Source organism: Rattus norvegicus, chromosome 1 (assembly GCF_021556685.1).
Source record: "Rattus norvegicus strain SHRSP/BbbUtx chromosome 1, alternate assembly SHRSP_T2T, whole genome shotgun sequence".
NCBI lineage: Eukaryota > Metazoa > Chordata > Mammalia > Rodentia > Muridae > Rattus > Rattus norvegicus.
In genome coordinates, this window is record NC_141534.1 from 61,223,415 (window position 1) to 61,283,292 (window position 59,878).

At 43.9% G+C, this 59,878-nt stretch overlaps 1 long non-coding RNA gene and 1 pseudogene across 2 annotated transcripts; one reads left to right on the forward strand and one right to left on the reverse strand.

Moving 5' to 3' along the window:
* Positions 1-9,932: 9,932 nt before the first annotated feature.
* On the reverse strand, positions 9,933-33,881 carry LOC134485059 (uncharacterized). Its single transcript, XR_015646160.1, has 4 exons — positions 33,800-33,881; positions 31,778-31,900; positions 20,550-21,527; positions 9,933-11,771 (listed from the first exon to the last, which is right to left on the reverse strand). It is a non-coding gene; the product is annotated as an uncharacterized LOC134485059 (long non-coding RNA).
* An 11,248-nt stretch (positions 33,882-45,129) lies between these two features.
* LOC134485056 (sperm motility kinase Y-like) lies at positions 45,130-53,447 on the forward strand (annotated as a pseudogene). Its single transcript, XR_015646161.1, has 7 exons — positions 45,130-45,735; positions 46,803-48,395; positions 49,104-50,072; positions 50,534-50,628; positions 52,236-52,369; positions 52,486-52,562; positions 53,319-53,447. The product of XR_015646161.1 is annotated as a sperm motility kinase Y-like (transcript).
* Positions 53,448-59,878: the final 6,431 nt, after the last annotated feature.

Here is a 59,878-nt window from a genome sequence, read left to right on the forward strand (position 1 = left end):
CAGAATCACACCAGACTTCTCGCCAGAAGCTATGAAGGCCAGAAGATCCTGGACTGATGTTATACAGACCCTAAGAGAACACAAATGCCAGCCCAGGTTACTGTATCCAGCAAAACTCTCAATTAACATTGATGGAGAAAACAAGATATTCCATGACAAAACCAAATTTACACAATATCATTCTACAAATCCAGCACTACAAAGGATAATAAATGGTAAAGCCCAACGTAAGGAGGCAAGCTATACCCTAGAAGAAGCAAGAAACTAATTGTCTTGGCAACAAAACAAAGAGAAGAATAGCACAAAAACATAACCTCATATCCAAATATAAATATAACAGGAAGCAATAATCAGTAGTCATTAATATCTCTCAACATCAGTGGCCTCAACTCCCCAATAAAAAGGCATAGATTAACAAACTGGATACGCAACGAGGACCTTGCATTCTGCTGCCTACAGGAAACACACCTCAGAGACAAAGACAGACACTACCTCAGAGTGAAAGGCTGGAAAACAACTTTCCAAGCAAATGGTCGGAAGAAGCAAGCTGGCGTAGCCATTCTAATATCACATACAATCAATTTTCAACTAAAAGTCATCAAAAAAGATAAGGAAGTACACTTCATATTCATCAAAGGAAAAATCCACCAAGATGAACTCTCAATCCTAAATATCTGGGCCCCAAATACAAGGGCACCTACATACGTAAAAGAAACCTTACTAAAGCTCAAAACACACATTGCACCTCACACAATAATAGGAGATTTCAACACCCCCACTCTCATCAATGGACAGATCATGGAAACAGAAATTAAACAGAGACATAGACAGACTAAGAGAAGTCATGAGCCAAATGGACTTAACAGATATTTATAGAACATTCTATCCTAAAGCAAAAGGATATACCTTCTTCTCAGCTCCTCATGGCACTTCCTCCAAAACTGACCATATAATTGGTCAAAAAACGGGCCTCAACAGGTACAGAAAGATAGAAATAATACCATGCGTGCTATCGGACCACCACGGCCTAAAACTGGTCTTCAATAACAATAAGGGAAGAATGCCCACATATACGTGGAAATTGAACAATGCTCTACTCAATGATAACCTGGTCAAGGAAGAAATAAAGAAAGAAATTAAAGACTTTTTAGAATTTAATGAAAATGAAGGTACAACATACCCAAACTTATGGGACACAATGAAAGCTGTGCTATAGAGGAAACTCATAGCGCTGAGTGCCTGCAGAAAGAAACAGGAAAGAGCATATGTCAGCAGCTTGACAGCACACCTAAAAGCTCTAGAACAAAAAGATGCAAATACACCCAGGAGGAGTAGAAGGCAGGAAATAATCAAGCTCAGAGCTGAAATCAACCAAATAGAAACAAAAAGGACCATAGAAAGAATCAACAGAACCAAAAGTTGGTTCTTTGAGAAAATCAGCAAGATAGATAAACCCTTAGCCAGACTAATGAGAGGACACAGAGAGTGTGTCCAAATTAACAAAATCAGAAATGAAAAGGGAGACATAACTACAGATTCAGAGGAAATTCTAAAAATCATCAGATCTTATTATAAAAGCCTATATTCAACAAAACTTGAAAAGCTGCAGGAAATGGCCAATTTCCTAGACAGATACAAGGTACCGAAGTTAAATCAGGAACAGATAAACCAGTTAAACTACCCCATAACGCCTAAGGAAATAGAAGCAGTCATTAAAGGTCTCCCAACAAAAAAGAGCCCAGGTGCAGACGAGTTTAGTGCAGAATTCTATCAGACCTTCATAGAAGACCTCATACCAATATTATCCAAACTATTCCACAAAATTGAAACAGATGGATCACTACCGAATTCCTTCTATGAATCCACAATTACTCTTAAACCTAAACCACACAAAGTCCCAACAAAGAAAGAGAACTTCAGACCAATTTCCCTTATGAATATCGACGCAAAAATACTCAATAAAATTCTGGCAAACCGAATCCAAGAGCACATTAAAACAATCATCCACCATGATCAAGTAGGCTTCATCCCAGGCATGCAGGGATGGTTTAATATACGGAAAACCATCAACGTGATCCATTATATAAACAAACTGAAAGAACAAAACCACATGATCATTTCATTAGATGCTGAGAAAGCATTTCACAAAATTCAACACCCCTTCATGATAAAAGTCCTGGAAAGAATAGGAATTCAAGTCCCCTACCTAAACATAGTAAAAGCCATATACAGCAAACCAGTTGCTAACATTAAACTAAATGGAGAGAAACTTGAAGCAATCCCACTAAAATCAGGGACTAGACAAGGCTGCCCACTCTCTCCCTATTTATTCAATATAGTTCTTGAAGTTCTAGCCAGAGCAATCAGACAACAAAAGGAGGTCAAGGGGAAACAGGTCGGAAAATAAGAAGTCAAAATATCACTATTTGCAGATGATATGATAGTATATTTAAGTGATCCCAAAAGTTCCACCAGAGAACTACTAAAGCTGATAAACAATTTCAGCAAAGTGGCTGGGTATAAAATTAACTCAAATAAATCAGTAGCCTTCCTCTACACAAAAGAGAAACAAGCTGAGAAAGAAATTAGGGAAACACCACCCTTCTTAATAGACCCAAATACCAAAGTACCTCGGTGTGACTTTAACCAAGCAAGTAAAAGATTTGTACAATAAGAACTTCAAGACTCTGAAGAAAGAAATTGAAGAAGACCACAGAAGATGGAAAGATCTCCCATGCTCACGGATTGGCAGGATTAATATAGTAAAAATTGCCATTTTACCAAAAGTGATCTACAGATTCAATGCAATCCCCATCAAAATACCAATCCAATTCTTCAAAGAGTTAGACAGAACAATTTTCAAATTCATCTGGAATAACAAAAAACCCAGGATAGCTAAAACTATCCTCAACAATAAAAGGACTTCAGGGGGAATCACTATCCCTGAACTCAAGCAGTATTACAGAGCAATAGTGATAAAAACTGCATGGTATTGGTACAGAGACAGACAGATACACCAATGGAACAGATTTGAAGACCCAGAAAAAAACCCACACACCTATGGGCACTTGATTTTTGACAAGGGAGCCAAAACCATCAAATGGAAAAAAGATAGCATTTCCAGCAAATGGTGCTGGTTCAACTGGAGGTCAACATGTAGAAGAATGCAGATCGATCCATGCTTATCACCCTGTACAAAGCTTAAGTCCAAGTGGATCAAGGACCTCCATATCAAACCAGATACACTCAAACTAATAGAAGAAAAACTAGGGAAGCATCTGGAACACATGGGCACTGGAAAAAATTTCCTGAACAAAACACCAATGGCTTATGCTCTAAGATCAAGAATCGACAAATGGGATCTCATAAAACTGCAAAGCTTCTGTAAGGCAAAGGACACTGTGGTTAGGACAAAACGGCAAACAACAGATTGGGAAAAGATCTTTACCAATCCTACAACAGATAGAGGCCTTATATCCAAAATATACAAAGAACTCAAGAAATTAGACCGCAGGGAGACAAATAACCCTATTAAAAATGGGGTTCAGAGCTAAACAAAGAATTCTTAGTTGAGGAATGCTGAATGGCTGAGAAACACCTAAAGAAATGTTCAACATTTTAGTCATAAGGGAAATGCAAATCAAAACAACCCTGAGATTTCACCTCACACCAGTGAGAATGGCTAAGATCAAAAACTCAGGTGACAGCAGATGCTGGCGAGGATGTGGAGAAAGAGGAACACTCCTCCATTGTTGGTGGGATTGCAGACTGGTACAACCATTCTGGAAATCAGTCTGGAGGTTCCTCAGAAAATTGGACATTGAACTGCCTGAAGATCCAGCTATACCACTCTTGGGCATATACCCCAAAAATGCCCCAACATATAAAAAAGACACGTGCTCCACTATGTTCATCGCAGCCTTTATTTATAAGAGCCAGAAGCTGGAAAGAACCCAGATGCCCTTCAACAGAGGAATGGATACAGAAAATGTGGTACATCTACACAATGGAATATCACTCAGCTATCAAAAACAATGACTTTATGAAATTCGTAGGCAAACGGGTGGAACTGGAAAATATCATCCTGAGTGAGGTAACCCAATCACAGAAAAACACACATGGTATGCACTCACTGATAAGTGGCTATTAGCCCAAATGCTTGAATTACCCTAGATGCCTAGAACAAATGAAACTCAAGACAGATGATCAAAATGTGAATGCTTCACTCCTTCTTTAAAAGGGGAACAAGAATACACTTGACAGGGAATAGAGAGACAAAGATTAAAGCAGACACAGAAGGAACACCCATTCAGAGCCTGCCCCACATGTGGCCCATACATATACAGCCATCCAGTTAGACAAGATGGATGAAGCAAATAAGTGCAGGCTGACAGCCGGATGTAGATCGCTCCTGAGAGACACAGCCAGAATACAGCAAACACAGAGGCGAATGCCAGCAGCAAACCACTGAACTGAGTATAGGACCCCCGTTGAAGGAATCAGAGAAAGAATTGGAAGAGCTTGAAGTGGCTCGAGACCCCATATGAACAACAATGCCAAGCAACTAGAGCTTCCAGGGACTAAGCCACTACCTAAATACTATACATGGACTGACCCTGGACTCTGACCTCATAGGTAGCAATGAATATCCTAGTAAGAGCACCAGTGGAAGGGGAAGCCCTGGGTCCTGCTAAGACTGAACCCCCAGTGAACAAGATTGTTGGGGGGAGGGTGGCAATGTGGGGAGGATGGGGAGGGGAACACCAATAAAGAAGTGGAGGAGGGAAGGGGATGTTTGCCCGGAAACCGGGAAAGGGAATAACACTCGAAATGTAAATAAGAAATAATCAAGTTAATAAAAAAAAAAAACAGTGGGGAAAAAAGGCAGCATCAATGCACAGCAGCATTCCTCACACCACACAGTCAGTGCACAGCAGCATTCCTCACACCACACAGTCAGTGCACAGCCGCATTCCTCACACCACACAGTCAGTGCTCAGCAGTATACCTCACACCACACAGTCAGTGCACAGCAGCATTCCTCACACCATATTCAATGAACTGCAGTGTTCTTCACACCACACAGCATCCACAGCCATGAGCATCTGCACACTTTTTCACAAAGCTCGAGTGCAGAATGCCCTTCACTGATTCCTTTAAAACAAATACTGGCCACATCTGCAACACTGCCTTGGACAACGACTTAACATACATTTCCAGTTTATACCGGCCAGCACCCTATGCAAAAACAAGGTCAGAACAGCACAATGAAATCACACAGCAGGAAATGAGCAAAATCCTACCCACATATACCCTGGAATCTTGACTAGTTAGGAAAATTTCTATTTTATGGTTCCAAACTTGTAAGAAAAATACTCCTGTAAAATGGACAATTGGGTCAGAAAATGCCTATGGACTTGGAATACTCAAAATGATTATTTATAAAGTCTAAAACAGCTACAAATCTAAAGGAATGAGAAACATAACATTGACCAGCCCTTACCCACATCAGGACAGAAAACCAGCTTGGTACTAAATAATCCAGCATCTGCCTTCTCTATCTTCCATTTAAACATAATTTATAAATTTTAAAACAAGAAATTAACTTCTTGGAGGAAGCAGTTAACAGCATTTTGTAAGGAAATATTATCCAGAAAGTACTCTACTGGAATTCATACCCGGAACTGAACAGTCAAATGCACTTACAATAGCATTCTATGGAAAGCTAATGAAATGTTTGAGAAAAATCTTAGGTATGGTATATAATTTCAGGATCATCAATATTCTGCTTAGAGATCATAATATAACAACAAAAGAGTTTTGGATCACATAGGGAAATATTATACAATGCAGTCATGTGCATGAAGCCTTACCCGGACATTACTGGAATTAGCACAACATTATGTGTATACTTTTGTACTAACAATAAAAATAACTTACCATAATAACTGTGAGATAGTATATCATATAAGAATGTATCATAAAAAGTGACTTCAAGAAATGAAGAAAAATTTCTAAAGAAGGAATCAAGAAGATGTTATTTTATATGCACACCATCTGTATTTCCACCCAGTAGTTAACATTTTAGTTTACCTTTTTCATTGGTGAGACTGGTCCATTTTCTCCCCTGCAGTAGGGAGTAGGGACAAGGCAGCAGTCATCAAGTATGCAGTGTGTTACTGTTTCATAGGCATACAACCTGTGTTTTATTTACATATAAATATATAGATGTATGTAATAAAATTATGAATAAAATAATAAATTACATTGTACATTAATATATAAATAGAAATTATATATTATAAAAGAGAATTGTCTTATATAGGGTTCTTTAGAGTCACAGAACTTATGGGTAATCTCTGTACAGAGAGACAATTTGTTGATGACTTGCAGTCTGTAGTCCAACTCCCCAACCATGATCAGCAGCAGGTATGAATGGGAGTCCAAGGATCTAGCAGTGGCTCAGTCCCACAAGGCAGGCAGACAGGCAGGTGAAAAAGAGAGACTCTTCCTTCTTCCAATGTCCTCATGTAAATCCCCAGCAGAAGTTGTGTCCCAGGTTAAAGGTGCATACAACCACAGCTGGATCTGGGACTTGCTTTGTCCCAGGTGACCTTGAACTCAGAGACCTCCTTGCCTTAAGCTCCTGAGATTCCTAGCCACTTTGCCTCATGATCTCCATGCCAAGATGCAGTTCAGAAACTTGTATCTCCCAGCCTCAACATCAGGATCAAAGGTGAGCTTTACAATTCTGGGTTGTAGTTCATTCCACTTATAGTCAAGTTCACAACCAGGAATAGCCACTACGAGTATATACGATGTGTCATTATACATGCACAATATATATACATACATACATATATATATATATATATATATATATATATATATATATATATATATATACATATAAATTTGAAAACACCACAACATTTTATTAGTATATATTAACCGAGTAAAGTGACAGATGTGGCATTTGTCTGCACATCATGCATGGGTGGGAGAAGTAATTATAAGCCCTTGCATCAAATGAGGAGCTGCAGTTAACAGCAGCTGATAGAAATTCATTCTTCCTTGGGGGAAGGCCATTGGTACGACTCCCAGTGAACAGCTGTACACACAGTATGCAAGCCTGACCAGGTCTAACAGGGCTTAATGAGATACAAAAAAATGTGTTTATGTGTATTTCTGCACACACACACACACACACACACACACACACACACACACACACACAGAGTGGTGGTTTAGTGGTGCTGACTTTTAACCCAGGATCTGATTCAGGCGGACCTCTGTGAGTTCTAGACTAATCTGATTTACACAGCCAGTCCCAGACTAACCAGGGCTATAGAGTCAAAAGGGGGATTCTGAGAGGAATCTTTTAGAATTTGGAGGAGAGAAGTTAGGGTTGATAAGACCATATTTTACTGTATAGATGTATGGAAATTTAAATAAGTGAGAAAATACATGAAGTAACTGAGAGGAAAAAAGTACACTCAATAATGGCAACTTTTTGAACTGACTTTTGTCCAGTTACTTGGCAAAGCAGAAATAAATATGCCTTTAACTGATTTCATCTATGGCAATGCCACTTTCCTTGAGTCAAAACACTTAACATAGATGATTGGAAATGACCTTGAAATCACAGTTACCCTCAGCATCCATGGGCTACATTGAAAAGTTATAGTTCTGATTAAGAAGCTGGAAGATATTTCATAACTTTGTATTATCCACTGCGGATTATTTTATAGATCTATAGAATTCCACAACTCAGCTGTTAATTCATTCAATTCTCCCAGTAAACATCCATGATACAGGAATGATGCCCTAATCTCTTTGAACAGGTGCTCTGGTGCAGAGTTTGCCTGAGATAGCCCAACAGCTGCATCCTCTCTTGTCTCCTTCTAGAGAGCTTCATGACTCTGCTGAACAGAATATAAAGTTGGTTATTTGTTTGGATTTTACTTGGGATTTTTGTTTTTAGCCTTTTCCCTGATATCTTTCCATGATATATATTCTATTTTTCTAACTTTGATTTTAGTTCATTTCAAGCACATTATGCTACATGCAATTTTAAAATAACCCAGCACTAAGTCTGGCTAAACACAGGCATCAGAGTTTCATGCAGCCTCCATGGCTACTTCTATGCACTTGTTACTCTGCATCCTAAGGCTCGATTGCCTAGCCGATTGTGAACCAGTTTAACATAAAATACCTTGACTACTCAAGATGAAATTGCTCTTTGTTTGAGCATGTGAAAAGATAGTCTTTTTATGAGCCAAATTTAATAATAACCAATCCTAAGTCTTTGCTCATGCCTTGTGAAGGATGGCATAAGGAATCTTTACCTTTCTTGTTTGGTTCTCTAGAATTTTCTAGTTCTTCAGGGTGGCTCCCTCTGCCCTTTCTGATCCAGAGAACTCTGGAAGGAGTCCAGGGCCTAATTACTTTTCCTATAAGCAGAAACATAAGGTCTTTCTCCCAAACTAGCATGTCCTTTAGCCAGTAACCAGAAAGATTTTTAGCTTGACATCTTTCCCAGAAAAATAGTAAAATAACCAGAAAATTCAAAATCACACACATTTTGAAAATTAACTTCTCAACAAAGTGACTAAACCAAACAAGCACAGTAGAAACCTTTCTTTCCGGCCTTTTCTAATCTGCCAGGCCAGGATATTGAACCCACTTTTGAGAGAACAGGAGCATCCTGTGAGACACTGAGACTTTCCTAGAGGATTTTATCCTCATCCAATCTCTGTTGTCTGCTTTGCAGGTTGTAGTTTTTCTGTTAGCTCAGCTTCTCCCTGCACAGCAGGAGCTCCCAGATAATCTGGGCCCATTTTCCCTGAGTTAGCTCTGAACCTCAGGAGGAATTCCCCAGGTGACTGAGGCCAAAATTGTGTCCTCTTCTATCCAATTAAACCAAATTAGCAACAACTAAACCAAACTTTATTAAAAGCATGCACCCTTTACTTTCCCTCTCTGCCTGGAGCCATTCATTATACTGATTCTTTTTACAGGAGGAGAACCCAGAGCCTGATTTGGGTCTGTCTATCCCTGTGTTTAGATTCCCATGTGCTGGAGTCACTTGACTCATCTCTGCTCATTCAGGAATCTAATTCTCTCATCCCTAGGACAAGAATCCTAACTCCCTAGTGGATTGTTGACTACCACACTCGACGTCATCTATTGCATGTAGTTTTAAATTAAGCCCATGCTAATTCATTCTATGCTCTGGTATCAGTGGTTAGGTTCACCCTACATGGCTAGTTCTATGCAGCCATCTTGTCTTGGTTCCTGCTGTTAGTTTGCTACTTTAACCAAACAAATTTTAACTGAAGTGCCTGGAGTGCTGTTGCATTTCTCATCCCACCCACACCCTCTGGCTGGCCTGCAGAAGGCTGGGTAAAGTTCCTCTCACAGGACTTGCCTTAGTCATTTGAAATGAAAATACCAGAGGTTTATACTAACCAGATTTACATGGGTAAATCTCCAAACCAAAAACGCCCATGCAAGGAACAGAAAACTCAATAATATAACGACAATATGTGCGATTAGATTGGACAAATACACCTCTACACCACTCTATTGCCCATTATGAAATCTCTAGCTACTTGTGGCTCCTCCAGGCCACAGGGGTCTGCTCCATTTTCAACCTCTTCCTCCTCCATCTACTTCTTGCCCACATCCTCCATCTCTATTTTTCTTTCTCTCCCTTTTCCAATGCATTCTGCTCTACCTTTTCCTTCCATTGTCCAATCAGAGGAAGTAACCTTTATTTGGCTAATTACTATTTCACCTGACATCATCTGAATATGTGATCTATTGCACTACAGGTCCACCCTGTTGGGAAAGCAAAAATACAAAGAGCAATCCACAAGACATTTTGCTCATTTTGAGTTAACACATATAGTAATTTCACTACATCTTTTTCATCATTTTTATTCTATTCTTATTAAGTTATTTCTAGGGAATATTTGTAGTTTTTAACTACAATGCTTACACATAGTAAGGAGGAGTTACAACACCCTAGACCTGAGCAGAATCTCTGAGGAGGTATACTTCCACTGTCAATACAAAGACTTAAGGACCATGGGACACAGGAGCAACGCCAAGGTCCCAATACCACACCATCAGCTCCCTGGCAGCCCCATGACCATCAAACTGCTTCTAAAGAAGCAATGGTGCCAGCCACTCATGACCAAGGCAGAGACAATGATGATGGTCGACCACCTGAACAGCATCTTATTTCCCCAAGTAAGAGCTCATTGAAGGACAACAGTTTTATGAAAACACCAGAAAATGGGGGTAAGGTAGAGGAGGATAAAGTCAGGCAAATATTTAGGCAAATTAGAGCAACTGTGAGCTAATGCCATGAGCATGGTATAGTACACAGGGAACTCAAACCATATAAGATTATGTTGGACATAAATGGATAAGTTAAAATCGTAGACTTTCCTTCGCCTTAGAACACAAGTTGAACCAGGGCAATGCTGAACTGGCACTGTGGTGCTTTGTCTTTTGGAACTCCTGAACTCTTGCCCAGCAAACTTTATGATAGTCCACAAAATGACATTTGGACCTTAGTTTTACATGGTACTTAAAAAGTTAAGATCTTTACTCTGTATTCATACTAGATTTGAAAAGACTTGTTGTGGCAATTGTATTCTGCCACCTGTTGGGTGTTAGAAGAGATGGATAACCTGCTTAGCCTCTTAATGATACTCAACATGAAATATAGGATGACAGTCACTGATGTGATGATGTACCGCTGGTTAAAGGAAGACCGGAAGGCTTTCTCAAATCCCTATGAGGACTGAGCTCCATCACACAAGACCCTGTAATTGTGGACGACATGGAACATATTGAGTCCAGAGCCTAAGATATTACAATGTATAATCAACCCATGGGATCATGTTGCTTACTGTCCTGGCAAGTTCTCCAGGTGCAAGGCTGAACAACAGAGGCTCACACATTGAGTTCAGTTATTCCCTACCCTTGATGATAATGATTCATTCCCTTTGGGCTCAAGGAAAAGTGGAAGCTACCCCACCCTAAGCACACTGGTCTCATCATCCTCCAATGGCTTTCTGTTTCCCTGCGGCCATAAACTGGTCCATGATTAGGCATAAGAGCCCCTGGTGCTGCCCTTCTCTCTTCAGGCCACTCCAGATGACACCCACACTGGAGAAACATGCATCCGTGCCTCCAGTGTCGCCTGAATACACTAAATAATCAGCCTCACTGAGAAGAACAATGGCAATAAGAACACAGAAGCCAATCTACTCTCCTGGTATGCCTCAGTAGGGAGAAAGTCTGTCCTCAGCTAGTGCCAGCCCAGAGGCTTTAGGGACAGACCAAGCAAAAGTGGTGTTCCTGACACAATGAGGTCCATTGTCAATGGAGGTCCTGGGACAGTGGATGTGCTTCAACAGTTGAGGTCCTCAGAATATAGAGTAGAAGCTATGGAGGTCCCAGGACAGGGGAAGTGCCATATCAATGGTGCTTCGACAACTGTGGAGGTGCTGCAACAGTCGAGTTCCTTCAAATTGGAAGACTTGTGACAGTGGAGTGGCTGAGTTTTTGGAGGTGCTGCAAGAGTGGAGGTACTGTGACAGTTGAGGTGCTTCATCAGTTGAGGTCCTGTAACAGTGGAGTTCCTAAGACATTTCAGGTCCCTTGACAGTGGAGTAGCAGCTGGGACAGTGGATATGCTGCTACAGTGGAGGTCTTGAAAAACTTCAATTGATGCACGAGTCAGGATCTTTGACCTAGGAGGTGATGGGACAGTACAGGTGTAGGAGAGCCAGTAGAGGTGTGGCGACAATAGAAATGCTATAATAGTGAAAGCCTTGCAGCACTAGAGGTCCTGTGATAGTGGAACTGCTTCGGCAGTAGACGTACTGTGACAGAGGAGGTCCTGCCAATTCTAGTTTCAGAGGAAATAGATGTCCTGAAAAGTGGAGGTCGTTCAATAGTGGGCTTCATGTGATAGTTGAGGTGCTACCACAGTGAAAGTCCAACATCAGTGGGTGGACACGCTGTGCCAGTTGAGGTAATGGAACTTGGATTTCCTGAGTTATTGGAGGTCCTGTGACTGTGGGGTCCTGGGAGAGTAGAGGTGTTGAGACACTGCTCTGTGACATTGGATGACCTTGTGACAGTTTAGGTGCAATGACAATGAAAGTCCTGCAACAGTACACATACTGTGACAGTAGATGTCCTGAAAATTGAGGGTCCTGACAATGCAGCCGCTGTTAGTGAGAAGGTCCTACGACACTGGAGGTCCAGTGATAGTGGAGGTACTGGGACAGAAGCCACACTGGAACAGTGGATGTCCTGCTACAGTGCACATCAAAGTGCTCGTAACGATGATGATTTTTGACGACTCTAACTTCATTTCAAATTCATTTCAATTACGCAAGTAATTGAGTCTGAGACAAGATAATACCTTTTCATGGTGCTACTTGAATGCCACTAGTTTTACACTTAAGTTTGAAGGTCTAGGCTGTGACAGAGGAGGTCCTTTGACAGTGATAGCCCTGCAAAATTGGACATCCTACAACACTGGAGCTCCTGCAACAGTGGAGGTCTTGAGACTCTAGATTTACATTGACATTGCAGGTCCTGCGGCAGTGGAATTTCTCTGCGAGCTGAGGTCCTGCAACATACTAGTTGCTGAGAGAATCAATTTTCTGCAACAGTGAAGGTCCTACAATAGTTCAGGTCCTGAAAAGTTGAGACTCTGTGAGAGTAGAAGTACAGGGAAAGTGTATGTCCTGTGCCAGGAGAGGCCCTGCAATTTGGAGGCCCTGAGAATGTGGAGTTGATTTGACAACAGAGTTTCTACCACACTGGTGTTCCTGTGACAGTGTCCAACAAAGTCCTTGTATTAGAGAAGAAATAATGCCAGCCAGCAATGACCATGGAAGTGATGATGATGGTTGATCACCCCAACATCATCTCGATTCTTCAAGTAATTTAGACCAAAACAATACATCTATTCATGGAACTGGTTGAAGGGCAACAGCTTTACAAATACACCCAAAAGTATGGCTACCTAGAGCAAGGCAAGGCCAGCAAAATATTGTGTAAATAATAGCTGTGATGAGCTACTGCTATGGGCACACAATATTTCACAGGCACCTAAAGCCAAAGAATATTGTGTTGTACATCAATGGGAAAGTCAAAATTACCAACTTTGGCCTTAGTATCCCATTCCAATCAGGGTAAATGATGAACCAGCACTGCAGTACTTATACTTTTTGTGTTCCTGAACTCTTCTTTGGCAAATTTTATGACGTTCCAAAGAACTAAATATGACGCTTAGGTGGAGTTTTATATTTCATGGCAGTCAGAAAGTTTCCATTTGACTCTCTCTTCATTCTAGAGTTGAGAAGACAGGTTGTAGCAGGAGTGTGTGGTGCCTCTGGTGTGGTGTCAGAAGGACCTACTTAGCCTCCTAATGACAGTCAACCCTAGATATAGGCCAAAAGTCACTGTGGTCATGATGCAACCCTAGTTCAACTAAGGCTAGACGCAGTTCCCAAATCCCTATGAGCAACTGATCCCCCTCAGGCCAGACCCTGTAAGTATAAGAGCAATGGAATATATAGGATTCCAAGTGCTGGAAACTAAGGACACTTCAACTGAACAAAATTATAACCAGACCATGGCATCCTACTTCCTTCTGCAAAGGCAGGAAGTTCACAGGCAAGACAGCACAAAATAGGCTTGGACAGTCAGCACAGTGGAGGTGTGGGGAAAAAGCAGGTGCTAAGACAGTGGATGTCCTGCTACAGTGGCCTCCAAGTCCTTAAGAGGAAGAAGCACTTATGCCATCCAATAATGACCACGGCAATGATGACAATTGTGGTTAACCACTCCAACATCATCTTCAATAATTGAGATGAAAACAAGTAGATACCTTGTCATGGAGCTGTGTGAGGTTCAATGTCTTCATTAATGTATCTGAAAGTATGGCTACATAGTGAAAGACAAGGCATGGGAAATACTTATTCAGATATTAGCAGCCTGGATCTACTGTCAGGGGCACAGAATAAATACAGGACTTCAAAACAAATAAAATGGTGGATAAGAACAATAAAGTCAAAATCATCGACATTGGCCTTAGTACCCAAGACAAACCAGAGCAAATGCTGAACCTGTACTACGGTGCTAACACTTTTGATGCCCCTGAACTCTTCCTGGGTTATACTTATGATGGTCCAAAGAACCACATATGAATGTTAGTCTTACATTTTATGGTACCTGAAAAATTTACCTCTGTTTTCATATAAGAGCTGAAAAGACAGTTTGTGGCAGGTGTGCATCTTGACCACTGTGGGGTGTCAAGAGAGCTAGATGACCTGCTTAGCATTTAATAACAGTCAAACCCAGAAATATCAGTCATAGACATGATAATGCATCCCTGCTTCAAAGAAGATTGGGAGCGTTTCCCAAATCCCTATGAAGAAATGATACCTCTCAGGCCACACCCTGGAAGTTTGGAAGTAGTGCAACATGTTCCATTCAAAACACAAGACATAAAGATTCTTTACATCAAAGAAAGTCTAAGCGGATCATGGCATCCAACTGCTTACTGGAAGGACAGGCTATTCTGATGCCTGGCTTCATACCCAGGCTCAGACAGTGAGTCTAGTAATGGCTCCATTCCCTACCCTTAATGATTATGCTGCTGTCCCTCTAGGACTGGACTGCAGAGGAGTGGAAGCCAACCCACCATTGACACATTGGACTTGTCAACCCCATGGCCTCATTTATGCCTTTGTCTATATTCTATTCATAGAGCTTTCAGAAGAACCACTGGGACTGGCTTTCTTCACAGGCCACTACAGATGACCTGGACAAAACATACATGCCAGAGTGTCTTCTTCCTTCATTCAACAAGCAGCCTCAGGCCGAACAGAAGCATCAATGAGAACACAGAAGACAACCTATTATCTCTCTGTGCATGAGGAGAGGACGAGTCTGTCCCCATCAGTGGCTGGCTAAGAGGATTCAAGGGATGGTCCAAGAAATTAGGAATATCCAAATGAAGCAGTGTTCCTGTGCTCAATCAAGCAAGAAAACTCTCCTGGGCAGGACAGTATCTCTCCTGAGAAATGAGGGCTGGAGACAGCATCCAAAAAATAAGCGGCAGGCAGGCAAGGACAGGTACCTTTGTGCTTTGTTCTACCCAGTTTGCTCTGTGTTGCTTAGCTCTGTCTCTGGTATCCATTTCTGCAAAATCGTTTCTGTCTTAACTTTTTAAGTACTGTATGATTCTTCCGCCAATTCTTCTCCCTCTTCTAGATTTCTCCTCTTCCGAACAAGGACTCAATATGACTGATGTGTACCCCAGACTTCAGAGTTGTCCTGTTACCCCATGCCTTTACCAGGACGGTATCACCACCAAAAGGAAACGGTTCCCACAAGGTGAGGTCTAGAGGCCTATGGATTCATGCAATCTTCTAGGGGCAACTGATCCTTGCACATATGGCAATTAATCACAAGTGGTTTGAAACAAATTCTTATTTTGTCAAAAGTAACATCATTCTCCATTAAGCTTCAAAATAACCAGCAAAGCCTTGTAATAAGTGATAGTGGTGTTGATAAAACAGTGCAGCACCCGTGACATTGTAGGTCCTTCAACAGTGGAGGCACTGAGAGACATTGTAGTTCGTGCAACAGTGGAGGCACTGAGATAGCGAAGGTCCTTTTACATTCAAGATCATGCAACAGTGGAGGTCCTGAAAGAGTGGGCGTCCTGAGACATTGGAGATGGGATTGGTACAGTGGAGGTCCTGAGACAATGCAGGTGTTGCAAGAATGGATGTCCTGCAATAGGGGTTGTCTTTAGACAGAGGAGGTCCTGCTACAGTGGAATTCCTGTGATAGCTGAAGTTTTGAGACAATGTCAGACCAGGCACAATGGAGATGCTGTGCCAGGAGAGGTTCTACACAAGTCGAGTTGGTGATAGAGTGGATGTTCTAAGACAGTGGAGATCTGGTGACAGTGGAGGTCCTGCCCCACTGGAGGTTCTGGAACAATCGAGGTCCTGAGACAGTGCAGTTGCTCGAACATTGGAGTTTATGCACCATTGTAGGTCATGTGAGAGTGGAGGTGCTGGGACAGTAAAGGTGATGGGACAATGGAGGTCCTGTGACTGTTTTGGTGCTGCGATATTGGAGATCCTTCATCAGTTGAGGTCCTGGCACATTTGAGGTCCTGAAATATTGGATGTCCTGCATTATTGGAGGTCCTCAGTCAGTGGAGATGGGCCTGGGACAGCTGAGATCTGGTAAAAATGGGGGTGTTTCCACAATACAGGTCATGCAACAGTAAATGTCCTGATAGAATGCAGTTGTTCCAACACTGTAGGTTCTGCAATAGTTGGTTTGCTAGAACAGTGAAAGTGGAGATCCTGCATCAACAGAGGTCCTTTGACAGGGAATGCCCTGCAACAGTGAACATCCTTCAACATTGGAGGTCCTGCAACAGTGGATGTCATGAGTCAGTGCCATTGAACTGACGGTGGAGGTCCAACAACAGAGGAATTATTGTGCCAGTAGAGGTTCTGCAAAAGTCTGACTGCTAAAAGAGTGCATGTTCTAAATTGGAGGTCCTGCAACAGTTAAGGTACTGCAACAGTCTAAGTATAGATACTGTGCATATACTGTGCTAGTAGAGGACTTGCACATTGGTGTTGCTCACCGTGAAGTTGATGAGACACTGAAGGTCCTGCCACAGTGGAGGTCCTTATAACAGTTGAGGTCCTGCAACAGTGGAAAAGCAGTGTCAATGGATAACCTGTGCCAGTAGAGTTCCTGCAGCTTGGAGGTCCTGAGAAAGTGGAAGGGCTGAGACAATGGAGGTCTTTTGACAATGCAGGTCCTTATAACCGTGATATAGGAGGTCTTGCGACAATAGAGGTCCTTGAAACAGTTGAAGTGCTGTGACAGTGGATGTTCAGGGACAGTAGAATTCCTGTGCCAGTAGAGATCTTGCAGTTTGGAGGTACTGAGTCTGTGGAGTTTCCTGACACCCGAGGTACTACCACACTGGATGTCCTGTGACAAGGGAGTTCTTAGGGTAGTGCAGGTCCTGGGACAGTGGAAATACTGCTACAATGGTTATAAAAATGCATGGAAAGAAGCAGCAAGGATGCCACCCAGACCAGACCATGGCAAATATAATGAAGATATTAATCCACCCCAACATCATATTGCTACACCAAGGAATTGAGTCTGAGACACGTCTATACCTTCACATGGAGCCCTTTGAAGTTCTACAGCTTTACAAATTCATCTGAAAGTCTGTGATAGTGGAGGCCTTAGACAATGTAAGACCAGCCACAATGGAGATCTTGTTCCAGTAGAAGTTCTGCAAAAGTCTAGTTGGTGATAGAGTGGATGTCCTGAGACAGTGGAAGTCTGGTGACAGTGGAGGTCCTGCACCATTAGAGGTTCTGGATCATTCGAGGTCCTGAGACATGCAGGTGCTCAGACAATGGAGTTCCTGAAACAGTGTAGGTCCTGTGACAGTGGAGGTGCTAGGAAAGTGAAGGTGATGGACAGTGTAGGTCCAGTGTAGGAATATTGTGTTCCTACAACATTGGAGGTCCTGCAACAGTTGAGGCTCTCATACCGTGCAGTTCTTCCAACTTTGGAGGTCATGCAACTGAACAGGTCGTGGGAAAATTGAGGTTCTGAGACAGTAAGGGTGTTGGGACAATGGAGGTGCTATGTCACCTGAGGTCCTGGGACATTTGAGGTCCTGCAATATTGGAGGTCCTAAGACAGTGTAGATGACCTTGGAATAGTTGAAGTCTGGAATAAAGGGAGGCTCTGCACCAGTAAATGTCCTGAGACACTGGAGATCCTGCAGTTTACTTGGACAGTGAAGGTCCTACAAAAGTGGAGGTCCTGTGACAATGGAGGTCATGAATCGATGCATTGGCACTGACCGTAGAGAGCCAGCAGCAGTGGACTGTCTTTGCCAGTAGAGGTCCTGCAAGATTCTAGCTGTTGTGAAAGTGGATATCCTACAACATTGGAGAGCTGGCATTAGTGAATGCCCTGAGACAATGGAGATCCTGCAGGAGTTGGTTTGCTTGGACAGTGAAGGTGCTACAAAAGTGGAAGTCTTGCGTCAGTGGAGGGGCTTGGCAAAAATGGATGTGATGCCACACTACTGGTCCAGCAACAGTGAATATCATGAGACAGTGCATTTGCAGTGACAGTGGAGCTCCAGCAACTGTGGAATTTGTGTGCCAGTAGAGGTCCTGCAAATTCTAGCTGCTGAGAGGGTCTATGTCCTGCAACCTTGTTGGTCCTGCAACAGTTGAGGTACTGCAAAAGTGTAAGTCCAGCTACAGTGGATATCCTGTTATAGTAGAGGTCCTTTAAATTGGCCTTGGTGAGACAATGGACGTCCTGTGATATTGGAGGTCCTATGACACTGGAGGGGCTGGAACACTGGAGGTCATGCCAAAATTGCAGTTCTTGTAATGGTTGCGGTGTTGTGACAGTGGAAATCTAGCGACAGTGGACATTCTGTAGGACAGTAGAGGTCCTACAATATAAAAGTCCTTGGACAGTGGAGGTACTGACGCACTGGAGGTCCTGTGAGAACGGAGGTTCTTATAACAGCTGTGACACTGGAAGTACAGAAAATGTAAATGTCCTCTGATAGGAGAGCTCCAACAAACTGAAGTTGCTGAGACACAGGAGGTCCTCCAACAGCAGCGGTCCTAAGACAGTAGAGATCCTGTAACAGTGGAGAGGCTGAGACCCTGGAGGTCCTTTGACAGTGGACTACTTTGTAACAATAGACGTGCTATGACAAGGGGGTTGTACAATAGTAGAGGTCCTTGTTATAGTTGAGGTACTCCAACAGTGGAAGTTTAGGGACAGTGACTTCCAGTGCCCATAAAGGTCTTGCAATTTGGAGGGTCTGAGACAGAGGAGTTGCCTGACCACAGACGCCCTACCACAATATTGGTCCTTTGACTGTGGAGGTCTTGGGATAGTTCAGGTGCTGGGACAGTGGAAGTTCTGCTACAGGGGTTATCAAAGTGCATGCAAAGAAGAAGCAATGGTGCCAGCCAAACATGACCATGGCAAATATAATGAAGTTTTTCATCCACCCCAACATCATCTTGCTTCTCCAATTGAGTCTGAGACAATTCTAATAACTTATCGTGAAACTGGTTGAAATTTTAAAGCTTTACAAATACATCTGAAAGTCTTTCCACCGAGAGGAGGAAGGAGCCAAGGAAATATTTAGGCAAATATTAGCAGGCTTTATCTATGGCTATGGGCACTGTATAAGTTCACAGCGACCTTAAACCAGATTATATTTTGTTAGAGAAGAACAGAAAAGTCAAAAGCATCGACTTTGGCCTTCAACTCAAGACAAACCTGGGCAAATGCTGAACTGGCAGCATGGTGCTTACCCTATTGGTGCACCTGATCTCTTCCTAGGACAACTTTATGATGGTGCAAAAAAAAAAAAAAACAACAACATATGGATCTTAGGAGTAGGCTTATATTTCACTGTTGTATTTGACTCTGTTGTCATACAACAGTTCAGAAGACAGGTTGTAGCAGGTGTGTACCCTGCTCACTGTGGGGTGTCAGAAGAGGCAGCTTAGCCTCTTAATAAAAGTCAATCCGAACTATGGGCTGACAGTCACAGAGGTGATGATGTACCCCTGGTCAATGAAAACTGGAAGAGGTTCACAAATCCTTATGAAGAAGTGATCCCTCTCATGCCAGATACTCCAAAAGAGGAAGAAACGTAATATATTGAGGTTTGAGGTAAAATATTATAGATTCATTGCATCAAAAAGGTATAACCAGAACATGGCATCCTATTGCTTAATGTAACAGCAAGTTATACACAGGAATTGCTTCACAACACAGGCTCAGCAGCTTTGTCCAGTTACGGTCCCATTCTCTACCCTTGCTGATTTCCCTCTAGGACTAAATAGGAACAGAAGTGAACACAACATAGACACATTGTTCTCCTCATCTTCCAATGGCCTAGTGTCTCCCTATGATCATAAGGCTAGTCAAAGAGGAAGCAAAGAGCCATTGGGCATGCCCTTCTTTTCAGGACACTCCCGACAACACCCACAGTGAACAAAGCATACATACACACCAGAAGTGTCCTGTGTCTTCACTCAACCATTAGCCACACTTAGAAGAGCTGTAGCAACGAGAAAACAGAAGACAACCTACTTTCCTGCTGTCTCTCAGCAGAGAGCAGGACATTCCCCAGCTGGGGATTTCCCAGAGGCATTAAAGGATGAACCAATTACAATGGGGAAATTCACTGATAAAGTTGTGTGACTGCTTTCCTTCAAGTATAAAACCTTACAAGGGGGTGGAGGAAGAGTTTTCTCCCAGAAATGAGGCCAAGGGAGAATGTCCAGAGAACACGCAGATGGCAAAACCCACGTGCCTTTGTACTTTGTCCTTCCCAGTTTGCTCTGTGCTCATTCTTCCTCTGGCTCTGTTTTCCTGTTCCCCATAATTCTTACCTTCTTATATCCTCTAAGTATTTTATGATTCTTCCCCCAACCCAAGCCTTCTCCCTCTTCTGGATTTCTTCTCTTCCCAGCAAGGACTCAATATGACTGCTGTGTATCCCACTCTAGAGCGTGGTGCAGCTGAATGCATCCATTCACCTGAAGTTTATCACACTCTAAAAACACCAGCTTCCACAAAGTGAGGTGGAGAGTGGTATGAGCTCATGAAATCTTCCATAGTTTAGTGGTCCGAGCACACACGGCATTTATCACAAGAGCTATAGAACAAATTCTTATGCTTTCAAAAGTAGCATCACATTTCATTCAGGCTCAAATCTAATAACCAGCAATGACTTTGAAAAATTGAAATTACAGTTGCTGCAACAGTGCAGATCCTGTGAAGAGGTAGGTCCTGCAACAGTGGAGACACTGAAATGGCGCCGGTTCTGTGACAGTGAAGGTCCTTTGAAAGTGGAGGCACTGAGATCGTGGAGGTCAATCTACCTACAGGGGAGCTGCTGCACAATTGAAGGTTCTGCTACAGTGGAGGTCCTGCAAAATTGGAATTGCTGATACAGGGGTATTCCTGTCACTGTAGAGATCCTGTGGCAGTGAAGTTGCAGAATCATGGGAGATCTTGCTTCAGTTGATGTCCTGAAACACTTTAGTTGCTACGGGTGGTGCTACGACAGTGGAATTCCTGGGATAGTGGAGGTTATAGGACAGTGGGTGTCCTGAGACAGTTGTAGTGCTCCTACAGTGGAAGTCCTGCAATAGTAGTGTTGCTTGGACAGTCCAGTTCTTGGACAAAGGAGGTCCTGTGACACTTGAGATGCTGAGACTCTTGAGCTCCTGAACAGTAGAAGTGCTGTGATAGTTGAAGTGCTGAGACACTTGTGGTCCTGTAACAGTGGAGTTGACACACAGACAGTGGACTTCCTGAGGTAGTGGTGGTGCTTAAACAGTGGAAGTCCTGTGACAGAGGAGGTCCTGCAATAGAGGAAGAACAATATATGCTGGCTGATGACCCAGAGCTTCCAGAAAATAGACCACCAACCAATATATATAAGAGGATGGCATTATTTGAAACCAATGGGATGGAAGGCCCTTGGTCCTGTGGAGATGTGATGCTCGAACGTAGGAGGAGGCTGGAGTGGTGGGTTTTGAAAAGTTGGGTGAGTTGAGGAGCAGCATCATAGTGGCACAATGGAGGGTGGAGGGAGAAGATGTAGGAGTGGGCATTTGTGGATTGGCACCTAGAACGTGGGACATCATTTGAGATGTTAATAACAGTGGAAATGATAAGGTTTACATTGTCTGACCCAAACCTAAGGGATACTACATGAGGAACACAAAAACCTACAGGTGCTCACCAACAATCAGATAAAATTTGGCCTTTGGCGGTATACTCCAAAGAAACTATTCCAAGATCACTGTTTTTTGTTTTTTCAAACAAAGTTTAAAACTCTTAAGTGTACTCTCAAATCTGCCCTAATTTGCATAAATCGGTCAAAACTGTTGGCTTTGTAAACACTTCTATCTTGTCCTAATAGTCACATGCTGGTCATCCCAACAACATGATACTTGTCAAGGTGGGAGTCAATCAACATGGGATCCTTGTTCCAACTCGGCATGCAGACCCTCAGCTCACCTTCTCACACACACACACACACACACACACACACACACACACACACACACAGGAGAGAGAGAGACAGACAGACAGACAGACACACAGACACAGATTCACAAACACATGCACACACACACAGAGACACACACACCCATGAGAGAGTGATAGATCGAAAGTGAGGTAGAGAGAGAGAGACAGAGAGAGAGAGAGAGAGAGAGAGAGAGTTCTTATCATCTACTTTCTAATGCATATTGTGTGCTCTTTGAGTTGAGCACAGAGACTTGCACATGTAAACCAGTCTTGTACATCGAGGAACATTTTCTGATCAGTATTTTCTCTTCTTCATGCAGTTCTTAAATTATCTTTAAGAGAGTGTAGGGCATTGACCTACCATGAAATCTTGGACGTAAAGGTACATTTTAATACAAAGCTTACATATCAGTTACAGATGACTCTAGTAGGAAGTACATTAAGTTCAGAATCATTCAATCAGAGACCCTAAATGTATATACCCCATTCTAACTGCCTTCACTTAACCTCATGTTTGGACCACTGTTCCTAGCTGGAGATTCCTGTTTATCTCCCAGAATAAAAGGGAGGATCCATGCTTAAGTGGAACAGGAGATTCAAGGTGGGACTGTTGGGTGACATTACAGTGAACACCAGGGACTGCGCCACAGAGGCGGGTAGTGGCCCTTTCTTTCCTCCTGGGGAATCATTTTCTACATTGTCCTGAGAAGGGAAGCATCCTCTCATTCTAGCAGATATTCTGGATGACACAAGGAATGTGAATAGATTATGAGATCACTTTTACACATTTCTTTCTGAGGCAGAGACCCTTGAGACCCTTGGCTCAGGAATAACAGTTCCAGATAGCAAGGTGAGGTCAGTGTGGGCCCTGTGTTCACCTATGAATAGTTATTTATGTTAATCACCAAATCTTTCAAACTTACAGCATGTGAGAGAAAAGTGTCCCAGGAATCTCAGCTAAAACTAATCAGTGAGTTTTTAAGAACAAGAACAAGTAGGAAATTTAAATTCATGTGATTGCTACAAATAAAGCAAGACACTGTCACTAGATCACCTTTGTGTAAGGGACCTGACGGCATACACAACTTAAGATGTGAAGTGCTCAGCTAGCAAGCTTCGTGGCATGAACCCAAGACACAGTTTCTCTGTGTCTCATCACCTCTGAAGCATGGTCCACAAACAATGGCAACAAACCTTCTCTTCCTCAGAGTTCAAAGTTTCCTTTACTGTTAGTGATAGTTTCACAGTTAACTAACCTCTACTGGATAGACAGGTTTGACTAACCTTCTCTGAGCTTCTCCCAACCATGTACAGATGGTACATCCCTCTGCACATGAGGCCTGTTCCTCTCAGGCCTGCTGTTCTCCTTCCCAGATTAGAAACTGGATACCTTTCAAGCCTACATTCTTAAGTCATCTATCAACTTTGGGTACATGATAAGCACAACATGACATTGGGTGCCAAATAACACTTTCCTACCTGACAATGAATATGGTCCAGGGGTACCAAACATGGAAACTGCTCAGGTAAGGTCAGGTAACCCCCATGCTATCTCCATGTGGAAATGAAGATTGACACACCTTCCCAAGCACACTTTCTCAGCTGTCTCAGCCCACACCGCAGTCCTTTGCTGAGCTTCCTTACTCCCAGTGACTGATGAGAGTACATGAGAAGATGCCTGAATTCTGGAAAGCCCTGGGCCCTATGACCCACAGTAGCAGCAGCTTCTGATCACAGGTGATTTCAGGAACTGAAAATGCCTAATATTCCTGTGTTGATTTGAATATGCTCAGCCCAGGGAGTGGGACTATTTGCAGATGAGCCCTCATTGGATAGGTGTAGCCTTGATTGAGGAAGTGTGTCACTGTTGATGTGACCCTTATGTTTTTGTCCTAGCTGCATGAAAATCAGTTTTCTAGTAGCGGCCTTCAGATGATGATGTAGAACACCCAGCTCCTCCTGTACCATGTCTGCCTAGATGCTGCATGTTCCCACCTTGATGATAATGAACCAAACTGCTGAAGTTGTAAGCCAAACCCAAAGCAGTGTTCTTCTTATAAGATTTGCATTGGTCATGGTGTCTGTTAATAGCAGGAAAACACTAAGTACGTCACTTTCTACCACAGATTACGAGGTTAATTGAGTGATGTCATCACCTGAGGAGACATGGCCTCTTATTAAGGTTCTAATCTCCTAAGTAATTGCAGGCTCTCTTCTGTCCTAGGCATTGGTTATAATATTAAACTTCCCAGTGTCTTTTTCTCTGTAAACTATACATTTTGCATTTCTATTTGCCCCATTTGCTCTTTTTCATTGAAGTCCTATAACCTCAGTATAACAGAGGCCATACTGGGCTCTCTTCAAATTTTCATTGAAGAAATTTGTTTATTACTTTTTAATTTAGCCTCAGGTAGGTTTTTATGATGTGGGCAGAAGGAAGCCACATTTTTGTAAAAGCATCATACTAATTATCCCAGACCAGTTACAAATATTATTGCCTTGTGAATCCCCTTGTCCTGGGCTTCCACATTCTGGATAGGTCTTGGCACTCCTGACTCCCAAGCTCCTGCCAGTATACCCCATTAAACTCTTCTTAGAGCACTGGGCCACTTCTAGTTCAAAGTTCTGAATTCTTGCATATTTTCCAAAACAAGTAACAAGCACAAAGTGGCATGGTCTGGTATCACACAGCAAGAATCCGCTCTATTACATCACCTTCTGCATTAGTTACCTTTGTATTTCTGTGACAGAAATGCCATGAGCACAGCAAGCTATAAAACATGTAGGCGATTAGTGATCCTATTTCACAGACCACCTGTTACCATAGGTTAAGTTCTATGACTACAGGGCACAGTGGAAGGAGCAGGAAGCAGAGGACTCACATCTGGAATCACAAGTACAAAGCAGAGAGTGCACAGGGAGTGGTGCAGAGCACTAAAACCTCAAAGCCCAGCCCCACTGGCATTCTTTTCCAGCAAGGGCACACCTCCTGAATCTTCCCAAACAGGGTCAACAACTGGCAAAGGAGTACTCAAATGCCAGAGACAGTGGAGGATAGCTCATGCAAAATGTCATGGTGATTCAGGAATTCGAATCCGTAACAGAGAGAACCTTCACCCTGGGTCAATGCGTGTTGCTGCAAAGCCAGTGAGCTGCTCTCCCTTCTCTTGAACATGAGATGTGGATTAAGTAAAAATGTAAACAAGCATCTCCATGGAAAATCAACAGCGCTGTTAATCTGGTAATACTTATAGGATAAGTCCAGAGGTGCTAGATACTGAAATCACAGAAGAAGCCAACACAAACTCAAACCCTTTAGTCTATAGGAATAAATATACGACAGAAGCCAAAATGGGTAACGATATGGAGCAAACACTCACTCACTCAGCAGATAAAATTACACCTAGCCCTTACTCACAGACCTACTTCATAAACAGTGTACATTCTGCTGGTACCTACTCAACACAATCCTAAATGCTGCAATCAAACCAAATGGTTTCTTACTTTGTTGAGTATGACTTTAAAACACTAAAGTACTCTGAAGGAGGTGAATGGAATCTTCCCAGGGCCTGGGGAGGTCAGCTAAGGGAGTACAGAATAAGAAAGCAACACAACCCAATTTCCCCACCAGCAAGAAGAAACTGGCCTGATGTCAGTTGCCAATTCCTGAGGCTTTAAGAGAAGCCTACAGACTGGAAGGACTGAGGTAGGTGAGGTTAAAATACAGTTCCACTGAATGCTGGAAAGTGATGTGTGTGTGTGTGCGTGTGTGTGCGTGCGTGTGTGTGTGTGTGTGTTTGTGTGTGTGTGTGTGTGTGTGTGTGTTCCATGCATGTGTTTCTGTGTGAGTGTGGTTGGGTTGTTGCTGTTGTGTGCTTAATTTGAGACAGAGTGTCACCACAATCTGAAGCTGTCCTAAAATTCACCCTGTACACAAAGGTGGTTTGGACAGTAAGGAGACCTTCTCTCTCCTGAAAGGTGGGATTAATGATGTGTAGCACAAGCTATGTGTGAATGTAAATTTTAAAATCTGAAGATTTTATAAACCTCCTTTTTCTTACTTTAAAAATGCTGGTGATTACAGCAATACATGGTACACTGAGGACAGATCAGAATATACAGTGTGAGTTTTGAGATGGTTCAGAGGTGAAAGGAATAGCTGATGATCTGAGTTTAGTTCCAGAGGCACTGTTAATAATCAAACACAAATGTAGCCGACTTTTATCCTGTGTAAAAATCAGTCAGGGCATCCAGTCAGAGATTAAAGTATTTTTGGTGTTGTGATGCTACACAATCATAAGACTGATTCCTGTGGAACAGGCTAGTGAAGCAGACAGTAATCAACAGGACACGAGAAAACCTACAGAGCCGGAACTAGAGAGAAAGCTCAGGATTTCAGAGTACTGGCTGCCTTTGCAGAGGACCTTCACTTATTTTCAACACTTCCAAGTCAGCTCACAGGCATGTGCAACTCAAGATCTAGAATATCTTACCCTCTTTGGATTTTGTGGGCACTACATAATACACACAGTGCACATATACTCATGTACACACTTGTTGGATGACCATAATCCAACCACAGCAGGGACAGAGCTCGCCACCCTCAAGCTTGCCAATTTGAAGGAGGAAGCCTTCTTGTTAAAAGCACTGGAGAACAGCAGGCAAAAGGACACCTGACTCACACATTCCACCGGAGATCTTGAGATGGAAGCCACACATAACTCTGGCCTTCTCACTGAAGAGAGGTCATCTTTGGATTAGGAGCTTTCATCTGATCCTGTTTTCCTCTTGGATCCCATTACAGAAAAGCATTTGTGTTTGTCCAACTCTATACAGGTTCCCAACACCCTTGCTAGTCATGTCTGACAAATCCATATGGAAACCACTGTGTAACTGGAGTCCTAGTCTATAGCATCTCTCTCCTTCATGCTACCCTCCTTTTATAATGCAGATTTCATAGGAAATCATATTCTTTGTGTACTTACAAATCCCATGTTGTTTACATGTGGCTAATATTTCTTCCTCAGCATGCTTGCCTGGAGACAGGGCTGGATGCAGGTATTCTTTAGACAAGGCAAGATGTAGGTACCGTTGTAGCCATAGGACACCAGCATCAAAGCTGTAGTTCAGTGCATGCATGGCATGCATTCACAAAGAAGACTGGAGCCCCAAGGGCAGGTACATCCACAGGGTACTAGGGAGAGGGTCCTGATTGCTACTGTTGATGTTGCATTTCCTCTTTGTTCTGACTGTTTTAACTGGAATTGCCCCCTCAGAGCAAAATTCCTAAGATATCTGATAGCCACACACAGATGCACATGCAGGTAAAACACAAATGCATGTGAAATAAAAATAAATAATTTAAAACTGATGAGAGAGAGAGAGAGAGAGAGAGAGAGAGAGAGAGAGAGAGAGAGAGAGAATGGTGTTTATAAAAGAGAAACTTACCCTCAAAACCTGTTTACTGTCCTGAAACTTCTTTCTCATGGGCAGAGGAACATAGACATGAAATTCTTTCTCTCTATACTTCTCAGTGTGTGCTGGTGTACTCTAGATAACCGGTTATTTGGTGAAATGTTGAGGGGTTTAGAAAGATGAACATCATGTTGTAAGTCAATGGTCTTTAGTCCCTCGTGAGTTCCGTGATTTCAGCTGAGGTTCTCTTGCAATGGGTTCTGTATCCAGAGTTATAATCATGAGCTGTGGAACTTCATTTGTTACATGGATACAGGGGCCCCAGTGTAGTCATCTGTTACTTCCCCAACCCATGAGCATGACCCAGGCCCAGTCACAAGTCAGAATTGGGTCCTCAGAGACGCCACTAGGAATGTATGTAGACAAAAGTAAGAAGTCTGGGGAGGGTAAGGAGGAAGAGTGTCAGGTTGAAGCCTGTTTCAAATTCAGAATAGCAGAGTATGTATTTCAGTTAATTGCTTTCATATTTCCCTGGTCGGTGCAATATTAGGACTTGTTAGATTAGATCTTTGAGCCAGAGAGCTAACACCACTGAAGCCAAAACTTTATACAGACAGGCTATCAGGAGTGTCACCCATGTTTACTCTCTCTGCTTCCAGAAGAGGTGCAGACAAATATTTCCTCACTCATGGTGAGTACACCACAAAGGAAACCAGTGCATGCTCCTTACACCCCTGAGGACTTCCCAGGGTAGGGGTCCCCAACACACTGGGATCTGACAGTGAAATTGTCTGTGATTTGACCAGGGCACGAGGGACTACTTATATCACTTTTCCAGGGATGGAACTGCAGAGATCAGACAGTAGTTAAACTTGAAAGCTCATCACATTCAACTTCTCCCTGTGCTCCTAACACACCTGATCCCCACACCCTAAGAACTGGCAGCCCCTTTAAGCTGCTGCTGTACTTTCATACCCTGCCTCCCGGGACTCTGGACTCTTCCTCCTGATGCTCTGCTCCCAACTGCCTTGCACCCAGCATTTTACTCCTTTATTTTTATTTCTTGTTCCCAAATCGTGAATGTGTTCTGAGTGGGTCAGCTATGGGTAGGATCACGAAATATGTGACTACACACACGCACGCACACACACACACACACACACACACACACACACACACACACGTACCAATTTAAGACAAGGCAGACTGTTTATCTGCAGGGGATCCAATGCCGTCAAGAACTGGGACCCTGATAAAAGAGCACTACACTTCAAAACAAAAATCCAAGGAAAATAAACAACTGGAGTGTCAGTGGAGGTTGTGTAAGAAGAGTGTCAGAAGAGCCTGTGAGAAGGTGAAGGGCACACTGAACACCCAGCCAAACTGGAAACGTCTGAACCTGAACTGTTCAGCATGCACCCTGCACTGTGGCATGCTGTGGGGGTGTCTGAGAAACCATATCTCATCACTTGAGTTTGCACGTATTTAGACCAAGTCTTTGGGTGTTGGAGGTGACTACTATATCTATAGATTGGTTAAAATTAATTTGGATGAATTCATCATGCATAAACAGTACAACAAAGTTGTCCAGACCCAACTGTTGGATGTATCATTAATGGATTATTCCTTAAATACTTCTGAGCACGAGGATGAAAAATTTAGAATTAATATATGTTCCACTAGTGGATGACTCATTAAATGTGCACCACACTGGAGGGGACCAACCATCAAAGGATAGCTACCGTTCTTTTAATCTTTTGCAACTGCAGTAGCCCATGCAAAGCAAACACTCACATGTGTCTCATCAGTCAATCAGTCTACAGGACAGAGATTACCTATGCCAATCTCAGGGACAGAACAGCATTTTCTGTTTCCAATTCAACTACCTTTTTTTCTTTAACCTGCAGCCAGGATCCAAAAAAAAAAAAAATGATTCAAAACAGCATTTACCTGCCCACACTGAAACACCATTAATGAACAGAGAACAAGAAATGGTAGAAACAGTCTCAGCAAGGAGAAAGTCAACAGTCAGGTTGTGAAGACTCCTTCACATACTGCAGAGACAAGACAAGTCAGCCTCAGCAAGGCCTGGCCGGCTACCCACACACACCCCATGGCTCTGAGCCCATCAGCTCCAGACCTGAGGACTACCAGGAATGCAAGCTTGATACTCGAGACTCTTTTATCTTTCGGTCAGTAAGGTGCCGTGGAAAGTACCTGGGAAGCAGGGTAGCAGGGTTTACAGAGAAAGTCATAGAAACATTTCAGCCTTAAAAATCAAAATCTCATCCCTTCAAAGCCAGGTGTGTGTGAGTGTGTGTGTGTGTGTGTGTGTGTGTGTGTGTGTGTGTGTGTGTGTGTGTGTGTAGGTGCTCATAAGACGTAGGTAGTCTTGGAAAATCAAGGAGAGGAAGGATTTATTGAGAAGCTGAGATGGTGGTCAATGAAGGGTGGATATTGGAAGGAAGCTAGAGCATGGTGGGATTTTAATAGCCAAAGAAGTGAAATTCGTATTTAATTCCCTTTGACAACTGGTCCAGGTGCAGTGTTCCTGGTGGTGGCTCAGTGCTCCAGCTGTGGATTCAGGGAACTCAGAACATCATACTGAAAATAATCTAGCAGACTACAGAGTCAAATTCCTGCTGGTGCTCCAGTCCCATCAGAGAATAAATTAAGTCCCTCCTCCTATGGATCCTCTCATTTTTGTCATTCTCTCCTGCAGGAGATTCAGTCCTTCCTCTGAGGGGGCTACTCATACCTGCAGGAGATTCAGACCCTCTTGAAGGGAATTCTGTCTCCAGATTGGGATGCAGACCCTCCTGTTAGAGAATTAACTCTCTAAATCTTCTCACAGAGTATGTGTGACTACATGGAGACAGCATTATCTGCACTTCTAAACTCTGATTGGTAAAGAGAACCTACGATATGAGTTTGAAAACCTCTGAGTTATATACTGAGTAATGAAAACCTACAAGTTATATACTGTTGATTTCTAAATGTATTCAGTTGATTATGAGTTATTCTGCAATATTTTGATGAAATTTACTTACTTCCTAGATTTCAAACAAAAATAGAAGCTATAGTTAAAAGTTTAGTGTGTGTTTGGCCAAATTATTTACAAAATACTTTTGGTTTTTATAAAAGTTGGTGTACGACATAAAAATTTTCCCCTATTTTGTTTTGTTTACTGCTAGGATATAGAAATGCTTTATTTCTGCTGACAGAGCTTATATTCATTGGTCTTGTATAACTCACTGTTCAGTGCTAAACTTTAGCAGATTCCTTAGGGTCTCTGCCATTTATAACAGGATTCCTTCTACAAGTCTACTGCCTTGTTCTTCCTTTCTGATGAGATGCCTTTTGTTCAGTTTTCCCCCGTAAATGACAGAGCTATACTGTGAGAACAATGATGGACAGCAGTGCCAGAAAGACCTGGGACACATTTACAAAGTCTGGTCCAATTAGAATGGGACATGGTGAGATAGTTCTGTCAGGTTTGCTCTGACACTATGAGTCTCTCTTCACTACCTTCACTTGGACAAGTTGTAACCCAATTAATATGGTGAAGGATGAAGTCCCTGACACTTAGTAGGTGACAATGCCTTCCACGTGATCCATTCAAGGAAACCTGAAAGGTGGGCTCTCTTGTAATGACATTGCTGTCTTTATGAAAGGGACCCTAAAGTCACAGACACTTGAAGGGTGCAGAGAGAGACCACAGGGCACCAAGAGGAACCAGCTACCTACAAACGGAGGAGAACTGGAGCCAACTCTTGGACCCCAGTCCTCCAAACGGAAGCCAACAGAAACCTCTGCTCAGTTCTGCCTGCAGCCCACAAACACTAGAGTGTGCATTCTTGGTGTGCTCCAGAGCCTGAAAGTCGCTGCTCTAACCCCAGCTCTGTCGTGGGGTGGATGGAAGTCTTGTCTATCTTGGGGTGGTTGGAAGTCTATCTCTCAAGGTGAGGTAAAGTGGTCCTGAGTTAGGTGCCAAGGTCCAGTCCCAGGGGGAAGCTTCCCGATAGCTAAGCTTGAGCTTGAAGCAGGCAGAGCTGTGCTCTCCTTAAGGAATGTAGCACTAGTTGCCAGAATAGAGGTTTCTTCTTTCAATGTACACTTAGGCAAATTTGCAAAGATCCAAAATGCTGGCTGTGGTTCTCACCAGTTTCCTTGGAGTATGCCCACAGAGTTCCTTGTCTGCTCCTGGGAATCCAAGCCTTGTCCTCGAAGGGGCTGCTCATGCACTCATCTGACTCCTTTGGCCAGGAAGCACACCTGCTAAAAACTGAATTTTAAGAGGCAGATAAGATCAGAGAAAGGACTAAAAGAGCTCGAAGGGGCTCGAGACCCCATATGAACAACAATGCCAAGCAACCAGAGCTTCCAGGGACTAAGCCACTTCCCAAAGACTATACATGGACTGACCCTGGGCTCCAACCTAATAGGTAGCAATGAATAGCCTAGTAAGAGCACCAGTGGAAAGGGAAGCCCTTGGTCCTGCCAAGACTAAACCCCCCAGTGAATGTGATTGTTGTGGGGAGGGTGGTAATGGTGGAGGATGGGGAGGGGAACACCCATAGATAAGGGGAGTGGGAGGGCTTGGGGGGATGTTGGCTTGGAAACCGGGAAAGGGAATAACAATCGAAATGTAAATAAGAAATACTCAAGTTAATAAAAAAAAAAAAGACATAGAGACAGGAGGAACTGCATCCTGACCTTTTGTGTAGGAAGTTTGGCTTGGACTGATCAAGTATCAGAAGGACCATGAATTCCCTATTGCCAAATTAGCTAGGGCTAAGTTTATACCAAGAGAGCTCCTTGAAATACCTGATCTGCAGTTTGTGCTCCCTTCTACAAGCAACTACTCAATTGAATATAATTGACTACATCCAGGTTACTTAGTTGGCTGCTAAGTGTAAATCTACTTTTACCTGTATTTAAACATACGGTTCATATCCCCATTAAATGGAAAAGCCCCAGTGGTATTAGTTTTAAAGGTGCTCACATAATAAGTTTTTGCCAAGAAATTTTCAGTAATTTATGTAGAAATCTATATGGAGAATGCAGTATAGTACAGTCAAATCACAGGCTTTATAATCCTATATTTAAAGTTTGATATGATTACAAATATTAAAGCAGGACTATTTTAAATAGTCTAATATATTTAATTTAGAATTAATCTGTTTTCCCATGCACCAATCAGCCATAATGTAGGTTAGCTTGTTTCCTAAGTCATGTGTTTTAAGAGGCGTATCAGTCTACCAGCTAAATTTGAATCACCTTTTACAGGATTGTATTATTTAGGTACCAGGAATATTAAAGAAGATGAAAAGAATAGGAAAGTTAAAATGATTTAGTAAGCATTAAGATTTATGGATGCATAACAGCTTAAATCTTGATGAGATATGTGTAAGAAAACTAGTAGGGGGAGCATAAGTAAAGGAATGATCCTATCAGTGCCTCTAAACCATAAAATGCATTCCTACAGTTATCTGAACTCCATTGACTACGGAAGTCAAGGTAAAACACACACACACACACACAAACAAAAGAGGCAGATCAGATCATCTTTCTGATTATGTTCACAACATAGACTTCTTTGTTTATTTGTCTGTTTTTGTTTTTTAATTTTTTATTAGATACATTTCTTTACTTACACTTCAAATGTCATTCCCCTTCCCGGTTTCCTGTTCATAAATCTTAGGTGGGGCTGCTGTAAGGTTCAGATTCTCTGCTTGGGAGCCATTACCACACATGATGTTTATATTTTTGTTCACTTTTATCAATCTATTTTTCTGCGGTGTGCTCTAAGAGGGCAACGAGTACAGTTACATAATTATTGGTATTAACAGCTGTACTCCCAAATCCTGCTCAGTATGGAGTCTGCTGATGTTCAGCATAAGGAGGTGCCAAGTCAGGGAACCTTCATGTGCTGATGCAGCAAATGAGAGTCCAGAGAAGCCCCAAGCGGGAGATGGAGGAAGGAGCCATAAGGACAGTTGGGAGAAAACGGGTCAACTTCCCTAAGATTCGGAAAAGAAGCAGTTGGTCTCCATCCCGAGGGAACTCAAGCTAAGACTCACAAAATAGTGCTACTAAGCCAACCCAAATTCTCTTATTTTCCCCACATCCCTGAGAGCAGAAAGGAGTGGTTTCAAACTCCATGGGCTCCCCTCATACTCACTGGAATTGGATGGTGAAACTGCCATAACCTCTGTTCTGAAAAATCCCCTCAGGATCTAATGAAGGGCGTGGCTAAGTCCGAGAGAGGAGGGCCGGGTATCGTTCATTGGCCACTCATGCGCGCGCATGAGCTCTATGCCCATACACTGAAGTTTTCCAGGCTACCTTTCAATATCCTTCGCATTTACAGTGCTTGTAAAATACAAATCAATTTACTGTGGCATTGAATACCCATCTCACCTAGAGGCATCACTTTCCCAGCCCACTGGCGATCCTGCGCCCTGAGACTTGTAATGGAGGAGGCCCTTCCCCTTCCACTCTACCATCTCAGGAGAGTCTACCACACAGACAATGTCTTATAGGGTCCTTCAATCAGGCCCCGCAGGTTCTGTGTTCATTTCTCACACTTTAACATTTATCCACACCTGTGGTCTGCTGATGTCTCCTGATCCCCCATCCTGTTCTGTATGTGACTGCCTGGGATCACAGGGCAAGTAGGGGCAGTACTATCTACATACTGTTTAAAACGTTTAGGCAATCTCAAGACTGGCACTTACCTCCCAGCGCTGTGAGTGAACAGGTTGAAAAAAATTCTTATACAAACAAAATCACCTGACACTTTAGGAGATGAAATTTCTTCTGCCAAGTCAATCAAGCACCCTATTCTGCTTAATTGTATAATAAATTCATGAGTATAACTGTTTCTGAAATCACTTTATTACCTGGGAATGGGCAAAGGAAGACTCATGTAGGATTTGGCAGAAAATGAAGTGGTACAGAGACCAGGGGCCACAGTAGGCCTGAGCCACAAATCCCACACAGGACAGGGAGCACAAGAAGACATGGTCCTGGGTCAGCACCAAATCTAGTTTCTAAGGGATGTCTCTACAGATTAAAAAAAATAAATTAAAATATAGAAATACAAACACTAATTCCAACATATAAGTTCTGTTCTTCCAAAAAAGTTCCCCACAAGCTTTTTAAACCCTCAAACATGCTTCCCCTTTCTTAAAGTTCCTTTGCATTATTTATAGGACACTGCTGAGTGTCATAGGCTACAGGTAACAGTACTCAAAGTCATTCCCTGTTCATCTGAACTTTACATCCTTTGACCAGCAACTTCCCAACTCCATCCTTACATTTCACCCAAACCCTGAGATTTGGACACTGTCCTGCTCCCCGTGCTAAAGCACAGTAGTCATGAGGGTGAGGGGACACAACATCCCACTGACCCTTCAGCCTGCTGGAACGGATCAGTGTATCCTGTGCCATGATAATAAAACATACCTTCCTTCCATCAGTACTGAGCAGCCACTTACATTTGAAACGTGAATGACCAGAAGACCTTTAAGGCAATGGGCTTATCAGTGTGTAGTTTGGGGAGTCCAGGCCTTAGGAAAACATTTCCCAACAGTAGTGTATGCTATTCAATGTGCTCTTGCAACACTTATTCACATCTGACCTCACTGTCCAGAGATGGCCAAGTCTACTTCACTACAGGTCTCACAAACACACATGCAGTGTTTTCAGATGCTTGCAGGTTCTTGAGTGCATCTGTCTTCCCATGCACTAGGGACAGCAGGTACCTGCTCTTCTTTGGGAGGTATCAAAGGCTTCTTTTTATGCTATCAAAGGCTCCCTATGTGCTGCAGACACAAGGAGAATGCACTTCCTGGGCAAGACAAGTGTGCAAATCCTTCATCAGCTCTCTGGGACATTCTATTCTCTTACAGAGGAAAAAACAAAGACATGCTTTCAAGTAGGAAACTTGATAAACGTAAAAAATACTAATGGTTGTATTTCAACAATTGATCGTACAGCTCTTATTAAAAAGAATTTTTGGGTTTCAAATGCTTCCGTTTTATTTAAAATTGTGATTATTTCCCTGATGCACAGATTTCTATGGAACAGAAAGTTCTTCTGAAACCATATTAGAGATTCTGAAAAAGAAAATGTGTTGAAATCATAAAGTCACCTTTCACACAAAATAAGCAAACAGGCCTTTCTCCCATAGCTCAACTGAGGAGTGAGGATGCAAAATTCAGGAATTAAAATTAAATAAATCTGTTACGCTGAGAAAGAGATGCAGACTCAACTGACACAAGTGTTCTTATAGCACTTAAGTCACAGGGGGCACAGCAACACGCTTCTTCCTTTCCTTACAGAGTTTATAAATCTCTTTACTAAATTTACAACTTCTGAGATAGCTGTGTTTGACAGCCACCCATGAGCTCCCATTTATCTCGGACGTCTTTGCTCCTGCTTGCAAGAATGCTGTGTAATGCTGTGAGAGCTCTACAGCCTTTGGAACCACTGAAGTATTAGTTAACTCTAATAGAACTGTCACCTTTGCTTTCCACTAATGATTAGTATTCTGGTGATTTGAATTGATAAAAATAAAATCCCTAGCATCAAATCTGAAACCTTTCTCTAGAATTTTGGAAATTAAATTATGAATTAGATATTCAATCTCAAACATTTACATTGGATCAGGAGGCTCACATTTTAGATGAATGATGTGTTGTGCGCCTTACATTAACAACTCCTTGCAGCGAACTCATGCAAATTAAAGAACGTACAGGCAACATTTCACCTGCCCTAAGAGACCTGTCTCCTGCATACAGGGGATGAGTAAACACAAAGAGCTTTTACAGCACTTCTTTTTGAATTCAAATTTCAAAATAAAAAGCAAAATATCACTTCAATACAGTAAGACTAACCAATCAGCTTTAAAGTAACCAATTAGTCATACCTTTCCTGAGAAAGTCCAACCAGACTAAATCCATCCACAATGAGGAGTTGGTCATGGGCACCTAGTTGTCCAACCTGAGCCACCAGAAGGATGCAGGTGTAGGGAGAAAAGAAAAAAGGCAGCGTCAATGCACAGCAGCATTCCTCACAGCACACAGTCAGTGCACAGCAGCATTCCTCACAGCACACAGTCAGTGCACAGCAGCATTCCTCACACCACACAGTCAGTGCACAGCAGCATTCCTCACACCACACAGTCAGTGCACAGCAGCATTCCTCACACCACACAGTCAGTGCACAGCAGCATTCCTCACACCCTTGCTGATTTCCCTCTAGGACTAAATAGGAATAGAAGTGAACACAACTTAGACACATTGCTGTCCTCATCTTCCAATGGCCTAGTGTCTCCCTATGATCATAAGGCTAGTCAAAGAGGAAGCAGAAGTGCCATTGGGCATGCCCTTCTTTTCAGGACACTCCCAACAACACCCACAGTGAACAAAGCATACATACACACCAGAAGTATCCTGTGTCTTCACTCAACAATCAGCCATACTTAGAAGAGCTGTAGCAACGAGAAAACAGAGGACGACCTACTTTCCTGCTGTCTCTCAGCAGAGAGCAGGACATTCCCCAGCTCGGGATTTCCCAGAGGCATTAAAGGATGAACCAATTCCAATGGGGAAATTCACTGATGAAGTTGTGTTGCTGCTTTCCTTCAAGAATGAAACCTTACAAGGGGGTGGGGGAAGAGTTTTCTCCCAGAAATGTGGCCCAGGGAGATTGTCCAGAGAACACGCAGATGGCAAAACCCAAGTGCCTTTGTACTTTGTCCTTCCCAGTTTGCTCTGTGCTCATTCTTCCTTTGGCTCTGTTTTCCAGTTCCCCATAATTCTTACCTTCTAATATCCTCTAAGTATTTTATGATTCTTCCCCCAACCCAAGCCTTCTCCCTCTTCTGGATTTCTTCTCTTCCCAGCAAGGACTCAATATGACTGCTGTGTAGCCCACTCTAGAGCGTGGTGCAGCTGAATGCATCCATTCACCTGAAGTTTATCACACTCTAAAAACACCAGCTTCCACAAAGTGAGGTGGAGAGTGGTATGAGCTGAAGAAGTCTTCCATACTTTACTGGTCCTAGCACACACGGCATTTATCACAAGAGGTATAGAACAAATTCTTAAGCTTTCAAAAGTAACATCTCATTTCATTCAGCCTGAAATCTAATAACCAGCAATGACTTTGAAAAATTGAAATTACAGTTGCTGCAACAGTACAGATCCTGTGAAGAGGTAGGTCCTGCGACAGTGGAGGCACTGAAATAGCGCCGGTTCTGTGACAGTGAAGGTCCTTTGAAAGTGGAGGCACTGAGATCGTGGAGGTCAATCTACATACAGGGGCGCTGCTGCACAATTGAGGTTCTGCTACAGTGGAGGTCCTGCAAAATTGGAATTGCTGATACAGGGGTATTCCTGTCACTGTAGAGATCCTGGGGCAGTGAAGTTGCAGGATCATGGGAGATCTTGCTTCAGTTGATGTCCTGAAACACTTTAGTTGCTACGGGTGGTGCTATGACAGTGGAATTCCTGGGATAGTGGAGGTTATAGGACAGTGGGTGTCCTGAGACAGTTGTAGTGCTCCTACAGTGGAAATCCTGTGACAGTGGAGGTCCCGCAATAGCAGTATTGCTTGGACAGTCCAGTTCTTGGGCAAAGGAGGTCCTGTGACACTTGAGATGCTGAGACTCTTGAGCTCCTGAACAATAGAAGTGCTGTGATAGTTGAAGTGCTGAGACACTTGTGGTCCTGTAACAGTGGAGTCGACACACAGACAGTGGACTTCCTGAGGTAGTGGTGGTGCTTAAACAGTGGATGTCCTGTGACAGAGGAGGTCCTGCAATAGAGGAAGAACAATATATGCTGGCTGATGACCCAGAGCTTCCAGAAAATAGACCACCAATCAATATACATCAGAGGATGACATTATTTGAAACCAATGGGATGGAAGGCCCTTGGTCCTGTGGAGATGTGATGCTCGAACATAGGAGGAGGCTGGAGTGGTGGGTTTCGAAAAGTTGGGTGAGTTTAGGAGCAGCATCATAGTGGCAAAATGGAGGGAGGAGGGAGAAGATGTAGGAGTGGGCATTTGTGGATTGGCACCTAGGACGTGGGACATCATTTGAGATGTTAACAACAGTGGAAATGATAAGGTTTACATTGTCTGACCCAAACCTAAGGGATACTACATAAGGAACACAGAAACCCACAGGTGCTCACCAACAATCAGTTAAAATTTGGCCTTATGCGCTCTACTCCAAAGAAACTATTCCAAGAACACTGTTTTTTGTTTTTTCAAACAAAGTTTAAAACTCTTAAGTGTACTCTCAAATCTGCCCTAATTCGCATAAATTGGTCAAAACTGTTGGCTTTGTAAATACTTCTATCTTGTCCCAATAGTCACATGCTGGTCATCCCAACAACATGATACTTGTCAAGGTGGGAGTCAATCAACATGGGATTCTAGTTCCAACTGGGTCATGCAGACCCTGAGCTCACCTTCAGTTTCTCACACACACACATACACACACACACACACACACACACATACACACACACACACAGACACAGAAACACACACACATGCACACACACACACACTCACAGACACGGACACAACCACCCATGAGAGGGGGAGAGGTAGAAACAGAGTGAGTGAGAGAGAGAGAGAGAGAGAGAGAGAGAGAGAGAGAGAGAGAGAGAGAAGAGAGTGCTTATCATCTATTTTCTAAGGCATATTGTGTGCTCTTCACGTTGAGCACAGAGACTTGCACATGTAAACCAGTCATGTACACCTAGGAACATTTTCTGTTCTGTATATTCTCTTTTCTATCCAGTTTTTAGGATATCTTTAAAAGCAAGTAGGGCATTGTCCTACCATGAAATCTTGGACCTAAAGGTACATTTTAATACAAAGCTTACATGTCACTTACAGATGACTCTAGTAGGAAGTACATTAAGTTCAGAATCATTCAATCAGAAACCCTTAGTGTGTATACATCATTCTCACTGCCTTCACTTAACCTCATGTTTAGACCACTGTTCCTAGCTGGAGATTCCTATTTATCTCCCAGAATAAAAGGGAGTCTCCGTGCTCAAGTGGAACAGCAGATTCAAGGTGGGACTGTTGGGTGACATTACAGTGAACATCAGGGACTGTCCCACGGAGGGAGGACATGGCCCTTTCTTTCCTCCTGGGGAAGCAGTATCTACATTGTCCTGAGCAGGGAAGGATCCTCTCATTCTAGCAGATGTTCTGGATGACACAAGGAATGTGAATAGATTATGAGATCACTTTTCCACATTTCTTTCTGAGGCAGAGACCCTTGAGACCCTTGGCTCAGGAGTAACTGTTCCAGATAGCAAGGTGAGGTCAGTGTGGGCCCTGTGTTGACCTATGAATAGTTATTTATGTTAATCACCAAATCTTTAAAACTTACAGCATGTGAGAGAAAAGTCTCCCAGGAGTCTCAGCTAAAAGTAATCAGTGAGTTTTTAAGAACAAGAACAAGTAGGAAATTTAAATTCATGTATTGCTACAAACAAAGCAAGAAACTGTCACTAGATCACCTTTGTGTAAGGGCCCTGACGACCTACACAACTTAAGATGTGAAGTGCTCAGCTAGCATGCTTCCTGGCATGAACCCAAGACACAGCTTCTCTGTGTCTCATCACCTCTGAAGCATGGTCCACAAACAATGGCAACAAACCTTCTCTTCCTCAGAGTTCAAAGTTACCTTTATTGTTAGTGATAGTTTCCACAGTTAACTAACCTCTACTGGATAGACAGCTTTGACTAACCTTCTCTGAGCTTCTCCCAACCATGTACAGATGGTACATCCCTCTGCACATGAGGCCTGTTCCTCTCAGGCCTGCTGTTCTCCTTCCCAGATTAGAAACTGGATACCTTTCAAGCCTACATTCTTAAGTCATCTATCAACTTTGGGTACATGATAAGCACAGCATGACATTGGGTGCCAAATAACACTTTCCTACCTGACAATGAATATGATCCAGGGGTACCAAACATGGAAACTGGTCAGGTAAGGTCAGGTAACCCCCATGCTATCTCCATGTGGAGATGAAGATTGACACACCTTCCCAAGCAGACTTTCTCAGCTGTCTCAGCCCACACAGTAGTCCTCTGCTGAGCTTCCTTACTCCCAGTGACTGATGAGAGTACATGAGAAGATGCATGATTTCTGGAAAGCGCTGGGCCCCATGACCCACAGTAGCAGCAGCTTCTGATCACAGGTGATTTCAGGAACTGAAAATGCCTAATGTTCCTGTGTTGATTTGAATATGCTCAGCCCAGGGAGTGGGAATATTTCCAGATGAGCCCTCATTGGATAGGTGTAGCCTTGATTGAGGAAGTGTGTCACTGTAGATGTTCCTTGTCCTAGCTGCATGAAAATCAGTTTTCTAGTAGCGGCCTTCAGATGATGATGTAGAACACCCAGCTCCTCCTGTACCATGTCTGCCTAGATGCTGCCATGCTCCCACATTGATGATAATGAACCAAACTGCTGAACTTGTAAGCCAAACCCAAATCAGTGTTCTTCTTATAAGATTTGCATTGGTCATGGTGTCTGTTAATAGCAGGAAAACCCTAAGTAAGTCACTTTCTACCACAGATTACGAGGTTAATTGAGTGATGTCATCACCTGAGGGGACATGGCCTCTTATTAAGGTTCTAATGTCCTAAGTAATTGCAGGCTCTCTTCTGGCCTAGGCATTGGCTATAAGATTAATCTTCCCAGTGTCTTCTTCTCTGTAAACTATACATTTTGCATTTCTATTTGCCCCATTTGCTCTTTTTCATTGAAGTCCTATAACCTCAGTATAACAGAGGCCATACTGGGCTCTCTTCAAATTTTCATCGAAGAAATTTGTTTATTACTTTTTAATTTAGCCTCAGGTAGGTTTTTAGGATGTGGGCTGAAGGAAGCCACATTTTTGTAAAAGCATCATACAAATTATCCCAGGCTAGTTACAAATATTATTGCCTTCTGAATCCACTTGTCCTGGGCTTCCACATTCTGGATAGGTCTTGGCACTCCTGACTCCCAAGCTCCTGCCAGTATACCCCATTAAACTCTTCTTAGAGCACTGGGCCACTTCTAGTTCAAAGTTCTGAATTCTTGCATATTTTCCAAAACAAGTAACAAGCACAAACTGGCATGTTCAGGTATCACAGAGCAAGAGTCCGCCCTATTACATCCCCTTCTGCATTAGTTACCTTTGTATTTCTGTGACAGAAATGCCATGAGCACAGCAAAATATAAAACATGTAGGCGATTAGTGATCCTATTTCACAGACCACCTGTTACCATAGGTTAAGTTCTATGGCGACAGGGCACAGTGGAAGGAGCAGGAAGCAGAGGACTCACATCTGGAATCACAAGTACAAAGCAGAGAGTGCACAGGGAGTGGTGCAGAGCACTAAAACCTCAAAGCCCAGCCCCACTGGCATTCTTTCTCCAGCAAGGGCACACCTCCTGAGTCTTCCCAAACAGAGTCACGAACTGGGAAAGGAGTACTCAAATGCCCGAGACAGTGGAGGATAGCTCATGCAAAATGTCATGATGATTCAGGAATTCGAATCAGTAACAGAGAGAACCTTCACTCTGGGTCAATGTGTGTTGCTGCAAAGCCAGCAAGCTGCTCTCCCTCCTCTTGAACATAAGATGTGGATTAAGTAAAAATGTAAACAAGCATCTCCATGGAAAATCAACAGCCCTGTTAATCTGGTCATACTTATAGGATAAGTCCAGAGGTGCTAGATACTGAAATCAGCGAAGAAGCCAACACAAACTCAAACCGTTTAGTCTATAGGAATAAAAATACCACAGAAGCCAAAATGGGTAACGATATGGAGCAAACACTCACTCACTCAGCAGATAAAATTACACCTAGCCCTTACTCACAGACCTACTTCATAAACAGTGTACATTCTGCTGGTACCTACTCAACACAATCCTAAATGCTGCAATCAAACCAAATGGTTTCTTACTTTGTTGAGTATGACTTAAAAACACTGAAGTACTCTGAAGGAGGTTAATGGAAACTTCTCAGGGCCTGGGGAAGTTGGCTGAGGGAGTACAGATTAACAAAGCAACACAACCCAATTTCCCCACCAGCAAGCAGAAACCGGCCTGATGTCAGCTGCCAATTCCTGAGGGTTTAAGAGAAGCCTACAGACTGGAAGGACTGAGGTAGGTGAGATTAAAGTACAGTTACACTGAATGCTCACTTGAGGAATGGGTAGGGTAGCAACTGGAAAGTGCTCTGTGTGTGTGTGTGTGTGTGTGTGTGTGTGTGTGTGTGTGTGTGTTCCATGCATGTGTTTCTGTGTGAGTGTGGTTGGGTTGTTGCTGTTGTGTGCTTAATTTGAGACAGAGTGTTACCACAAACTGAAGCTGTCCTAAAACTCACCCTGTGCACAAGGGTGGTTTGGATAGTAAAGAGACCTTCTCTCTCATGAAAGGGGGATTAATGATGTGTAGCACAAGCTATGTGTGAATGTAAATTTCAAAATCTGAAGATTTCATAAATCTCCTTTGGCTTGCTTTAACAATGCTGGTGATTATAGCAATACATGGTACACTGAGGACAGAACAGAATATATAGTGTGTGCTTTTGAGATGGTTCAGAGGTGAAAGGAATAGCTGATGATCTGAGTTTAGTTCCAGAGGCACTTGTAATAATCAAACACAAATGTAGCCGACTTTTATCCTGTGTAGAAATCAGTCAGGGCATCCAGTCATCTAAAGTCTGGAAGCTGGGGAAGGGAACATGGAAAATGAATATCCTAGTAAGAGCACCATTGGAAGGGGAAGCCCTGGGTCCTGCTAAGACTGAACCCCCAGTGAACTAGATTGTTGGGAGGAGGGCGACAAGGGGGGGAGCATGGGGAGGAGGGAAGGGGACGTTTGCATGGAAACTGGGAAAGGGAATACTGGAAATGTATATAAAAATACTCAAGTTAATATATATATATATATATATATATATATATATATATATATATATATATACACACACACACACACACACACTGAGGTCAACCCTAGATAGGGCATAGAGCAATCCACCCATCATGGGATTCAACGGGGAGTTTTATGAAAGAGCTATTTCCCAGGAGCACACCTGTGTGTCAAGGCCTCCCTTCCAGCTTGGCCTTTGGAATCTCCAGTGCTAAACACTGTCTCTTCCTTTGCAGAAGTGAAACATAATAAAAATTCACACTTCACAGTACAGTGAATAGCAGTAATCGCGAAAGGTGTAAATAGAACCGATGAGTACCAGAGTATGTGGATTGATGTTATATGAAATGTGTTTGGGTGCAGTGCAGTATCCTCTTCCATGTTCCTACATACTGAGCAACGACCCTGTACAATTTCTCTCTAGACAGAACCATCTGGAATTCACTCACTGAGGGACTTATGCCCTGGAGTGGCAGCTACAGGTAGGACTTGTGCAACCATGTCACGAAGCGAAGAGAAAGAGATGCATGGATTAAATGGAGAGAAGCAGATTGGAATGGTGGAGAGGCTAACCTGCCAACAACTCCAAACCCCCAGCAGGATGACAATGGAGAACAGCGAGCAGTTTCCCAGCCAGCCTCACTCTCCATAGCCAGACTTCTTCCAGTCCTTCCATTTTCCCAAGGAAAGAAAAGTTCAAAAAGCAGGGACAGGGAAAGAAAAACTGCTCTACTCCCAGGAGCCAAGGGCAAACCCCCTGGCACCTCCCTGTCTGAGCCCATAAGCAGAGACAGCCCAGTCCTGGGATCATCTCTAGAGGCTCAGGGACCCAGGCAGATGAGCCCTTGAATCACAAAGGGTTCCTCTACAGCATTCTATGGGTGTCAGTCCTGAGTCCCTGAGCCTGAGGTGCTCTGCACAGCTATTCAGAGAAGCCTTCTCCTGATCTCTGTACAAAGATCTCTGTGTTGGATGTCAGAGGAGAGTGTCCACCCAGCATGGTTTGGGGCTCTGGCCCTCTAATCTGTTGGTCCATGTTAACTTCTCCACAGAGAAAGCTTATGAGCTTTGCTGATGCATCCATTAGGCGTTTGGGGGATTCAAACTCAAGTCTCTGCCTAGTCCTGCAGCTTTGTCTCAGGTGTTTGATGATAACCTAGAGCCTTTCTGAGGATTTATGAAACAGTGTCCTCTTGATGGGTCAGTTTAGAAACAGCTTTGTCTTTAAAAAAAGAAAACTATACCATCAGTTTGAGGCTAATTCTTCAGAATTCAAAGATAACGTGACACCCTGAGTGTAGACATGAGGACTTTAAAGCAGGATGCAGAGTAAACATTCAAAACAGAGAACTATGGACAGCTAAACATCTTACAGGGTTTTATTTCTAACAGCCTAAAGTCTTTCCATAGCCCATAGAAGCCACGGTCTCAGAGTCCTTCCCAACCATGTTGACAGGTCCTATTGTGACCTCATGAGGAGCGATTGTGAGGCGGCCCAGCAAACACATATTAAGCTGTTGCCAGGCCTGGAATTCTTTGAGTGCTTTGAGAGGAGATGTGGAGTGGAGCCCTCTGCGACTTGGTTGTATCTAGTGAGCTGTGTGTGGTTGTATCGAATTTTACTGTACTGTGTATATGTGTATGTATCAGTGTGTGTAAGAGAGTGTGTGTTGACAGATTGGCCTGTGTGTGAGTGCGTGTACACTTTTGCCTGTGTGTTTGTCAGTATATGTAGGAGTGTGTGAGTTTACAGGTTTGTATGTGTGTATGTGTTTGTATGTGTGTATGTCTTCTTGTGCGTATGTGTATCCCTGTGTGTATGTGTGTATTTGTCTGACGTGTGTTTTTCCAGCTTTGCTTGTGTGTAAGTATGCGTGTTTTGTGTGAATCTGGGTGTTTGTAAGAGTTTGTGTGAGTATAAGTTCACTTCTGTGTATTTCTGTGTGTGTGCCTGTGTGTGTGCCTGTGCCTGTGTGAGTGCCCGTGTGTGTGTGTGTGTGCGTGTGTGTGTGTGTGTGTGTGTGTGTGTGTGTGTGTCTGTGTGTGCACGTGCCCATCCCCTTTTGCCCCTTGTATCTATATTACCTGCACCTCAGTGCAAGAGAGTGTAGAGGCCAGAAGTCACCCCGGCTGCTGTTCCTGAGGTAGGTTCTCAACCTTATTTTCAAGACAGGCTCTCTCACTGGCCTGCAGCTGCCCAAGTATCTGGGCTGGCTGACCAGTCGCTCCCAGGAATTTGGTATGCCAACCCCATAATATCAGTTTAAAGGCCTATGGAGATGGCTGGCTGCCTATTTCTTGATTGATTGATTGATTTTTGGATGACTTCAAGAGAAAGAATTAGGTCACATATTGCCACGCCACTGGCTATTTCCTTATTGGGGTTTTGTTTTTTGTTTTATTTATTTATTTATTTATTATGGATTGCTGGTTTCATTTTTTAGTGGTTTTTATGTTATCACATGCTATATTACTGCTTTGATTATTTACGGTTCTGCAGTCGGATGATTCACTTTATCTCCATTTTCAATGTCCTGCGGTTTCATCCTTTTACATTATTCCTGTTTCTCTATTTATTGAGTACAAGCAATCATTGGCTTAGACTTGATACAAATTTGCCCTTTGTGACACTTTGACTCTTCGGCCTTTGTTTAAGGTTTACTATTCACTGATATTTAACTGCCTTATTCCTTGTGGTTGGTTAATTTTAATTTTCAGTATTTTGCTCTGGAGAGTTGTGGATTTTTGTGGATCACTAGGTCCTGAAATTCAATGGAGTTTTCCCTTAAGTGTTGGCTTTTTATATTTGTTTGTTTTGTCTTATACTAATTCTTTCTCCTCTCATTTCTTTCATCTGTTTTTTTTTTTTTTTCTTCAATGAACATCTATTCGTAGTATTGACCATCTTTGGCCGCCCAATCCTATTGTAGTATGACGATTTTTATTTTCATCATTGCATTTAGTATGTGTGTGCTCTTGGCTTTCTCTTTTGGGGTTGGTTATTTGGGTGGCTTTTACTTATGACTCTTCATATTTTCCCCTTAACTTTTTCATAATTTTGCTCTATTTTTCTGGTCTAGTTTTTACTTTGTCTTTGTTTGTTTTTTTTTCTTTTTCTTTTGTTTGTTTCTTTTAGGTACCACATGTGTAATTTTAGCTCCTATATTGCTCCATCTTTTTCATTATTTGATTCCATTTTTGTTATTTTTAGGTAGCATTAGTACTGATAAAATGCCTACAGAGACTGAGGAGGAGTTACCAACCCCTACACCCGAGCCCAGTATCTCTGAGGAGGGTTACTTCCATTCCCAATACCAAGTATTGGGGACAATTGGGCAAGGGGGCAACGCCAAAGTCCTCCTGGCCCACCACCGGCTCACAGGAACCCCGGTGGCTGTCAAAGTTCTGCGAAAGGACAAGCAGTGGTTCCAGCCAGCCATGATGGAAGCAAACATAATGAGAAAGATCAACCACCCCAACATAGTGTCTCTCATACAAGTTATTGAAAAGGAAACGAGAATATACCTCATAATGGAGCTGGTGGAAGGCCAAGAACTCTACCAGTACATCAGAGAGTCAGGGCACATAGAGGAGGATGAGGCCCGGCAAATATTTGAACAGATATTGTCAGCAGTGAGCTACTGCCATGGAAAGGGGATTGTTCACCGAGACCTCAAACTGGACAATATAATGATTGATAAAAACAAAAAGGTCAAAGTCATCGACTTTGGGCTTAGCACCCAATTTCAACCTGGAAAACTGCTAAACCACCACTGCGGCACGTACTCTTTTGGTTCCCCTGAACTTTTCCTTGGCCATCGGTATGACGGGCCGAAGAATGATATGTGGATTATAGGAGTGGTCTTGTACTGTATGGTAGTGGGAAAGCTCCCATTTGATTCAGTGATCATCCAAGAACTGCAAAGACAAGTAGTGGCAGGGGTATATCCTGCTCCCTGTGGGGTTTCAAAAGAGCTGGAGGACCTCCTTAGTAAATTACTGAGGGTAAATCCCAACTTTAGACTAACAGCAAGAAAGGCGATGAAACACCCTTGGTTAAAAGAACACTGGAACGGATTGATAGGTCCCTATGAAGAACTGCTTCCCCTCACACCAGACCTGGCCATTTTGGATGCCATGAAAAGCATTGGATTCCAAGCCTCTGTAGTAAAACACTCTTTAAAACAAAGAAAATATAATGAGGAAATGGCAACTTATTTCTTTCTACAAAAGCAGGCTCTCCAGGGGGATGGCTGCACAGCCCAGGCACAGCAAGTGAGTTCCCTTGCAGCACCATTCCCTAGCCTTGATCCTGCTGCTGCTTTTAGATTAGAACCAAAGAGGAGTGGAAGCCTGCCAGTCCTTGGCACCTTGCGGGTGTCATCCTCCCATGGTCACGTATCTCACTATGGCCAGAATGCTCATCCAAAAGGAGGCAAAAGATCCACTGTGGCTGGTCGTCTCAGGCCTCTACCGATGACACCTACACAGGACCTCTATCACAAATGTGCCGTGAGTGTCCAATGCATTCAAACAACAAGAATCTTCAGTGAGAAGAGTAGCAATAAGGAAATCAAAGAAGACAACCCACTCTCCCACAGAGCCCCATTAGAGGATAAGCCTATCCCCAGCAGGGTACGGCACAGAGGTTTTAAGGGGTGGACCAGGAATATAGCAAATGCCCTGATAAAGCTGTGTTGTTGCATGCCAAGGAGAAAGAAACCTCGCCTGGGGCAGAACAGAATCTCCCCCCAGAAATGAGCCACAGGGAGAGTCCAGAGAACAAGCAGCAGGCATAGCCCAGGTAAATTTGTGCTTTGTCCTTTTCAGTTTGCTCTATGCTGGTCTTCCTCTGTCTCTGGTTTCCATTTTCCCCACAATTCTTACCTTGTATCTGCTCTAAGTTCTTTATGAGGTTTCCCCAACACCAAGCCTTCTCCCTCTTCTTGATTTCTCCTCTTCCCAGCAGGGACACAATAGGATTGATGAGTTCAACACTCTACAGAGTTTTCTAGTTGGCCCAACCCTTCAGATGGACTCCAGCTACCCCTTAGGCCAATAGCTCCCACAGGGTGAGGACTAGAGGTTCATGGGCTCATGGACTCCTCCAGGGGCTACTGATCTTTTCACATGTGGTCATCAATCACAAGTGCTGCAGAACACAGTCTTATGTTTTCAAATGTAACATCCCATTCCATTAAGCCTCAAAACTAATTAACAAGGTTTGTCATTGAATAAGTATCAACAACCTAGTTTGTGGATTATAGTTGATGGTCAGAATCCTGCATGCATGCATATTGTTTTGCATACTGGTTTTTTTTGTTCCTAAGACCTAGTGATCTATTGAATTTTATAGGTAGTAGTCTAAATGGTTTCTTTCAAAGACCTCAACTGAGAAGTAGAAAAAAGAAGTTATAATATAGTAAGGAAAATCAAAGCCCCAAATGGTAAGCTAAGAATTCTACCTCACTGTCTTTTTTGCTTGGAATAAATTGTCTTGTCTATTTCACAGTGTCATCTGGAAATTCTTTCATGTCCTCAGTAAAAACAGTAGGTGATTTCAGACACATGGCAATGGAAAAGACACCAGCAGAAACTACAGCAGCAACAGGAGTAGCAACAATAGCAGAAGCAGCATTAGGCACAGCAGCAGCAGGAGGAGGAGAACGAGGAGGGTAGGAGGAGGAGGAGGAGGAATATGAAGAGAGGAGGAGAAAGAAGAGGAGGAGGAGGAAGAGAAGGGAGAGGAGGAGAAAGAGGAGGATGAAGGGCAGGGAGAAGATTTTGATTCCCTGTCCCCGTGAGAATTGCTGATGACTATTTCGGGACACAGATATCATGCTGAGAACTGTTTATCAAAATGATTTAACAGAATATTAATTTTCATAGAATACAAGTCAATGTTCCTGAGGGCATGCAGCCCTGGAAAAGAGAGCCAGATGGCAGAGGCAAGCAGTGTGGGATGTTCTTACTGAGGAAGACCTTCTCAAAGCTGATGATGTAATAGGTATGAAGGAGCATTTCATGGGAGTCACGGTCCCATGCCCCTGTGTCAGGGCACATAGAGCTACTAGCCTTGCATCCTGCGTGAGAGGGGACCTGGAATATTCCCTGATCCCAACAGGGTCCTGGATTGCATGGTTCCCCCTCAGTGATGGTCCTCCCTGCGCCTCATGGGGTACGCAGCTTCTACGGGCTGAATTTATATCAGTGATTAACTGGAGCTGGACCACAACCACACCACAGGCAAGCCCTGGGCACTGAGGACATTAAGAGCAGCAGACAACATCTCCTCCACTGCTTCTGACTCTGCTCCACAAGCCAAGGCAGCTCCCACACAGCAGGCATCCAGCCTAACTCCCAGCAGGGAGAGTGTGAGATGTCTGTGGATGAGCCCACAGGGACTACAGGATTCTGTGGGAAGACATCTGGTAGATTCTGGAGCAGCTGCAGCAGCCTGGACACATGAACTACAGTGGAGGTGAGCTATAGGAACAGGTAGCAAAGAGCCTGATCTGGCCAATGCTGATCTGAATCCCTGGGTGCAGGCTGGAAGGGTCACTCAGGGCTATTAGAGTGAAGGCCAGCCAAGGGCATACAATGTGTCACTAACATTCTCAAAGTCTTGTCCAGGAAAAAAACCACTGGCCTTGACCAGTAAAGTTGAGTCCAGACTCATGGGCTACAGGATAGCAGATTGAACTGAGTCTGAATTCCCATGAGTATGACCTCTGGCTGCTCCCTAGGCTCAGTATAGATGAGCATGAGAAGGCACCATTGCTGTGTTTGCAGGAGTAGCAGAGAGCTCGGAATACATGACCCACTCCTAACCCAGACTGGAGCCACTCTGGGGAGGAGATGGCATCATTTGAGAGATGGGCTAATGCGGGACACTGTGCTCTGGTTTGTGGTACATACAGCTCCTGTCTTTCTTGCTGACAGTTCAGATCCTCAGCTGGCCTCATCACGGACAGTCCCATGAGGAGTGGGTGTTTGGTTCCTTCTTCCCAGTTAGGGCAGGAACAAGCCCAGACGCAGTGAGTAAGGACAGTGCTTCTGTCTTGACCCAGCTTCCTTGTCCTCCCCCCTCCCCCAACTCATATCAGGAGCCACCCAGAGACCTTCATAGGAGTGTGGGTCATGTTAATCGGAATGCACAGCTGGAGATTAAATTCTGGGTAAGGTCTCCATACAGCCCTGGTGGCTCCCACAACCTGCCTACCTAAGTTTTCCCAATTGGGTCCTCAGGGTCGTGGAGAATCTTCTACAGGCTGCCATGAAGATACAGCCAGTTTCTTGGTAACATTGTGTTTAGCAGAGGTTTTCTGCTTCAGGCACAGAGCCTTCCAGTGAGAGGGTTTGCTGAGTAGCACACCAGGACCAGGAAAGTGTAGAGCCCTCCAGTGGTAGACATCAAGTACTGCAGGAGTTTATTTCCTGATTTCTTCACATCTACCTTGTTCTAAAGGCTTTTTGTCAGACACATAGGGACCTAAGAAACTTGAGTTTGCAACCCCATAGGGAACCCAGGACACTAAACCATCAGCCCTGATAAACGTCGGCAGAGGACAGTCTGGGATCTGTGTTTGTAGAATGGCTCTAGACTAGAATGAAGGCTGATTGACCAGCCAGTCAAGGAGAGTTAGGGACAGTTAGAGACTTGGAGGAGAGCATGAGCGGCAGACACAGCAGACTGCAGGCCAACAGTGGAACCGGTTCATTTAATAGAGACGCATATGCCCTCCCAAAAGGCTGTCAGCTTAAGGCACTGCACTGAAGACCTGACCCAATAACATGCCCAATTTACACATCACCCACCTGTGGCTTGTGTAGGGTCCTCATGGTATATCCTAAAGTCCATCATGGCTGAAAGGCAGAAGTTTGCACATCATTGCAATGTGGAGGCTACTCTCTGCTGATGGGACCCACACAGTCTGTGAAAAAGTTTGCTTAAGTGAAAGTTGGCCGTCCTTGAACTCTCTGGTCTTCCAGGGTAGTGTGTGTTGATCACATGCAGAGCCATTCCTGAAAAACATAAGTGCCAAAATTCAACAATAGGGAGAGAATCCTGTGCCAGATGGAATCCCTCAGGCCAGTGCGGATTCAGAGACATCCTATGCCATGGCATGGAGGCTCCCAAGGACTTCTAGGATCAATGTGAGCCACACAAGAGCCCACAGTCCATCCTGGGAGAACATTAAAGTATCTGGAATTATCAGGGACCCTAAGGTAGGTTCGTCAGGATATGGAGCTGATGCATGGTGGGATGCTTGGAGGATACAGCCTAAGGCAACGTAGAGGAAAGTGTGTTATGAGAGTGAAGACAGAGCAACCACACAGTCTGAGAACAAGTTTGCTTAAGTGAAATTTGGCCGTCCTTGAACTCTCTGTTCTTCCAGGGTAGGATGGCCTATCGGGCCCAGGACAGAGCGACTATGCCTGCATTACAATGGTCTGTAATAGAGACGGAGAAGGTGTCAGGATGGGACTTGGGCAGTGGATGGAGCTCTATGACTGCAAAGCCTGCCTAGGCTCCCAGGACCCAGAGCTGGCTGCTGCAGGAAGTCCTAGATCACAACTCTGCCGTTCCTCTTCCCAGGTCTTGCTTTTAACTACTGTACCCAACACAACGCCTCCCTTGCAGGCTTACCAGAGCATGAAAACGAAATGGCCACCTCCTGAAACAAGAAACACTTCTAGAAGAGGAAGGAGACATCAATACAGTCACAAAACCTTCAACTCGAAATCTGTCTTGCCAATAAGTGTGCAGGGATAAAGGTAAAGCAGATATTGAGGGACCAACCAGTCAATGACTGACACAAAGTGAGATCTGTCTCATGTGACAGACAAAACCTCTGATGCTATTCATGATATTCTTTCTGATTTACTTGCAGACAGAAACGTAGCACACCTGTCTCCAGAGGCTTCACTCAGCGGCTGAAAGCCACAGCCAATCCTCAGATGGAGCTCAGTAAGTCTTGTGGAAGAGAGGGGGGAGAGTGACAAGGCAACTGGTTGGGTTAAAACACTACAAGAAGTCCCCTACCGTCAGATACCTTGGACCATGGAGTATGCTAGAGCCTGTGCAACCAACCCCAGAGCCGGGTTAGCTATCTGCAGTTGGTCTCCATGTGGGTCATCTGACAAGTAGATCCAGGACTGTCTCAGTCTGTGTTGCCTGCCATTGGATCTGTTCCCCATACCCGGACTACCTGATTGTAAATCTGTGGGGCAGAATGTGCTCGGGCCACTTGGGACTAGATGTCCCGGGGTGGTGTGGTACCCAGGGAGTCTCCCCTTGTCCAAAGAGAAGGGAGAGCATTATGGTAGAAAGGATTTGTAAGGTGGGACTGGGAAGGGAAAAGGGAGAGTGACTGGGATCAGGATGTAACCTGAATAAAGAAGACATTAATGGAAGTAAAAAAGTTAGCCTGGAAAATGGAAAGAATGATAAGTGGCTAAGAGCACTGATTGCTCTTTCAGAGGTCCTGAGTTCAAATCCCAGCAAACACATGGAGGCTCACAAATGTCTCTAATGACATCTGATGCCCTCTCTGGTCTTTCTAAATACATCTACCTTGTACGTATGTATAACGAATGATTGATTGAATGAATGAATGAATGAATGAATAAATAAATAAATTTTACCTAGTCTTAGTTATCAGGCAATGAATAAAATGTCGAGATTATGTTCAAACCCATGTCATGGATTGCCTGGATCTTTTAGATCTTCAGGAAACATCTCAACGAAGAACAAGAGAGGCTGGAGAAGAATGGGGAAGGGTTTGATCTCTGAAGTTCCTCAGTGTCCACTAGCACAGCACTTGTCCTTGGGAGATGACATCTTTCACTCTTCCTGACTGTTGCACCAATCAGAATTACAAGCTCTGTGGATGAACCTGTAAAAGAGGACAGTTGCTCTTGGGCCAATATGGAGGTTCCTGACCTCTCAGCAAGCTCACGGCTGACTTTTGAGGTCTCTTGAGGGTGAGCAAAATGAAGACACACAGAGTAGCCTCAGGTTGAGTCAGCCAGGCCCAGAGGGCTCAGTGGTGTCTCTCAGATTCCCAGGCCCTCCCTGAGATTGAACACACTACACAGTTTAAGAGGATAAGGGGATTACCAGGAAATGCAGTTGCTCAGGTGTCTGGCTCTGTAGGAGGGAAATAAATCACAGTGGGAAGCTTCAGGACAGTCAGGTGACCTGAGCCCTCACAGAGTCTAAGTCCAGACTCACAGACATTCATCTGTCCACAAGTCTCCTAAACACAGGCCTTGACTGACCTGCAGTCCAGAGTATGTTATTATACAGTGTCGCTTAGAGAGAGGACATACTTTCCAATTAGGCCTTTTCTGTGTCACACTGAGACTGGGTTTATGGTACAGCTGATGCAGATGGGGACTGGCCACAAGTGGCAGTCTATCGCAGATCATGAAATAAATAAATAAATAAATAAATAAATAAATAAATAAATAAATACCCACTAATCTCACTGCCTGCAATCCTCCTTGTCACCACAAGGGAGCGCTGCTTTGACCTTCTCAGAAATAAAAGCTGACTTACCTCAGGGAAATGGATGGATGGATGGATGGATGGATGGATGGATGGATGGATGGATGGATGGGTGGGTGGGTGGATGGATGGATGGATGGATGGACGGATGGATGGATGGATGGATGGATGGATGGATGGATAGACAGAGAAGTGATTTGACTTAATCAGTTTCTTCCAGTCCTACTTTTCTGGTCGAAAACACACTGAACATGTCTGCTGCAATTTCTTGTTCTTCATTTCTGCTTTCTTTGGCTGTTCATTCAAGGCAGCTCCCTTAGAATCTGCTCATCTCAATAAAGGTCCATCTGTGGAATGTATAGCTTCTCAGTTAGGAGCTAAGGGATTCTTGGAAGGAGTTCCCAAAATCCCCTCTGGGGCAGTTGCCAGTGTTCTCTACTTCAGACAGCAGCTGCATGAAGCAAACACACACCTGTCTGAACATTCCAGCTTGGGTGCACGTCACAGTGCACCTGCCCCAGGTCCCTGCCAGTTGCACATGCCACAGGGCCACAACTACAAGATCCCTTCCCCAGGACTCATGCCCCCTTGCATCTCCCCCAGGATTCCTGCTCTGTTGTAACTGGACCAGGGTCCCTGCCCGGTTGTTCCTGGCTCACGTTTCCTACTCAGTTTTACGTGCCCCAAAGACCCTGGCCCACTGCACCAGCCTCAGGGATCCTGTCCCATTGTGCCCACCATGCTGCGCCTTCCTGAGAGTACCTAGTAACTGTTCCTAGGTGGCATTTTTCAAAATCTAATTCAAAGATCTTGCCAGTCAGAACCCATTTTCTTTATTAACACCAAGTAGATATTTGCAGGGCTTCCTCACCTACACTTAATCAATCCCTTCTCTCAGTTGTCCATGTGGAAGCAAAGAAACTAGCAGCAGAACATGGATTATTCATCCAGGATATCAGCAGCCCTAGAATTCTCATGAGATGGGCTGCTGTGACTGTGATACAGGGGTGGCAGGGAGGCTTTGACACTGAACAAGCCCAGAGAGCTGCCTCTGCTCACATTGTTCCAGCACCTTAGCCTACATCTAGATGTCCTAAACTCTGAGAGGAGGAAGGAGATCTTCCTACATAGAAGATGTTCTCTGAATCTGTGCTGGCCAAGGTCAAGCCAGAGTGTTTGAACATTCCAGTTCCAGCCCCTGAGGGTTCTCTGCCTGCCTGGTGTTTTGTTGTGCTTTATGTCTGGCAAGGTGAAGATGTGGCCCATACTAGGAATATCTTTGAAGACAACTGCCCTGGGTTCCCATGCTAAAATTCAATTAGGGACTGACAGGGACCTAAATAACAAGACAGTGCCAAGACCATGAGTTCCAAAATCAAGAGCAAATGGGGCCTTGATGGTATCCTGTGCTGATCTGACAGGAGTCAGCACACACAATTCTCCTGCACATCCAATGCCCCTTGGAAAAATCCTCTGTCAAGGGTAAGTGATGCCTCATGAGAATGAACTGTCAGCGTAGGACAAGACACTTGGGACTACTGTCCTGAACTCACCAGTCTCAGATGAATGGGCTTTGAAAAGTTTTCAGGACACAGAATAGGGGTGTGTAAGCAAGTGCAGGTAATCCTTGGGAAACACATAGTTCCTGAGGAGGTTCTGAGATATGTTGGATCCACTCCTGGAAAAGGCAGCATTGTGTTCAGGGGGGTAAGAAAGCATGAGCCTGCTGATGTTTTCACAGTATTGCATGGGAACAGTAACAATGCCCTTAGGAGCAGGATGTCCTACCACTCTCAGATCAAGCAGACAGCCTAGAGCGTATTAGGCCCATATCCCAAGAGAATACCGGTCATGTGTGAAGCTTCTATAGCCAGGAAGCTGGAGCAGGGAACATTGATATTGTCTCAGTTTGGGGTTTACTGCTGAGAACAGACACACCATGACCGATGCAGCTCTTATGAGGACAACTTTAATGGACACAGGATTGCAGGTTCAGAGACTCAGTCCAGTATCATCAAGCTGGGAGCATGGCAGCATCCAGGCAGTCATGGTGCCAGAGTAAGTGAGAGGTCTACATATTCATCTGAAGTCTGCTTGGGGAAGATTGGCTTGCATGTGGATAGGAAAAGGGTTTTAAAGCCCATGCCCACAGTGACACACCTACTTTAACAAGACCACGCCTCCTAATATTGCCACTCCCTGAGCTAAGCATATACAAACCATCATAGACATCTTGCAGGAGGGTGGTACTGTTCTATCAGAGAGAAGCCTCTGCTCCCGTTAATATACTGAGGTCAACCCTGGGTAGGGCACAGAGCCCTCCACACATCCTGGGACTCAGGGAGGCATCCTATGAAAGAGCTTTTTCCTAGAAGGACACATGGGTGTAGGCCTCCCTTCCAGCCAGGCTGTAGGGAGTCTCCAATGCTAAACTCTGTCTTTTTGCAGAAGTGAAACAATGAAAATTCACCCTTAACAGTACAGTGAATAGCAAAAATGGTGAAAAGTATAAAAAGAACCAATTAGTACCAGAGCATGAGGATTGGTTTTATATGAAATGTGGGTGGGTGCAGTGCAGTATCCTCCTCCATGTACCCACATGTTCAGTAACTACCCTGTTCGATGTAGCTTTACACAGAACCATCTGGAATCCATTCACTGAGGGACTCCATCCCTGGACAGGAAGCTACAGGTGGGACTTTTGTATCCAGGTCTCCCAGCCCTGGGACAGTGATGCATGGATAAAGTGGAGAGAAGCAGACTGGAATGGTGCAGAGGTTATCCTGCCAACAACCCCAAGCCCCCAGCTGCATGACAATGTAGAACAGCGAGCAGTTTCCCAGCCAGCCTCACTCCCCATAGATAGACTTCTTCCAGTCCCTCCTTATGCCAAGGAAAGAAAAGCAAAAAAAGTAGGGGCAGGGAAAGAAAAATTGTTCTACTCCCAGGAGCCAAGGACAAGCCCCTTCCCATCCTCTGATCTGACCCCATAACCATCCACAGCCAAGTCCTGGGCTCATCTCTAGAGGCACATGGACCCAGGCAGATGAGCCCTTGAATCACAATAGGCTCCTCAAAAGCATCCTATGGGTGTCAGTCCTAAGTCCATGAATCGGAGGTGCTCTGCACAGCTATTCAGAGAAGCCTTCTCTTGATCTCTGTGAAGATCTCTCTGTTGGATGTCAGAGGAGGGTGTCCATCCAGCATCAGTCCTGGGACTGTGGCCCTCTAATGTTTTAGCCCATGTAACCTCCCCACAGAGCCCCACCTGTTTTTGTGCAACTCCTCCTTGATCGCCTTTTATAGGAAGATATTTAGAGTACCTTGCAGGAGGCAGGGAAAATGGCACACAGCTGAGGGTGGTAGACAAAACTGGGAACACATCAAATATTGAGTTGGTGTGAGGCTCCCTAAGCCATGCTTGGGCAGGTCTGTGCCAGCGATCCCATAAGACCCTTTGATTCTCCCCATGTACACAGCAGGAACCAATTGCCAGGCCTACCCTCTGCCCAGAGCAAAGGGAGATTGGAACTTGGATTCCAACCCTGGCCATTCCTATAATACCTGACCTTGTAACCCTTGCTCCCTTTGGGGCTCAACAGTCCCCCTCAAATGTAGACAACAATGTCTAGATGATGTTCACAGCTTTTCTTGCCTGAAACTGTGCTTTGTTTGATACTACAAACCAGGAAGTAGGGACTTAAACTTGAGATCACTGACTCAGGCTAGGGAGGACTCCAGGGCACCTGAGCTCAGCTGCAAAGGCAGAAGCTGAACCACAGTGAGCAGAGGTGGCACACTTTGCTGTTTCTTTCCTTTTCTGCTCTCAGGCCTTTCAGTGAACTCTACAGATGAGGATCTTTCCTCCCAGGCTTAGTGTCTGCAGCCATGATAGTACTCTACAGGGGACTCCAAACCCCAGAAGAGTCTTCAGAAGGAAAGCGCTACACACTGCACTGCCCCCAGCACTCTGAGAAACAGAGACCCTTTCTGGGCTTGGGCCAGTCAGTGCTCAATAGTTAGCTTCTGGCTGCACTGGCTGCTCACAAATAACACAGCAGACTGGGTCCTGTGACCTGGCTGTCACAGACTGTGATTGAGAATTCATTTCAACTGTGTCAGCATAGCCACTCTGTTCCTTCTGGCCCCAGGTTGCACAGAGCTCCTTGTCCTCATACATGCCTCTTCCATCACTGGACCTTAATATTTAAAGTGAGCCCTACACTCAGGATGGACTTGGTTTTCTATACATCATGCCAACCTCTGTTTGATAGGAAGTGTCTGCCTGTGTATTCATACCCCCTTATGTGCCTAGGTGTCCATGCATACCACTACCCCATGTCCTGTCAGAGGCCATCCTCTGGTCAGGTCCTCATGCCTGCATGTCAGACCACCTGTCTTCAAGCCCCAACCCCTCCCCACTCCACAGATGCTGAGCTTATGGGCTTTGCTGATGCATCCAACATTGATGGGGGTTTTGGGGATTGAAACTCAATTCCTTACCCTTGGGAGGCAAGTGCTCTGCCTATCCCTGCAGCTTGGTCTCAGGTGTTTGATGATAACCTAAAGCCTTTCTGAGGATTTATGAAATCAGTGTCATCTTGATGGGTCAGTTTAGAAACACAGCTTTGTTTTTTTTTAATTTTTTTTAACAGTGTACCATCAGTTTGAGGCTAATCATTCAGAATTCAAAGAAAAAGTGACACAGCGAGCATAGACATGACGACTTTGAAGCAGGAGGCACAGCAAATATTCAAAACAGAGAACTGAGGAGAGGTAAACATCTTACAGGCTTTGATTTCTAAAAGCCTAAAGTCTCTCCATAGCCCACAGAAGCCAGATCCTTGAAGCCCTTCCCAACCATGTCATGACAGGTCCTATTGTGACCTCATGAGGAGGTCCAGCCAACAGATGTTAAGCTGTAGCGAGGCCTGCATTTCTTTGAGTGCTTTGAGAGGAGGTGTGGAGTGGAGCCCTCTGGGACTTGGTTGTATCTTGTGAGCTGTGTGTGGTTGTATTGGATTTTACTGTACTGTGTATATGTGTATGTATCAATGTGTGTAGGATGATGTGTGTTGACAGATTTGCTTGTGTGTGACTGTGTGTACACTTTGGCCCGTGTTTGTCAGTATATATAGGAGTGTGTGAGTTTACAGGTTTGTTTGTGTGTATGTGTTTGTATGTGTGTACGTTTTCTTGTGCATGTGTGTGTCCCCGTGTGTATGTTTGTGTGTGTCTGTGATGTGCGTTTTTATTGGTGTGCTTGTGTGTAAGTATGTGTGTACCTGTTCATATGTGATTGGGTTTTGTGTGAATCTGGGTGTTTGTAAGAGTTTGTCTGTGTGTATAAGTACACTTTTGTGTATTTCTGTGTGTGCTTCTGTGTGTGCCTATGTGTGTGTGTGTGTGTGTGTGTGTGTGTGTGTGTGTGTGTGTACACACGTGCCCATCCCCTTTTGCACCTTCTTGTATCTATATTACCTGCACCTCAGTGCAAGAGAATGTAGAGCCCAGAAGCCAGCCCAGCTGCTGTTCCTGAGGTAGGTCATCAACCGTATTTTCAAGACAGGCTCTCTCACTGGCCTGCAGGTGCCCAAGTACCTGTGTTGGCTTACCAGTGGCTCCCAAGGATTAGATATGCCAACCCCATAATATCAGATTAAAGGCCTACGTAGACGGCTGCCTGCTCATTTATGGTTTGATTTTTTTTTCTCTGTTTAAGAGATAGAATTAGGCCATATATTCTCAAGACCACTGGCTATTTCCTTATTGTG